General features: G+C 46.0%; 2 protein-coding genes across 5 annotated transcripts; both read right to left on the bottom strand.

Annotated features, from left to right (window-relative positions):
* Positions 1 to 7,525: 7,525 nt before the first annotated feature.
* On the bottom strand, positions 7,526 to 23,518 carry TBC1D26 (TBC1 domain family member 26). The gene is given in 16 exon segments (XM_063656580.1): positions 7,526 to 7,951; positions 7,953 to 8,092; positions 12,197 to 12,346; positions 12,705 to 12,804; positions 13,252 to 13,317; positions 13,695 to 13,789; positions 14,490 to 14,610; positions 15,608 to 15,656; positions 16,932 to 17,041; positions 17,377 to 17,484; positions 17,686 to 17,766; positions 18,240 to 18,279; positions 20,088 to 20,170; positions 20,344 to 20,419; positions 20,698 to 20,838; positions 23,407 to 23,518. Coding segments are annotated over 14 exon segments (1,500 nt in total). The 5' UTR covers position 20,419; positions 20,698 to 20,838; positions 23,407 to 23,518; the 3' UTR covers positions 7,526 to 7,669.
* Positions 23,519 to 35,002: 11,484 nt separating this feature from the next.
* On the bottom strand, positions 35,003 to 56,422 carry ZNF286A (zinc finger protein 286A). 4 transcript variants are annotated; one of them, XM_054455826.2, is made up of 7 exons: positions 56,166 to 56,422; positions 54,924 to 55,472; positions 54,335 to 54,566; positions 53,471 to 53,559; positions 48,964 to 49,078; positions 47,211 to 47,303; positions 35,003 to 39,736 (listed from the first exon to the last, which is right to left on the bottom strand). In XM_054455826.2, exons 3-7 carry the CDS (start codon positions 54,369 to 54,371, stop codon positions 38,505 to 38,507), a joined length of 1,566 nt encoding a protein of 521 aa, XP_054311801.1. In that variant the 5' UTR covers positions 54,372 to 54,566; positions 54,924 to 55,472; positions 56,166 to 56,422; the 3' UTR covers positions 35,003 to 38,504. The 4 variants fall into 4 exon arrangements, with proteins under 4 accessions (XP_054311801.1, XP_054311800.1, XP_063512649.1 ...); XM_054455825.2 differs by lacking the exon at positions 56,166 to 56,422 and having other exon boundaries at positions 54,335 to 54,653; positions 54,924 to 55,660; XM_063656579.1 differs by lacking the exons at positions 48,964 to 49,078; positions 54,335 to 54,566; positions 56,166 to 56,422 and having other exon boundaries at positions 54,924 to 55,076.
* Between the last annotated feature and the right edge of the window lie 406 nt (positions 56,423 to 56,828).

Genomic DNA, 56,828 nt, shown 5'->3' with positions numbered 1-56,828 from the left:
AAAAATCAATTCAAGATGGATTAAAGACTTAAACGTTAGACCTAAAACCATAAAAACCCTAGAAGAAAACCTAGGTATTACCATTCAGGACATAGGCATGGGCAAGGACTTCATGTTTAAAACACCAAAAGCAATGGCAACAAAAGCCAAAATGGACAAATGGGATCTAATTAAACTAAAGAGCTTCTGCACAGCAAAAGAAACTACCATCAGAGTGAACAGGCAACCTACAAAATGGGAGAAAATTTTCACAACCTACTCATCTGACAAAGGGCTAATATCCAGAATCTACAATGAACTCCAACAAATTTACAAGAAAAAAACAAACAACCCCATCAAAAAGTGGGCAAAGGATATGAACAGACACTTCTCAAAAGAAGACATTTATGCAACCAAAAGACACATGAAAAAATGCTCATCATCACTGGCCATCAGAGAAATGCAAATCAAAACCACAATGAGATACCATCTCACATCAGTTAGAATGGCAATCATTAAAGTCAGGAAACAACAGGTGCTGGAGAGGATGTGGAGAAATAGGAACACTTTTACACTGTTGGTGGGACTGTAAACTAGTTCAACCATTGTGGAAGTCAGTGTGGCGATTCCTCAGGGATGTAGAAGTAGAAATACCATTTGACCCAGCCATCCCATTACTGGGTATATACCCAAAGGACTATAAATCATGCTGCTATAAAGACACATGCACACGTATGTTTATTGCAGCACTATTCACAATAGCAAAGACTTGGAACCAAGCCAAATGTCCAACAACGATAGACTGGATTAAGAAAATGTGGCACATATACACCATGGAATACTATGCAGCCATAAAAAAATGATGAATTCATGTCCTTTGTAGGGACATGGATGAAATTGGAAATCATCATTCTCAGTAAACTATCGCAAGGACAAAAAAACAAACACCGCATGTTCTCACTCATAGATGGGAATTGAACAATGAGAACACAGGGACACAGGAAGGGGAACATCACACTCTGGGGACTGTTGTGGGGTGGGAGGAGTGGGGAGGGATAGCATTGGGAGCTATACCTAATGCTAAATGGCGAGTTAATGGGTGCAGCACACCAGCATGGCACATGTATACATATGTAACTAACCTGCACATTGTGCACATGTACCCTAAAACTTAAAGTATAATAATAATAAAAAAAGAAAAAAAATCTCTACACAATATATCATTAAATCTTTGTAATAAAGTAGTTTTATGCCCATCTGTCATAAATAAATGAATAAATTATAAACAATTGAAGCTTAGGGAAAATTATCAGCATTCCAGTTTATAATTAGTAGGTCTAGAATATAATTAGTAGGTCTAGATATTAGGAAAATAATCCTAAATATCGTATAAGTGACCGAAGTATATTTAATAGAAAAATACATTAAAATACTGAAGACAAAGAATGTTGCTCTGTAAGCTCGTAACGCAGCAATAATCAATTTATATAAATTATTCCCAATATTAATGAACATGGAGCAATCAGCGAATAACACATTGAAAAATGAATGCCTAGGAGATGAAGTAAAACTTCGGTCTTTTTGGAATATTTAATAAATTCCTGCTTTAAACTAATGATGAAAAAAATGAAGACAATTCCAAATATGACAAACGAAAAGAGACATACAAAGAGATAAATGAGACATTTTTTAATTTATAAAATGGTAAATGTTAACTCTTAAGTTGGAAAACACGGATCACTAAGTGATTTTGCGAAACAAACAACAAAATCATTAATACAGAAGTTATACCAAAAATGCAAAGGAGTCTTTCCACCTCCGCACAAAACAACAAAAGCACAAAAGTTGTTAGGCTGAGACATTTCAAAGTAAATTATTTTATTACCTGAAGTTAAAGATCATATAAAAGCTATTTATTATTTATCAGTTCCAGGAAAGTTTCCAAAATGTTTAATCAAGTCAGCATAGAAATGATACCAAAATCTAGGAGAAAACGTGTAATAAAATAAAATGCTGCAAAACACAGTTCATCCTCAGTTATATCAGTAAAATATCCTAAATAAAATACTTGCCAGTAGAATGCAAAAACAGAGAGAAAGAAAGGACACCGAGCAGGAGCCCACGAGGTTCACAGTAAGAAAACAGCCCAGAGAGAAAGCAGCCCGGGGATTCGGCCACGCGACGTGCGGTGGACCCTGCGGCAGGGACCCGCCAGGCTGCCCGCCCCTCAACCCCTCAGCCCCTCAGCCGCCTCAGCGTCCTCAGCCCCTCAGCCCCTCAGCCCCTCAGCCGCCTCAGCCTCCTCAGCCCCTCAGCCCTCTCAGCCTCTTCAGCCCCTCAGCCCCTCAGCCCCTCAGCCCCTCAGCCGCCTCAGCCCATCAGCCCCTTAGCCCCTCAGCCGCCTCAGCCTCCTCAGCCCCTCAGCCGCGTCAGCCGCCTCAGGCCCTCAGCCGCCTCAGGCCTCCTCAGCCCCTCAGCCCCTCAGCCCCTCAGCCGCCTCAGGCCTCCTCAGCCCCTCAGCCCCTCAGCCCCTCAGCCGCCCGCGCCGCTGCTCCCTCACCTGCCCAGCTGCCTTAGGGGTTGGCGCTGCCCAGCGGGCTCCAGCGCAGCCTCCTACCCGGCATCCCACCGGCCGCGCCCGCCACTGACTCCTGGCTGCCCGCTACTAGCCGCGCGCGGTGGGCAGGGCCAGTCCGGGGGAGCGGACCCTCCGAGAGGCGCCGCGGGATGGCAGGCGGTGTCTTCCAAACCCAAGCCTCCGAAAGCCGCAGCCGGGCGCGGGCCACTGACCGACCCGGAGGCCCCGCACTGTCCCAGCCGAGGCCTCCTGGCGCCATCACCCACGAGGAGTCCTGGGCGGGGGCATCGCTCCCTCCACGCTGTCGCGGGCTTCTGCGAGGCCATGATCCGTGCCCAACGCCAGCAAAGGGCAGCTTGTCCCCGAGAGTGGGGGAAAATGCATCCTTCGCGGGGATCTGAAAACTCCAGGTCCTCCTGCTAGGAGCCCACGGCCTCAGATGGGGCCCAGGATGCGCCCGCGCTGGGGAAGCGCCCCCTGCACCTGAGCCCGAAATTGTCCCCAACAAACCCCACACCCGCAGGGCTGACGTTTGGACTCCGGGGTGCGGTGTCCATGAAATGGGCACCGCGTGCTTTCCATGCAAAAGACACGAAGTCTGGAGTTTATGAAATTATGGAAGGAAAGCCGCGCCAGTGCGGAGAGATCATGGCCCAGAGCTGGCAGAACCGATCAGACCAATGCTGAGCAAAAGGCCTGAAGAAGACCATCTGGAGGAGCATCCCGAGGGCCTTCCCCAAAGCACCAGATCGCCTTCCTTTCCGAGGCCACAAAGGCGAGAACCTCCAGAAATAGCATGAAACACGGTGACTTGGTGACTCCCAAGCCTGCTGCCACCGTGGTTTCCGGCAAGGCAGAATCAAGGCATGAAGTAATCCACCCCAACCACGCTCCTCTGAGGGCTGAACAAGACATGGATAGTGGGTGAAGGCAAGTGTTTGTCCCAGGAGAGACCCAGGATGGTTGCTCCCTTGAAGTCACCCGCCAGTCTGAAGGCCCAGGTGACTTGAGCAATACCAAGAACTGGCCACGGTCACTAGGGTAAATATTGGCATCTTACCTGCAGAAGGGAGGGATGCAGCGAGCCAGGGCAGAGGATGCAGTGAGCTGAGATCGCACCACTGCACTCCAGCCTGGGCACAAGAGCGAGACTCCGTCTCAAAAAAAAAAAAAACAAAAAAGAAAGAAAGAAACAGAAAAGAGGAAGAAAACAAATTTATTGTCTTCAGTGGTTCGAAATAGCAAAAGCTGATTGCCAAATACAGTATGTGAAATAACTCCTGCTTAAATTGTTTAAGAAAGAAATGATATAGGGCGAACACAATAAATTAGTCTTGTGTGACATATTTTCAGTACCTGAAAATGCTTCTATTTAAAAAAGGAAAAGAAGTTTTGACTCATCTTGGCCAGCATTTAAAACACGAGCATGGCAGACACGGTTCTGCAGCCTCTTCCCTGTGAGGGTCTTCAGTGGCATTTACTGCAGTTGTCAGCTGATGCTGTGTCTCTTCTGGGCCTGGGTAACTTAAGGGACCTCCACTGACAGCTTCTCCTCTCCTCAGGCTTCCAGAAAAGTAACAGCCAACCAGGGAAATAGAAATTCTCATTTTAAACAATCTTGACAAATGGTAGAACTTTTACTGGTATTGCTCACATCTCTAGGTTTTTGAGCATTTTTTTCCCACAAAGATTAGATTATAAACATTGCGTCTGTGTTCATGACCCAATTGGCCTCTTTGATACTTGAGTTGTAACACTATTCTGAGGAAGTGAAACTGTTGAAATATATTTATAAATACATGTATTCTTATCTATAATTTATTAACATACATGTTCGACAAACTGAAATCTTTACATTTTGGCAAACATCAGTGATGACCAGTATAATATTCAATGAAATAGCTTCTTTAATTTTTAATCTCTTTCAATTTATGGCTCATTTGTTAATTTGTGAACATATTGTGTGTGTGTGTGTGTGTGTATATATATATATATAATATGTATTTTTTTTTTTAACATGGAGTTTTGCTCTTGTTGCCTAGGCTGGAGTGCAATGGCGTGATCTTGGCTCACTGCAACCTCTGCCTCCCAGGTTCAAGCAGTCCTCCTGCCTCAGCCTCCATGTACCACCACGCCCAGCTAATTTTGTATCTTCAGTAGAGACGGGGTTTCTCCATGTTGGTCAGGCTGCTCTTGAACTCCTGACCTCAGGTGATCCACCCACCTTGGCCTCCCAAAGTGCTAGAATTACAGGCGTGAGCCATCACGCCCAGCCTCCTCCACCTATCTTTATCTAGATGCACGTAACTGTTATCCTCTGCCTGTCCAGTAATGTATATTAGGATTGTGTTGGTAGAAGGGCTGAGGCAGGGCTTGCTTGTCTGACATAATGTAAAAGAGTCTTAGAACATGTCCTGGGTCCATGGTCTAAAACGCCTCGTGGCCTAGGGAACACCAAGCTTTGTGCCAAAGGGTGGAAGGCTGCCCTGCTGCACTACAATCTAAGCCCAGTGCATAAAACCCCTTGTGGCTTGGAGAGCACCCAGCACTCAGGGAATAAAACCCCTTGTAGCCTCTGGAATCTGTCCAGACTTACTGGCCCCTTGCTTCTTGCTCTCCCAAGATCATAAATTGATTGTATCTTGAATTAGAAGAATCTGTTCTCCCTTACCTCAAGTAGCAGAGCATATGTTAAACCGTCACAGCTACGCTTGATGCACTGCTACCTTTCTACCCCCATATCCTCATGTCGTCACCTGTCTACCCCCACGTCAGCACGTCCTCACCACCTGCTTTCTTGTTCGATTACCAATAAATAGTGAGGGCTCCCAGAGCTCAGAGCCTTCGCAGACTCCATACTACTGTTGGCCCCCTGGACCCACCCTATGTACTCTTAACTTGTCTTGTCTCATTCCTTTAACTCTGCCAGACTTCGTAGCCCTAACCCCCACGATCTGGTGTTGGGTCTGATCACCCAAACAGATTGTCAGAGAAAATAACTTGTTTCTTTAGCTTCACAGGTCCACAAATTGAAAGTGTACCCCCAGGAGCTGCACTAAATGGTTTGTACCCATCTGCACCTGATTTAGAACATTTAGAAGGTAAGATTTTAAACTTCAAGTTTATGATGTTTAGGGGCCATTTTGGACTTTGAGGTGATTAGATGATATGATTTAGATAATAATACTTTGGATTTGAGCTGATGATGAGATGAAATCTTTGAGAGGGAATAAATATATTTTGCCTTTAGGGAAAATATGAACATTTGAAATTTAGAGGGAACTGTATGGTAGGTGATATGAAGATTTCTTCTAAGATTTTCTTCCACGGTAAACAATTACCATGCTGTAGGGAAGGCTGCGTGCCATAGAATGGTGGGCAGCCTCTAGGAGTTGAGAACAACTCTCCATTGACAGGCAAAAAGAAACCAGAATCTTCAGTCCTGTAACTACAGGAACTGAATTCTGACAAAAACCATTGAGCTTGGAAAATGGCCTGAAATAAAATAACAGCCCTGCATCCAACTTGGAAAGGAAAACCTCAAATTCTCTTTGCAGATGATACAATCTTCTATTTGGAGAAACCTAAAGACTCCACCAGAAAACTATTAGAATAGTTAAACAAATTTAGTTAAGTTGCAGGATACAAAATTAACGTACAAAAATCAGTAGTATTTCTCTATGCCAACAGTGAACAATCTAAAAAAGAAATTGAGAGAAATCCCATTAACAATAGATACAAATAAAACACTTAGGAATAAACTTAACCAAAGAAGTGAAAGATCTCTACAAAGAAAACTATAAAGCACTGATGCAGGAAATTGAAGAGAACACACACAATTGACATATATTCCATGTTCACAGATCGGAAGAATCAATATTGTTAAAATGTCTATACTACCCAAAGCAATCTACAGATTCAATGCAATCCCTGTCAAAATACCAATGATATTCTTCACAGAAGTAGAAAAAATAATCCAAACAAACCACAAAAGACCCAGAATAGCCAAAACTACCGTAAGCAAAAGGAACAAAATTGGAGGCATCACATTACCTGACTTCAAGTTACACTACAGAACTATAGTAATCAAAACAGCAATGGACTGGCATACAAACAGGCATACAAACAGACACATAGACCAGTGGAAAATAAGAGAGAACCCACGAATAAATCCCCACGCCCCTGGGCCCTTTCCTGTCTCCCCTTGTGTTCAGGGGTGGCTGCTGCTCTGAGAACATTAGAACTGGGAAGAGAGATAGAGCCGCGTGCGTTCTTGGTGGGCATTATTCTACACTTTTGGATCCAGGTTAATTCCCCTTATTCACTGTGGCATTGCCTTTCTAAGCATTGCCCTGTGACTGCTGCTAAAGAACTTCTCACCCGAGGCAGGCAGTGGCCCTGGGCACTGACCCTTGCATTAGGTTTTGTGTTTGATGTGCTGTTGTGAATTTACTTTGTTAAAACAAAATATTTCCATGATGGGCTTGGGAATCTCTTCCTTTAGCTCCCAATCTGCTGTGAAATCCAGTAAAACATTTTTCCTGTTTCCTAGTAACCTGCTGTGTAGGTGTTGATTGTTTCAAAGTGTGTCTGACCACTGCGGGACCCCCTGGGTGCCCCAGACTCATTCACACCAGCGTATGAAAAATCGCCTGTATTTCTGAGATGCCGGCTGCCCATTCAGTGCTTCACATGAAGACACATGGGCTTTCCCTCTTCAGGTGCCTGAAGGGAGTGCTTTGAGCTGAGTGGTTTGCTGGCCTCCCTCCAGCCCTAGGGCCCTCCAGGGGCCTGGGCTCCCTGGAGGGTCACTGCAAACTCCCTGGAGGTTTCCTCTGGCACTAGGACCATTGCAACATATAGACCTGAGTGCTATTGTATTCTGGCTTGGTATGTATGCTTTTCATTGTGCAAAACTGCTGTTCTTTTGACAATTCAAGTGACTGTTTTGTTTACTATAACCTTGAGAACAAAAATTGTAACAAAAACATTCCCATGACTATGCTGTGGTTGGAGATTTTATTACCAACATATTTACACCTTCCTTTTCCCTCTCATTTTCAGGAGCTGTTTCAGGCCTCCTCCTTCTCTCGTAATAACTTGCAGTCTTTCCTATGTTATGATAAAGCTACATTTTCTTCCGAAAGCTGGCAGGTTCTCCCTTCCTAACGCAGTCAGCCGAAGAGAGGGTGTCAGGAGCGAGAAGAGCAGCCAGGGCACATCGGCCTGCATGGGGGCATCCCTGGTCCAAGTCAGTGGCCAGAGCTGCAGCCTGGCTTTGTGCCCAAAGTTTTGTCTGGGTGTCAGAAAGGCCATGCACTCACATTTCATCTCTTTTTGTGACTGGTCTGCTGCTGGTTGACCCTCGTTCCTCCTTTTTTGGGCAGGAAGGTTGACATCCAGGATTCAGGAGAGCCTTCTGACTTGGGTGTGCATGAAAGTCACCTGAGGCCCTTGACGTGCAGGAATCCTTGCCAGCCTTGGATTGCAAGCCCCAGGATATGGTATAGCAATGTGCATTTTGTAGCAAGCTCCCTGCATGATTGGAGAGTCACAAATGGAAAGAAATACTATAATCAGTGGAGAGAAGATGTGCACAGCTATACAAGTGTACGGTTCTGTGACATACCACAAGGTGGGGGTGGACCTCTATGACATCTTCTCCCAGCAGCCCCACATATTTCCCTTGCCCTCAGTGGGTCAGGAGTCTCCTGCTTGGCCTCATCTTCGAATCTGAAGCCTCTGAGTTCTGAATAGTTCGGCCCCCTACTTTTTTAGGTGCCTCTGTGGCAAAACTTTGTTATCTGACTTTTCTTTTATTTGACAGAGCCTCGCTCCGTCGCCCAGGTTGGAGTGCAGTGGTGCGATCTCGGCTCACTACAAGCCCCGCCTCCTGGGTTCACGCCATTCTCCTGCCTCAGCCTCCTGAGTAGCTGGGGACTACAGGTGCCTGCCGCCACGCCCAGCTAATTTTTTGTATTTTTAGTAGAGACGAGGTTTCGCCGTGTTAGCCAGGATTGTCTGGATCTCCTGACCTTGTGATCCACCCACCTTGGCCTCCCAAAGTGCTAGGATTACAGGTGTGAGCCACGGCGCCTAGAGTATTTGACTTTCTTTACATGGAAACACCAAGAACACCAGAGAATGTCCCGGGGTTTCAGACTTAGTCCTGTCTCTTCATATTAAATAGAACCATTATTGTGTTCCCCTGGGGGAAGCTTCACTCTGCCTGGGTCCTAAGACCTTCCAACCAGCAAAGCTCCGTTTCTCCAGGACAGGCGTAGGAAAACTTTGTGACTGAGACATTCGGTGCAATACTGAACATCGTCCACTTGCACACCTCCACTCTCAGAACTACACCTTCTGGCTGTTGGGGAGTCAGCACTGTATACTGGATTCCAGTAGAAAGCATAAAATTTATCTTGGAAGACAAACTATCACTTCAGCACAACTGAGTGATCCTAAGCCCAGTTGCTTCCAGGTGGCGGCTGACATAGTGAGAACAGTTAGTTCCCTGAGCAGGGGCCACAGCTGCATGTCCCTCGCTGTGAATGAAGTGACCTGGTCAAAAGCAATGCGGGCTGCCATGATGGTAACAGGAAGGAGGGGCAAGTCTATATCAAGGTAGAGGCTCCCTACAGTGAAGGCCAATCTCAGCCCCCTCCATAGTGTGGGCAGCCTGCCCACAGGCAGCCAGCCGGTCCTCCTGGGAAATAGTGCCAGCCCAGGGATCGACACCAAGTCTCTCATCAGCAGATGGGGTGCTCAGCAGTGGTGTCGGCCTGGTCAGCCTTGGTCAGGGCACATGCATCATGCTGAGCCTCTTCTGTCCCATGCCTGTCTGATGGCTACTTTGTCCCCAACCTAACGTGGTGGCCAGGGAAAGGAGATGACTCCACCTACCTGGTGTGCCGTTTTGCCCACCTTTGATCAAGAGCATCCTCTGCAGGGATTCTCTTTAGTTGGAGCAATGGAAATGTGGATGAAACCACCTTCACAGTCTGAGCCACTGAGGCACCTCCGCCTTCTGGGAAGACTGACTGAAAGGAGCTTGGCAGTGGCGCCTGCTGTGGCTGTGGCAGCGGCTAAGCTGCAGGACGAGGCTTCCAGGATGGGGGTGGTGTGCCAGGCAGGGACTCCAGGTGGCATGTTGGCACAGCAGACCTGCGCACTTGGGGCACTGTTGGGCCAGGCTCTGGGGTACAGACTGCCTGCACTGCAGTGGAGTTGGGAAGAGGCAGCAGTGTTCACAGCTGTTGACCCCCTTGTGCCTGCTGCCCATATCATCACTGTACAGGCTCAGCATCTCTGGCCCAGCTTCCCCAGGTTGTCTGATGTGAATTCTCGCAGCACCCAGGGCTCGCTGTGCCCTGGTCCCCTGTGTGGTCACCCGGGGGCCTGCGGTGCCCCTCTCCTCCTAGGACTCAGGTTGAAGACAGGTCCCTCTGGGCCTGGGACTCAGGCCCTAGGGGAGGGGCTGTGACCCACAAGTGGGGTCAGGGGTCCCAGGGCATGCTGCTGGCTGGCTGGGGCTGCAGGAACCCCATGCTCAGCCTTCCCTCCAGAGGCCTTGATGGGACCAAGTTCCCCATTGAGTATTTCTCAAGGCCCAGAAGACAAAAAATATATATAAAAAAAAAAATAGCAGTAAAGACAAGGTCCAGCAGCCATCTGGGGCAGTGAGGCAGCTGTGCGGGTGCTGCCTGGGCTCTTTCCATGCATTGTTGTTCTTCCACCAAGGGGAGTCGCAGGCAGGGGACACCTTGTTGCTGGGGTGTCTCTCTAAGTGCCTCCTCCCTGTCATAAACCCAGGCAGGGCCTGGTGTCGTGGTCCCAGTGGGCTCGCTGGGCGGGGTGCGTCTTGTTGTTCCAGGGCTGCTGTCTACAGAAGATGGAGAACTGACAGAGTCCCAGGAGCTGTGTTCAAAATGGCAGCGCAGGAAACATAGACCCCTGACATGCGGATCTGTGTGGAGCTGTGGCATAGAGTTCCCGGACAAGTGTTTCCATGTAATACAAAGCCTGACCTCACCGGGGGACAGGCTGCCATCATCTTGAACCTCTGGGCCTGCCAGAGAGCAGCCTGCTGCCCTAGGTTCTTGAGAAGCCCCTGGACCCCCAACATGGGGATCTGTGTGGAGCTGTGGCGTAGAGTTCCCGGACAAGTGTTTCCGTGTACTACAAAGCCTGACCTCACCAGGGGACTGGCTGCCCTCATCTCGAGACTCTGGGCCCCTCAGACAGCAGTCTTCTGCCCTGGGTTCTCCAGAAGCCCCCTCAGAGTCCCAGGAGCCGTGTTCAAAATGGCAGCACAGGAAACATGGACCCCCGACATGCAGATCTGTGTGGAGCTGTGGCATAGAGTTCCCAGACAAGTGTTTCCGTGTACTACAAAGCCTGACCTCACCAGGGGACTGGCTGCCCTCATCTCGAGCCTCTGAGCCCCTCAGAGAGCAGTCTTCTGCCCTGGGTTCTGGGGAAGCCCCTTCGTGTTGATTGACTTCAGCGTGGGCCTTGGGGACAGCCCCGTCAGGCCAGGCTGGTGGAGGACAAGGCTTTTGTCCCAGTGGGGCTGATGGCATGAGCTCCTGGAGCTGAGCTGGTGGGGTGGGGAGGGCCAGTCTGTCCCCCTCACAGAGGGTCCCAATGCCACGGGACACCCTCGAGGACGATTGCTCCAGCTCGGCTGAAAAAAAGAGAAGCAGACATGGTCAGCATCTTCACCAAGCCCATCTGGTCTCTTGAGGGCTATGCCCCACAGGCCTGGGTCTCTGGAGTCCTCTGGGTCCCTGTGCGGCCCCCTAGCCTGACACTGAGGATGCTGCTGCAGGCTGCTGATCCCAGGGCGAGGGCTGTGTGCAGTCTGGGGTGGGGAAGCTTTCAGGGAACCTCAGGTCACTCCTGAAATGGCCCCCAGGGTTCAGGGTGGCTCAGGGCTTCCTGCCTCACACCCTCACCTCAGGGCGGTTTGGCAGCCCCAATTCAGGACTCAGGTGGGAAGGCCCTGCACTGTCACCCAGCCCCCTTGCTACCTCACATGGGGGCCTGTCTCCACAGCGGGTAAGAAGGGAATGGGCACAGGCTCCCCTCTACCCTCCAGGCCGTCCACCCCATGCCAAGGCTAGAATGATCCCACACCTGGATGAACTCTTGGTTCTGGCTCTGGGTCAGGGCTTCCGCCAATGCCCTCTGCCCAATCCTCTCTGGGTCAGAGATACTGATTCTCTTGTCCCCCTGGCTTGTTGTTTTGACACCCTTGGAGGGGCACTCAAGAATGAGGGGTCCCTGCTGCTTGGAGGTGGGGGTGGGGGCTTCCACGGCTGGGTCTGACTGCCCCAGTATCCCTCAGGGCCCTTAGAGGAGGAGAAGAGGACAATGTAGAAAGTGGGGGAGGGGGTTGGGAGGTCCTGCCCATGGCCCCTGCCTGTCCTCACAGCATGTCCAGCACACACACACATGTGCTCAGCGCCTGCCCTGAGGACTGGCAGACTCATTTGACTTTCTTAGAATAGAGGAGGAAGAGGAGGAAGAAGAGGTGCAAGAGGAAGGCCAGGTAGGAGGGCTGATGGGGCCATGTCACTCCCCACCATTGACTGCCCCAGAGGGTGACTCCAGAGGGGACCTGGTGCTAGAGCCCACCTGGGGGTGGCAGGTCCCAGTGTTTTTTTGTGAGTTTCTTCATAGAGGTTTGAAGGTTCCTGAGGACCAGGTTGTCCTCCAGGGCCCAGCTCTGAGAGAGTCGCTCCTCAAACTCCCAGACGGTGCTCCAGGAAAGCTTCATGAGGTGCTCTAGGGACAAGGCAGGCATCAGGCCAGGAGGGTTCCCTGGGAGGGGTCAGTGCCTGCACCCCATTTCCACCAGGCCCACCTCCCACTGGGTGGTGCCTGGTCCTTTTTGGCCACCCCAGGGTCCAGCTGTGCGCAGGAGGCTACAGTTGGGGAAGGCAGGGCAGGGAAGTGCTCACCACACTCCTGACTTTCATCTGGGTCATGTGGGGGGAGGACTCAGTGTCATCATGCCTTGCCCAGCCCACCAGGCCAGACCCCCCAACCCGGATGGAGCAGGCAGTGTAAGGACACTTCCCTCAGGCCAGCCGGGGTCTGTCCCACGTGTTCCCCCAAGCACCCTCGGGCACACGGGACTTACTCCTGTGTATTTTGAATGATGCATGTGCCATGGCTGTCAGTACACGCTCGCCCTCCAAGATGAGCACATCCCACAGTCTCAGGGTGAGTCCGAAAGATTTCTGTGGGGACAGCAAGTGTGGGAGAACCTGGCCTTTCCAAGCTGGGGCCAGTGGCCTGAGCAGAGCCCACTGGGGTTTCAGGCCCCTGGAGTGCTGGGGACCCCTCTCCATGAGATGAGACCCCCCATAAGACTGAGTCAGACAAGGTCCTGTAGCTCCTCATGGGGGACTCATCTCAGCAGCACTGTGGCTTCTGGAAAGAGGACTTTCTGAGGACTTGGGGCTTCCCTGGGCCCTCGCAAGTCAGGTTCTGCCCCAGTCTGCCCACGAGGCTGGGCCTGAGCCCTGGCCTCTGCCATGGGATGTACCCTCTTGGGCAGAGCCTGGCTTGTGAGCCCTGCAGGGACCTGCCTGTGCCTCCTGGGGGAGCTGGACCCCTGAGCTGAGGGAGCTGGGCACTGCAGGGCAGGAGAGTCCCAGGGCTGAGGTCTCCCTGTGCCTTCTTACCACATCAAGGAAACACCGGAGGAGCCTCGTCAGCATGGAACCCTCAATGCACAGCCCTTCCTTGCCCTGAAGGGAGGAGCAGAGGTGCTCAGAGCCCCCTGGGCTGCCCTGAAATCCTCTCACTTCCAGGTCCCTCTGCAGACCTTCCTCAAGGGCACAACCCACGACGGTGGCCAGGGCTCCAACACCCACCCCATGCACGGACGCCCGGTGGACACACTTCTTTTAGCCCTGCTCAGCTGCAGCTCCGCCCTGGTCCCAGCGCCTCTGCCTCCGCCAGGGCAGGAAAAGGAAACCCAATGCTGAATCCATGGGGAATCCTCATCCCAGGTCAGGCCGTGGCTGGGACTCAGCCTCTTGCCAGCCCCATGAGGGACTCAAGCCTCCCCTGACCTATGGGGTCCAGGGCGTCTGGTTAGGAGCTGAGGGTGTCATCCACTCACCAGGTGTCTCATGATCTTTGGGAAGGACTTGTGCAGCACCTGCTCCTGGTGCGATAGGAGCCTCTCGAGCTGGGCAGTATTTGGGCTGTAGAATACTGAGAAGCCCCAGACCCATCACCCCATCAGAGCCCACGCCCAAGATGTGGAGGCATCAGCTGGAAGAGCTGGGCAGGGCAGGGGACCCCAGACCCCGAGGCCTCCCTCCCTCCCATCTGGTGACCCCAGCATGTAGCCTCATCCCTGGGGAGGAGGGCCCTGGCTTGAGGCACTGCCTAGTGCCATCCTGGGTCCAGGTGCCAGGAGGGCAGCCTGCCTTTGACACCACGAGGCAGACACCAGCGGGGAGAACAGGGTGGGAGCTGGGGGCTATGTGGCTATCTCTTGGATGTGGGGGTCAGGCTGGGGGACATGGGATGGGCAGACACTGCCATCTAGACTTTGTTGGCCCATCTGTAGGGAGGAAGGGTGGCTGGGAGCACAGCCAGCTGGGAGGCAGGAGGACACTCAGGGAGATGAGTGGCGCCTGCACAAAGTCAGGGCTGGCTTCGGGCGACAGAGGGCAGCCGGGGGGAGGTATCCATGCCCTCTGATGTTAGGGATGAAAGGCGTCTGACTTGGGGTGACGGGGTTCCTGTCCAGACCCAGGCTGCTGTGGGACCTCAGCAGGGACATCCTGGAGGCTCCAAACAATCTGGGATACAATGAAGGCACCTTGCCTGGAAGTCAGGGTCACCGGCCAGGGTGGCTGTCCCCTGGTATGGCTGTGTAAGGCCCCGGGGGCAGCTGTCCACCTACCCTGCAGGGAGTGCCTCTCACCAGCGAGCAACTGGGTAAGCGCCCAGAAAGCATCTTCCTCTGGCAGATACAGGAGGAGGATGGCGGTGATGCGGCTCAGGTCCCTGTGGTAGCCCACCTCCTGCAAGAGCCAGAGTCACCATGGAAGGATGTCACCTGGGAGGGCTGAGGCCACCTGGGAGTCACCGTGCAAGGATGTCACCTGGGAGGACTTATGTCAACAGAGATGGCACAGGTCTTTGGGGACACCTGCCTCAGGCCCCAGGGGATTTGAGGTGCAGCCTCTGCACCCCTCCCCTGGCACTGGGCATGAGGACTGAGCAGGTCACGCACAACTCAGTTGACAAGGAGCATGGGGGGACTCCTGCAGCAAGTGTCCAAGCTCACATGGCCCGAAAGGGCACAGTCAGGGATTGTTCATGCCCCCTCCCCTGGGCCAGGCTGGGGAGGCCACTGTGCCAGGCCTGGGGCAGCACCTGTGAACTGCACCTGCCACGAGGGCAGGCGGTGGGGCGCTGACCACCACACAAAGGGTCCTGCAGCAGCCCAAGGGGTGCCTGCTGGACACAAGGGGCGGCTGGGTCCTCCATGTGGGCAGCTCATGCAGTCAGCTCAGCAGCTATCCCTGCCTGGAATGGTCTGGAAAGTGGGGGCCAAGCAGGAGCAGCCACCTGGGTGACCCCCCTCACTATCTGCTATGCACCTATGGGGTTCAGGCAAAGGGGAAATTGGATCCTTGCCAGATTTCCAGTGAAGAGGCTCCCTCAGGATGCAAACTCATTTCATGACAAGTGCCTGGCCCATCAGGCACCTCAGCAACTTGTCAAACCTGTCTCCTACAAGGACCATCCTGTGTGGGACCCTGCCAAGCTCCTAGGCTTTGAGACAACACCAGGAGGGGAAGGTCATTTCTTCATCTGAGATGTGGTGATTGGGTCCATGTGACACCAGGAGTCTGGACTTCAACCCTTTTCTGCCAGCAGCGAGCTGGAGTCCTGCCTACTACATCCTGGTGGACAAACAGTGAATTTTCAAGAAGTTGCAACACCCCCGAGAGACACCCATGCCTATGAATATGGGCACATGGCCCAGGAATATCGCTGCCCGGGAATACTCACAGGGTTATATGCAGAATAGGCCACGAGGATGTCACATAATTCCTGCTGCCTAGAAAAGAGGGGAAAGAGGGTTTTGTTTGTTTTGTGCAGATGCTGTCAATTTCATTTTGTCTACAAACCCAAACAACAAACATAATTCTGGGTTCAGATGATGCCCCCAAATAAGCAGTGAGCTCTTTAGGACACCTGAGTTTTTAGGAATTTTTTTTTCAGTAAAATCCACATTCCTTGCAATGCAAATGTCGTAGGTGTACAGTTGGATCAGTGATCATTTTTTACTGTGGTTGATTTTTTCTTCTCCTTTTTCTCAGTTTGCACACACGGAAGTCCAGTCTTTGGGATGTGCGCAGTTCCACGGTTCTGAACTAATGTGCAAAGCCTCCTGTCCACCACTGCAGCCCTTCCCAGAGCGGCTGCTTCATCCTCCAAGTCCCCAGCATGTCCCCTTTGCAGCCAACGTCTCCCGGCTCTGTCAGCCCCTGGCCATCCTGATCTGTTCTCTGTCTCCGTGGTTTGCCCTTTTCCAGAATGGCCGATGAATTGGAATCCCATGGTGGTAGCCTGCTGGGTCTGGCATCATTCCCTCAGCAATACACATCTGAGATCCACCCATGTTTCTGCGGGCATTAGGGGTTCATTCCTTTTCCTCACTGAGTCGCCTCTGTCTGAAGAGTGGAAGCCCCTTCCTCCCTAGTTCCCGTGTTGAAGAACATCTCGGTAGCCTCCGGGTGTGAGTTACAATCAATCAAGAGGTGAACGTCGCATGCGGGTTTTACTTGGACGTCAGTTTTCAAATCAGTGTGGCCAATATCTGTCACACTTTGGGGATGTGTGGTACGAGGCCACTGAGCTTTGTGAGCCACAGCCCATGTGACTTACAAAATGGCTGTGCCCTGTCACGTTCCCACCAGCCATGGATGAGAGTTTCCGGAGCCCCGCATCCTTTCTAGTATTTTGGGCTGTCAGTGTTGCCCAAGAAGGCTCCCAAGCCCTGCCATCATGCCACCTTCCCATGGGTCCCTATCCTGGATGGTTGTGGGTCATGGAGAGCACTTTTCACCATCTGCGTGATTCTTTTTTTTTTTTCTGCCTTCCGTCCTCTTGGGAGCCGCCTGGGTTCTGGCCCTACACGTCCCAGCCCGACCCAGGGCTTAGAGCCGGGGAGGTGATCAGTCCATGGTGCCAGCTGCTCCCTGGGCCAGGAGAGCCCTTGGTGGCTCTGTCACCTCTCCTGGGTGACCCTGGCCTCTGCCCTGGGGATGCTCTCATTCCTCTGGATTGCCCCCATCTTCCCTGGGACCCCTGCAAGCCCCATTGGCCTTACTTGACTCCGAATCTTTGTATGAACATCATGTGTTTCTGCAGGGTGTGGCTGACATCTAGCTGGATGCGGTGGATGATTCTGGAGGACCTCTTGCCCTTCTCCTTCATGACCTGTAGGGCAGGGCCAAGAGGAGGAAGCAGCCTCAGAACACACAAAAGACTCCCTGCCCCAAACGGCAGTCATCCCACAGTCAGCACTTCTGGAAGGAAGGGAGGAAGGTTTCCTTCTGCAGAAAGCTCCTTTTTGCCTTGTTTCTGAAGCCAGGGAGGGTCAGCAGAGCCCAGCGCACCTGTGGTGCCTGAGTTACCATCTATGCCCAGGATGTGCGTCTGACCACAGCCCCCAACCCCAGCCCAGGCTCAACATTCCTTCCAGCTGGAGTCCTGGGCTCCTGATACAGCCTAGCTTGTTTGTACTGCCCTAGCTGAGTGTGGGAGGGACTTACCTTATATTTGCCTGGGTTCTGGGACTTGATTTTGTCAATATCTAGCAAAAGTGACCACGCCCGGCCCCGCACCGCCAGGGGAATGCCTTTGTATACTCTTTGAGACAGCTACAGACAGAAGAACACTCCAGTGAGAAAGGACACAGGGCGACCCCACAGAGGAAAGCTGGTGAACAGGCCTGCAGTCCTATGGCAAGGATGGGGTGCCACCACCCACTAAGAGGCAGACGGTGCCAGGTCACAACCATGGGCGCCTGTCTCCTGGCTCTGCAGAGAGCAGTCACGGGGGCCACTCCCTCCCCAGGTTACCTTCTTGGTGCTCCTATATTTTGTCCAGTCTGCAAGCATCTTTTGCCATTTGTTGGTACGTTTACTTTCCTTGCGTCTTTGCTGTCAAATGAGCCATGATGGAGTTAGCGGAGCTGCCAGGCGTCTGACAGTGGCCCGTGGATGTTGGGTCCAGGGCTTTGGGGCCCTGAAGGGACCCAACCTGAAGAAGCCAGGAAAGGGCAGACCCCAGGGGCTGAGACCCTCTGAAGGAACTGGAGCTGGTAGTCTGGACTGGTGATGCCAGGACATGCCATCCTCAGGCCACAGATGCCCCAAGTTTTGGTCAAGTCCAGCCTTCAACTGCGGTCTTGGTTCAAACAGGCAGTGGACTCTGAGCCAGGACTGCAGTTCTTGGTTTGGGTTTTGGTCAAGCCCTCATGGGAACAGAGTCCAGCAGGAAAGGCCACCCCTCCCAGTGACAGCTGTGGCCCACTCACCACCACACAGGCCCACAGGCCACCCCCTCTGCCTCGCCGACCACCCGATTCCCAGTCCCTGAAGCAGCCTCCCACGCAGCAGGCACAGGCTCTTACCTTCACCTCCAGGGCACTGAAGCGGGGCAGTTCCGTCTCACTGTAAGGCAACCCAGGCAGCGCTGAGGACCTGCCCGGGCCAGGAGCCATCCCTCTCCCTGAGAGGGCCCCAGGGAAGGACCAGCCTATCCCCATCCACCCTAAGTCTCAGCCTGGGACAAAGCACAGAGAAGGAAGGCAAGGGCCTCCCTGTGGATCTGACACTAGCGAGGCACTGGGACCTTGGAGAAGAGGGAGCTCAAGGCTGGCCCTGGGTGGAGGGGACACTTGAAGCCCATGGGGTGCCTTGGGCTGCACAACGGTGCTGCTCCTCCTGGGCTGGAGGTGACACCCTCTGTAGATGCTAAGAAAGTCCAGTTCTGAGATGGGATGGGTGCCACCCAGGGTGGGTGGCCGAGCCCTGACTAACAGCAGTGCCTCAGGAGTGACCACATCACCCACCAGAGTCCAGGGAGCCTGGCCTGAGAGCTGCCCAGTGCCCTGAGGATGCACCTGGAGCCCATCCCATCTGACACTCCCCATGGGCCTTGCAAGGTCTGACCTCCCAGCATGCACCTGCCTCTCCCTGCATCCTGGCCGCTCACCCTGCCTGCTCCCCATCTTCCCCCATCCTGCCCAGCCCAGAGACTTTGACCCTCTCTCCAGCCACCTTGGCCCTTCTGTGACCCTTGTCCTTTCAGAACCTCTGAGTGAGACCTCCCAGATCCATCCACACCCATGCCTTGGCCACTCTCTGACTGGGCTGCCCAGCACTGCCGGGGAGATATCCAGGGCAACAAGGATGACCAAGGGCCCTGCAGGCAGTGGGGCTGGCCCCAGTACTCCTGCTCCAGCCTCAGCTGGCTCTCAGGGTCATTGGCCTTCAGCTCTCAGCCTCCTCCCAGCCACTGCAAAAACCAGGACACGGGATGCTTGGCTGTCCTCCCCTTACTGTCCTGCCTGCCCCGACCTGGCCCCTCCATCCACCCTGCGCGGTGCTGACTGAGCCAGCGGGAAGCAGAATCTCTGGGGGGCCATGCAGAGCCTTGGGTACTGACTGAGTCCCCCCACTGAGGGGTCACAGGTGAGCCACTGTTCCCTGCCCACCCCATCTGTTGTCCTCCCCAGGCTGTCAGCTCCACCCAGGGCTGGCTTGGTTCAGGTGCCTTCCAGAAGTGGCAGGTCTCAGGGGCTCACCCTGCCCCCCTCCCCCAGGCTCCTCCCTGTCTCCATCCTGTGAGTCCTGAGGGGCCGGCTTCAGGCTGAGCTCCCATTACCAGGCCCGGGTCCCTTCCCTGCACCACTCCCGGGGCCTTCAGTTGCATGCTCTGTTGTCCCCCTGGCCTCAGTGAGAAGCCCAGGCCAGGGCTCTGCCCTTCTTCTTCTACAACCTACCAGGGCCAGGGCCAAGGCCCTCACTGTCCCTATGCCCCTCCCTCATGGCTGAGCACCCTGAGCCCTCAGAGATCTGCTATACAACTGCCCAGAGGCCAGGCCAGGTGACCCCTTGCCCTGTGGCCACAACCCTCAGATCTCACCAAGGCAGGCCCCAAGGGAACAGGGCCAGATCCTCAGGCTGCCCCTCCTCTCCAGCTTACTTGGAGACGACAGTGCTGAGAGTCCACGGGCCTGCTCTAGTCCCCTCTGTGTCCCTACCCCCTCTCCCGAGCTCCCTAAATGTGTCATGAGGCTATGCCCTAACCCTGACCACGGGCTGGACCGACAGGAGAGCCTGGGAGGAGTTCTGACCCTGGAGAGGAGGTTGGCCCAGCCAGGGAGACATGTCCTGCTTCAGAGAGGCCTTTCTAAAAACAAAACTCACCCCTGAGGTGAGATTGGTGGCTGGGGTCGGGAGGACAGAGGACTTACTGCACAATCCCAGGGTTATTGATGTATTTTCCGACATCAACCTGCTCATGCCCCAAGTCCACTGCTGCCCCAGCTCGGTGTCCCTGAAACCCAGAGGAGGCCAGGATAGTGGAGGCAAGGTGAGAGGTGTGGGAGGCCCAGGGAGGTGGGCAGCCCCTCCCCACCCTGTGATCTTAGGAAGCCCAGGACCCTGTGACCAGGGCACAGCGGGAGAGGCGAGGCCCTGCCTCCCTCGAGAGAGCGACCCAACTTGTACCTGCTCATACTTAGTAATGATGATGTTGCCTTGCCCCTGGGCAGGCAGGTTATCCGGGTCCTCATCCATCTCCATCCTGCAAGACAAAGTCATCCCAAGGCTCTCCCGCACCCAAGAGCTCCAGAGAACAGCCGAACCACACGCACTGCACTCCCAGACACACTCCAGTCTGGTGAGCCCCATTCCACTACCCCTCCCAGATGACAAGGGGCCAGACTCAGTGGCCCCACCCCTGACTGGATCTCTGAAGTCCTTGCCTCCAACCAGTGGTGGGCTCCTTCCTGAGGATTTGAGCACACGGGGACCTGCACAGAGAGGCCTATTGTCCCCTAACACCCCAAGGCAGACACACACCTGCCCCGGCAGGACAAACGGCGTCCACTTGCTGAGGGTGAAGTCCCCACGATGGGCTGTTCTGGGCACCTGGAGGCAGGTGGAGTCAGGGACTGGATGTCTCTATAGGATCGTTCAGGGACCAGGAAGATACTCAGTTTTCTGTAGGAAGCAAGACATCTGGTGACTGCTCCGTTCTACCCCAATTCTCACTCACTCTGGCCAGTGAAGCCGCTTCAGGAACAACACCAGCCAAGCAGTTTGGTTTGGGGAAAAGATGATCTATTGACTCCAGAGCAGCCTCTGTGCTTGTGGAGACCCTGTCGCAGGTCGAGGACGGTGGACACCACAATTCCCAGCTGTCAATACAGGAGGGGACTTTGTTTTCCTGGTTCACCAAGAAAGAACAAGAGAACGCTGGGGCCTTAGTCCTAGAGAACACCCGGGGGAACCATCCCCCCCAGGAATACTCGGGGCAAACGGAGGGCAAGGCCTCTAGAGGATCAGACAGAGAGAATGGGATGCTGCAGGGGGGTTCCAGTCCCCAAGCCTCTTTGACCAGGAGAGACGATCATCACCCTCCAGGCAGCCCTCCAGGGCTCCTTCATTTTCCACAACTGCCCGAGGGCAGAGGGCTCCCCACCCCACTCCTAGACGAAGGACCCCATGTGTCCAGTGGGTCCCACAGCAACCATCAGTGATCGCACCTTAAGTCTGAGTTGGTGAGACCTCCTCCTGTGGGGACCCAGCTTAGGGCACAGACTTGGACCAAGAATTGCACCCTCCACCCCACCCACAGGGGCTCTGTCCCAGTGGCTCTTCCAGGACCAGACCCTGCCTCATTGAATTCCAGAACTCCAGGAAGATTTGGAGTCTAGGGTAGAGAGGCCTCAGCGGTCAAAGCTCAAGACCAGCATGGCAAAGGGTAGGACTGAGTGCCCGGCCCGGGTCACATCTGGGTCTCTGGGCCAGTCACCTCCTGACTCTACACATCTCACCTGTGGAATGGCTACATTTGGGGACAGCACCCATCACCACAGAGTCTCTGTGAGGACAAAGGGGAGGATGGTCCACGCCGTCAATGCAGAACATGCACCCGGTGAGTGCTCAGGGATGACCCTCCTCGGCATCTGCCCAGAGGTCACTCACCTGAGTCTGCTCAGGCTGCTGTGTCTCTCACTTAGAAAAGTCGTTCATGCACCACAAAACCAGACACCTGTGTGTGTCTTGTGTGCAAGTGCTGCACAACACAGAGGTGGGCGAGTGGGCAGGTGGGCGGTCACTCAGCACCAGTGACATTGTGAGGTCATGGCACCCATCACAATGGGCCATTGCCCAGGTCAAGAGGGCCCAGAGTTGGTGTCCTCCAGCCCCTAAGGTGTCAAAATGTGTTTGTGCAGGTGAGCATGCACGTTTATGTGGGTGAACATGTGTGTGCATGAGTAGCGTCTCTGGCCAGGGCTGGCTGTCCCACTTACATGTGCACCCAAGTACTCATCAAGTCTTAATCAGCGTCATCTTCCCTTGAGGCCTGTGGCCAGCATCAGAGCATCCATGGGTCCTCCCCAACCTCAGACCTCCCCACACGGGGCAGTCCTAAAGATGCAGATGGGGGCTAGGGGGTAGAGGGCACAGGACAGGGCCCCTCATTAGGGGGAACTCAGCTAGACTGTAAAATGCTGGGTGTGAGTGGCAAGGTCGGATTCCACACATCTTTTCACCTCCTCCTCCCAGTAGCCTTCCGGGGTGCCATGACTCATTTCTGCTATGGATGGAGGCAAGGAGGCTCTAAGGACAAACCCCGTGCCTGAGGTCACCCAGCAACCATCTGGCCAGACCCCCACTAACCAGACCCCTGCTGGCCAGGCTTTCACTGACCGTTTTCCCAGTGACCAGGCCTTCTGACTAGGTCCTCGCTGATCAGGCCCCTGATGACCAGGCTCCAACTGACCATGTCCCAACTGACCAGGTTAGTGACCAGGTTTTCACTGACAAAGCCCCAGTGGCCAAGCCTCTGCTGACCAGGCCCCTGATGACCAATTCCCCACTGACCATGTCCTCGCTGACCAGTCCCCCCAGTGACCAGGCCTTCCAGACCAGGTCCCCACTGCCCAGGTCCCCACTGTCCAAGTCCTTCCTGCCCAGGCCCCAGAGCAGCAGTGTTCAAGGTCCTCTACCACAACTGCCCACAGGCAGAGGGCTCCCTACTCCCAGACAAGGGACCCCATGTGGCCAGTGGGCCCCACGGAGACCCTCAGCGACCGCACATGAAGTCTGAGTTGGTGAGACCACCTCCTGCGGAGACCCAGCTTAGGGCACAGACTTGGACCAAGTACCACCTCCCTCCACCACACCCATAGGAGTTCCATCCCAGTGGCTCTTTCAGGGCCAGACTCTGCCCCATCAGGGGCCAGAAAACCCTGGGCAGATTTGGAATCTAGGCCCACAGAGGTCAGGGCATGCAAAGGGCAGGGCTGAGAGCACAGCCCAGGATCACGTCTGGGTCCCTTGGCCAGTCACCTCCTCTCTGACCCTAGACATCTCACTTGTGGAATGGGTACATTCGGGGACAGCACCCACCCCACAGATTCCACCAGGTCAGTGCAGAACAGGCACCTGGTGAGTGCTCAGGGATGACCCTCCTTGGCACCTGCCCAGAGGCTAGCACTGCCCACCAGGTAATGACTGTCCCCAGGTCAGCAGGGAAGGAACAGAGCAGGTCACACTCACCTGAGTCAGTTGAGTCAGTCGTGTCTCTCACTTAGCAAAACTTTCTCTTCTCAGAACCAGATACCTCTATGTCTTATCTCTAAGAGTTCCAGACATAGAGACGGCAGGCAGACAGGTAGGCGAGTGCTCAGAACCAGTGACATTGTGAGGTCATGACACCCATCACAATGGGCCCCTGCCTGGGTCAGCCAGGACCAGAGTTAGCACCCTCCACCCCCTGAAGTGTCAACGTGCGTGTGTGCAGTGTTTGTGCATGTAAGCATGCACGTGTATGTGGGTGAACACGTGTGCATGCATTTGTCACTGCTCTGTCTAGGCCCGGCTGCCCCACTCATGTGCACCCAGGACACTCAGTCACCCTTGTCACTCTCTCCCCACTCGGGACCCATGGCCATCATCGGAGCATCCACGGGTGCTCCCTAACCTCAGACCTCCCCATCCAGGGCATTCCTGGGATTGCAGATGGAGGATAGGGGGCAGAAGGTTGAGGGTTGGGGGCAAAAGGCAAAGGGGAGGTCCCCTCCCTAGCAGGGGACTCAGCTAGGCTGTAAAGTGCTAGATCTGTTTGTCAGGGCTGGATTCCACACACCTGCTCACCTCCTCTTCCCAGAAGCCCTCCGGAGTGCCATGACTCGTTCCCACTACAGATGGCGGCAAGGAGGCTCCAAGGACAAACCCTGCCTGAAGTCATCTAGCGGCCACCTGGCCAGGCTTCTGCCAGCCAGACCCCCACTGACCAGGCCCCCACTGACCAGGCCTTCACTGACCACATTCCCACTGACCCCACTGAGCAGAACCCTGAGCCGCGGTGCTCAATGTCCTCTGCCAGTGATCCCCCTCAGTCCACAGACCTCCCCTCCCCGCATCAGCACCCACAGGCCATCCCTTGGAGGTCTTCTCGGGTCAAGGCCCCCACTCCAGGACACAGGGAGGGACAGTCGGCCTCAGGCCCTGGGTGCCCAGCTTCATGCTCGCCCCCAAAAGCCCTCTGGGCTCACCTCAAAGGGGGCAGTGAGGTGTCCTGGCACTGCCTGGACATGACGTCTCAGCCTATTCCTGAGCCGCAGAGCCAGAGGAACAGGGGGACGTGTGTCAGACCAGGCACCCCGTTTTGCTGGGTCTCCCAGGGTTCTTCCTGCGGAGGCTGGATCCAGAGGCGCAGCACCGAGGCTGCAGGGTGACCAGCTCAGAAACCTCGAGACTGGGCTGGGGACCACATGAGAACTGTCCCCAGATGGCCAGAAGACCCTTTGCTAATTTCCTGGTACCTCATTTCCCACCAGCTACCCTTGCCCCACCAGGAATCCCCTTCTGGCAGAGTCAATGAGGAGAGGAAGATGTCACAGAATCCATGGAAAGAGAGAAAACAAAATAACAATGGAACATCATCTATCTCCTTTCCATCTGAAAGGAAAGCCTAAGGAAGCCTATTGGGTTCCATCACCCTGAGGGCCCCAAGGATGGCATCACACAGTGCAATACCCAATGGCAGGGGCGGTGCTCCATCCCTGCAGACGTCATCGAGGGCACACCTGGGGTCGTCTAGGATCATGGACGTGGCCACAGAGCAGAAACTGGGTCAACAGGAGTGCACACATGCACACATGTGCACACTCACACACGCACACATGTGCACACTCACACACTGGAATAAAATGAATTTTGTAGCAAGTGTCCACGTGCGTGCGTGCGCGCGCGCTTGTTGCTGATCTGCTGACTTATCTCATTGGCATGAAACAGCAGCTAAGCCTGTAATTGCTCTGCCTTTCCCTGGATTTTTCCTTTAGTTTCTCTGACTGCTGGGTTACTGGCCTGTGTTTAGCTTCATGAACATGGGTTTCACTTTATTTTTATGGAGTTCCAGCTCTTGCTCATGGAATCCCTCCCTGCCTGTTCTGTAATCTTCCCTTGTTTACTCCCTGTGGACTTCAAGTACCAGACACAGAGAAAGATTTGTAGAGACTGTTTACTCAGCCCCCACAATTTCCATAGCAGGTCCCTTAATTCCCATCACCTCCAGGGAGGGTCATTGCTGGGATCCTAGGAATCAGGTGCGTTGTCTTGATGGCCACAGTGGTAAACATAATAGTTCTTCCCTCTGTGCAATTCTGGAACATAAAAATCTTCTCTGGTAACAAGACTACAGAAAGCAATGAAAGCAACGCTAAAGTGAGAGTTTGCTGGCCTGTGTTTCTAAGAAATTTAATGTTTTCACATAAATAATGAAGAAGAAATGACTTTTCTAAAGTTCCTGTCATTTATGCCATGGATTGGACTCTTCTGTGAAAGCAGTTTCATTGATGGATGTGGATAATTAGCTTAACTTCAAGTAAAAGATTAGAGAGCAAATTGTAAACATAACTGTGCTTTTTTACACTCAAATGACATTAATCAGACAGTTTTGGATCTCTAGAAATATATATTAGAACACATAAGTTCTATATTGAAATACCCAAGTTTGGAATCCTTCGGGTGACTTATTTTTCATCAACTAGAAATAATATTAAAATTGCAAAGATTTATTATGATTTATATTATTTGTCTTAATGGCAAAAATGAATTCAAATACATTTATTAAAGTATAATATACCCAGGAATCCTATTATTCTACTACTCAGTGATTTATCACAAAGAGGACACATGCTTGGAGCTACCACACAGTCCAAGAAAATGAAATAAAAATAACAATCTGGAAATCCCTCTCCTGAAGGTCTGCTCCCTAACCACTGCCCATCTGCCTTGCCAAAGGAATCACCTTGTTTTTAGCAGCCCCAATTAGTGTTGTCTGTTTCATAAATGGATGCATGGAGGGCCATTCAGTAGGAATGGTTTTGTGTGTGGCTTCTTTGGCCCAGCATTACATTTGTGACACTCCTTCAGGCGGTTTCATGAAGCAGTTCATTTTTTTTTTTTTTTTTTTTTTTGAGACAAGAGTTTCGCTCTGTCGGCCAGGCTGGAGTGCAGTGGTGCGATCTTGGCTCACTGCAAGCTCTGCCTCCCAGGTTCACGCCATTCTCCTGCCTCAGCCTCCCGAGTAGCTGGGACTACAGATGCCTGCCACCATGCCCAGCTAATTTTTTTGTATTTGTAGTAGAGATGGGGTTTCACTGTGTTAGCCAGGATGGTCTCAATCTCCTGACCTAGTGATCCGTCTGCCTCAGCCTCCAAAAGTGCTGGGATCACAGGCGTGAGCCACCGCGCCCGGCCCAAGCAGTTCATTTCTTTTCCCTGCTCGGTGGCGCTCTGCATGAATATGGCACATCTATCAATTCTACTGTTGATGGACATTGGTTTGTTTCCATTTTGGGACTACTAGCAATAAAGCCACTATGAACATTCTTGTTAATTTCTTTTGGTACACATGTATAGATATTTTAGTTAAGAACAGCCCTACAAATAAAATAGCTTGGTCATAGTAACTGCATATGTTCAAATGCGATGGATGTTACTAAAAATTTCAGCTAGGAGGAAAAGCTCAAGAGCTCTATTGTACAACACGTTGACTACAGTTAATAACAATGTGGTAATACTTGAAATTGTTGAGACAGCAGATTTTAAATGTTCTCACCACAAAAAAAAAAAAAAAAGATAAGTATCTGAGGTAACTGATATGCTAGGTAGCTTGATTTAGCCATTCTATAATGTATGTCTGTGGCTATACATATGTACACACAGATTTAGCTATTCTACAATGTGCGTCTGTGTGTGTGTGTGTGTGTGTATGTAAAATGTGGTATAGCACAAATACATACAATTTATCAATTAAATTTTAATTCCAAAGATTTTTTTGACTAATATATAACCCAACCACAAGTTTGACAGTTCTAATTAGATGTTCTTCCCAACACTTGATTTTGTCAGTCTTCCTTTTATATATTCTGGTTAGTGGATAACGTTATTTCGTTTTTATTTATTTTGGTCTTCTGATTATTAAAAGGCCTGATACCACTTTCATAAATGTTTATTGAAAATGTATGTAATCAGGCTGGGCACGGTGGCTCATGCTTGTAATCCCAGTACTTTGGGAGGCCGAGGTGGGCGGATCTCTTGAGGTCCGGAGTTCGAGACCAGCCTAGCTAACATGATGAAACCCCGTCTCTACTAAAAATACAAAAAAAATTAGCTCGCCATGGTGGCAGGCGCCTGTAATCCCAGCTACTCGGGAGGCTGAGGTGGGAGAATTGCTGGAAACCGGGAGGCAGATGTTGCAGTGAGCTAAGAACGTGCCACTGCACTCCAGCGTGGGAGATAAGAGCAAAACTCGCGTGGTGGTGCCTAGGCCTGTAATCCCAGCTACTCAGGAGGCCGAGGCAGGAGAATCACTTGAACCCGGGAGGCAGAGGTTGCAGTGAGCCGAGACTGCGCCATTGCACTCCAGCCTGTGCTTCAAGAGCGAAACTCCGTCTCAAAAAAAACAACAAAAAAAGAAAATGCATATAATCATACTTTCAGGGGTCTATGCAATTTTTTATACTTTTTCCAATGTGGTTATCAATCTTTCTAAATGACCTTCGAGAAGCTTTTAAAAATAAATTCTTCACATAAATTTTTGGGATTTTGTCAGTTAAAGGTGGAAATATCTTCTCTTTAAGAAAGAGCTTGGCTGGGCGCGGTGGCTCACGCCTGTAATCCCAGCATTTTGGGAGGCCGAGGCGGGCTGATCACGAGGTCAGATCGAGACCATCGTGGCTAACACAGTGAAACTCCATCTCTACTAAAAACTACAAAAAAAATTAGCTGGGCATGGTGGCGGGCGCCTGTAGTCCCAGCTACAGGCTGAGACAGGAGGCAGGAGAGGAGGCTGAGACAGGAGAATGATGTGAGCCCGGGAGGCGAAGCTTGCAGTGAGCGGAGATCGCGCCAGGGCACTCCAGCCTGGGCGACAGAGCCAGACTCAGTCTCAAAAAAAAAAAAAAGAAAAAAGAAAAAGAAAACGAAAAAACAAAGAGCTTATTAGGCTGGGCACGGTGACTCACGCCTGTAATCCTAGCACTTTGGGAGGCCGAGGCTGGCGGATCACGAGGGCAGGAGATTGAGACCATCCTGGCTAACATGGTGAAACCCTGTCTCTACTAAAAATACAAAAAATCAGCCGGGCATGGTAGTGGGCGCCTGTAATCCCAGCTACTAGGGAGGCTGAGGCAGGAGAATCGCTTGAATCCAGGAGTTGGAGGTTGCAGTGAACGGAGATGGTGCCACTGCACTCCAGCCTGGACTACAGAGCAAGACTCCGTCTCAAAAAAATAAAATAAAATAAAATAAAATAAAAAGAGCTTATTAATGGATAATCATTGGAGATGCTAAGTTTTAGGTAAGATAGAAAAAAGGGTCTTTTAACATAGTTGTATTATATATATTTTTGCCTTGTATTTTCATGTTACAGAATGGGTCTAACTTTGGGTCAATATATGTGTTCACTTAATTTTTTCTAAATTTGGAAGTAACCTGAAATTTACACAAAGACTGCAATAGAATTACAAAGGATAGCCAGGTTCCTCTTAGACTGACACACAGTTAATGTTTAATCCTGCTTGTTTTATCATTTGCTCTTTCTATATACAAATTTTTCTTGAATCATTTCAATTTCATACATTACTCTTCTTTACCTCTGAATACTTCAATATGCATTTCTCAATAATGAGGATATTATTAATACTTTACACAACCATGATATAGTTATCAACTGCAGTAAATTTAACATCAATACATTACTTTTATCTATTCTATTGCTTGTATTCCAGTTTTGAAAAATTGAACCAATAATGTCTTTAGATTTTCTCTCACACAAGACCTAGTCAAAGATCCTGTATTGTATTTGGTTGTCATGATGCTTTAGTTTCTTTTAATTTGGAACAGTTATTCAGCTTTTCCTTGTCTTGTGTGATATTAATATTTTTGAAGAATGCAGTCCTTTTAATAGTCCTCATTTTGGAGTTTGTCAAATATTTCCTCATGATTAGATTCCAGTTATGCATTCCCAGCCAGAATAGTACACACATTATGCTGTGTCCTTCTCATGGTATCACATCTGAGGCACAGAATGTCCATGTGCCACTTACTCAATATATTAATTTTGATCATGTAATCAAAGTTTTTCCCAGTTCTTCCACTATATAATTATTTTTTGCCTTGCAATTGCTAATCATAATAAGCAATCTCTGGAAAAGATACTTCAATTCTATGCAAATATCCTGTTCCTCATCAAAATTTCCCCTTAGATTTAGCATCCATTGATGATTCTTGCTTGAATCAGTCTTTGCTGTTATGGCTACAAAATGATAGTTTTCCAGCTCCAACATTCCCTTTGCATTTACCCGTTGGCATAGGGTATTCTGTGGTAAGCAAGGGTCCGCTGTTATCGCTCATTTATTTACTTGTTATCAATGTGAACTCACGGACTACTACTTTTTCAATGGTTTTACAATTCATCATTTTCTTGTTTTGCTGCTCAAATTGTTCCGGATTTAGTCAGTGAGGGCTACTTCCTGTGTCTTTGTGACCTACCCTCATCATTTTTTTGAGTACTACTTTTTTTTTTTCCTGGAATAAGATATTCCAGGATCTTCTTGGAGTTTCGTTCCCTCAGACCTGCAATCAGCCATTTTTCTGAGGACCCTTAGTTCCTTTTAGCTAATTTTAACAATATCAGAAACCAAGATCTGGGCTCATTGCAACTGAGGTGTCATTGCTTTTAGCCCGTTTCAGTAGACAGAGCTAGGAAATGTGTGTGCTGAGAAGGTATAAAAGGGATGTGTGGCTGCAGGAGGTCATTTTATGTGTGTTTGTGAGTTTTGCTCATCTGCTAAGTTGCCTGTCTAATGTAGAGAGTTCTGATTATCTACGTCCCAGTTAATTTCTTTGGTTAGCAAATTTGTGATTAATTTGAGTCGCTGGGAGGCCGTATGAAAACAATAGTGGCAACGAAACTGTGCAGAAAAGTTAACATAGCAAGCCCCAGCCTGCTATCTTTAGAAAGACTTGCCTACAAGGTTGCCCACGGGTGGGCATCTGGGAAGTATAACTTTGGGATCGTTCCCACTAATTCCAGAATTAAAGTGGATCACTGCTCCTAAACTGTCTATAAATACAATGCAGCTTATGCTGAATACTTGCTTTCCTTCTGGAAGTCTGGAGTTTTGGTACACACTAGACAGAGAGTGCCTATGTGACTAGCACCCAGTACAAACCTTGGGATTTGAATCTCTACTGAGCTTCCCTGATAGATCACATTTCACACATGCTGTCACAACTCCTTGCTGGGGGAAATGAGCAAGTTTTGTGTGACTTCACTGGGAGAGGACTCAGGGAAGCTTGTTCCTTGTTTCCTCCAGACCTTGCCGCCCGATGAGCCTTTTTACTGGTTTTGCTGTGTGTCCTTTCACTATAATAAACCACAGCCAAGAAAATGACAACATGCTGAGTCCTGGGAATCCTTCTAGTGAATCATTGAACCTGGGGGTGGTCTTGGGGATCCCTAAACACGTAAAAAGAAAATGTGATGTTTTTGTTTATCAAAAGAAAACAGGACTATTTTTCTCTTAGAGTGAAATGTGTGGTTGTTGCAGAATGCGAAAGATAGTAAAGCATAAAACTGGAGAGGATGCTATAAGTTTTGGAAGGTTTGGGGGAAAGTGAACTTTACTTGTGCTTTATAATAACTGCGAATTCTGAAAAGAAATAAATGTATTAAAATTTTGACAAAAGTTGGCTTGATTTTGATGGGTTTATTCATTAAAATCTTTATGAAATCTTTAATTCAAAATATTATATTTAAAAAGATTAAACTTTGGTTATCTTTGCTTAAGTGATAGTTTATTCAACAAGAGAAAAGGAAAGATCATTCTTTACCTTCTGTGTAATCTGCCCAAAGAGTAGAAATTGTCTCTCATCAGAACTACAGTTTTGTGCTTTGTTCTGTGTTATGCTTTTCATTATATATATATATATATATATAAATGAACAAAGCCAAAACAGGCCCTTATCTTGGAGCTTATGATATGGCACTCATAAACAGGAAAATGTAAGAAATACGTGGGTTTGGTATGTCCTATAGTTATTAATTAGTTCAAAATGATTGTAAGAGCTGCTCTGTTTATGGGAAGAGGTGTCAGACCAAAGAGAAGGGAAACCTTCCCTAGTTTAATTTTGTATAGATATGTTACTAAAACAAATGTTTCAGAAACTGTATACTTACTTATGTTTGGAAGGCCCTGGAGATGTCCACACTGTGTATAATGCACTCTTACTCTCAGGGGAACACTGATCAACTCCTCTTTGAAATAATCATGTGTTATACTCCAATAAAGGATTTTATTCTCCTTCATTCTGATAGTTATTATAATAAATTATAAAGTGTTAATTATAAATTCAGATGGAATTAAATGGTGCTGAGATAGCAAGAAAATGAGCTGATGACATCTTCTGAATATCTGAATCCAGTCATATCTGAAGCCAGACCTCACCATGGGTTTTTAAAAATTACAGTCCTGGGCTGGGCACGGTGGCTCACGCTTGTAATCCCAGCACTTTGGGAGGCCGAGGTGGGTGGATCATGAGATCAGCAGATCGAGACCATCCTGGCTAGCACGGTGAAACCCCGTCTCTATTAAAAATGCAAAAAATTAGCCGGGCGTGGTGACAGGCGCCTGTAGTCTCAGCTACTCAGGAGGCTGAGGCAGGAGAATGGCGTGAACCTGGGAGGTGGAGCTTGCAGTAAGCCAAGATCACGCCACTGCACTCCAGCCTGGGCAACAGAGGGAGACTCCATCTCAAAAAAAAAAAAAAAAAAAAAATTACAGTCCTGGATAACCCAGCAGGTTTGAGTCACTACAACATGAGATGCATAGGTCACAAGACTGGGAATTGAATCAACCATACATAAAATTCTGTTTTTCATATGGCAAAAGTAATATTTATGGTGGTGGCTGCCCTATACCATCTCGGGTCCCTAAATCACTACTGATGAGCAAAGACTCCCTGCCAGGCCACAAAGGACAGGTGGCACAAGTTAGCATTAAGAACTGGCACCCTGGTGAGAGGTCCATGCTTTTTGTATACTAGAGCCTGGCATCAAAGAATAGAAAATTATCATCAAAATATAACTCAGCAATGTGCAACAAAGCCCTTTCACGTATATAACTTCACGTAACCCTCACAGAAACTCTATGAAATCAATGTACTTTTAGTTGTTTTTTTTTGTTTTTTTTTTTTTTTGAGATAGAGTCTTGCTGTGTCACCCAGGCTAGAGTGCAGTGGCACGATCTTGGCTCACTGCAAGCTCCACCTCCCAGGTTCACATCATTCTCCTGCCTCAGCCTCCTGAGTAACTGGGACTACAGGTGCCAGCCACCACGTCCGGCTAATTTTTTTGTATTTTTAGTAGAGACAGGATTTCACCGTGTTGCCAGGATGGTCTCAATCTCCTGACCTCATGATCTGCCCGCCTCAGCCTCCCAAAGTGCTGGGATTACAGGCATGAGCTACTGCACCCAACTTTCTTAGGTTTTAGGCTTCTGTCAATGTTATTACTGTTTGATCTTTGAAAAACTGCTCTTTTGGGGGGAATAGATGGGGAGCAGGAGGGCAGATTGTCTTATTCATGCTGAAGTTAACTTCCAATAGCAATTGTTTGTTTTACCTGCACAGCATCTTTGGATTTATTTTAGGGAAGCACCCCTTTCCCACCCACAGTGCAAATTGCATCAGTGGGATGGACTCCACCCTCTCTTCCTCCAGGGTTTTACATAGACTCAAGCCTGGTCGATGAGAGGACCCCATTTCTATGGTGGTATTATAAAAGCTGCAGTGATCAGCATGACTCAAGCAAAGTGGAGAAGTAGCCTCAGGGATTTTGCTGGAGCTATTTGGAAAGAGATACTTTCCTTGGAATTGTGAATGCCAAGAACCGTAATATAACTTCCAAGTGCCAGTAGGCTATTTGTCGCTGCAAGAGACTTAGGAAAGCACAGCCAACAGAGAGGAAGCCAGAGCAGAGATGGAGGTGGACAGTCCTTGACCTATTAATAGCAAAGTGTGAATCTCTAGTTTGACTCCATGGATTACCCCAGATATGTGAACTTTGCTGACATGATGATTATGTGTTTTATGAATTGGTGGGAGTGGGAGGGAGGTGAAGCATGCACCTTTTTTTGTATAGTCCACTCAATCTAAGGGATTTATAAACAGAGGTTACATCATGAAAAAAATAAAAAAAATTCAGTGAAAACATCTAATTTTTTGAGGGTATCAGTGGAAACTACACAGTAGGACCAGATGCCACATTATATATATTACTACAGGGGAATAGCCTTCTGCCTTGTCAATGAAACTTATGGAGAGTGACAGCTCATATGGCTGTGGGTTCCAAGACTGCCTAGTTGGGGCCCAGAAAGAATTACACAAGGAAGAGAAGAAAGCAGGCTTCCAACTTGAGTCATCTTCTGATAAACACATTTTTTTTTTTTTTTTTTGAGATGGAGTCTTGGTCTGTCGCCAGGCTGGAGCGCAGTGACTCGATCTCGGCTCACTGCAACCTGCACCTCCTGGGTTCAAGCGATTCTCCTGCCTCAGCCTCCCTAGTAGCTGAGACTACAGGTGCATGCCACCACGCCCAGCTAATTTTTGTATTTTTAGTAGAGACGGGGTTTCACCATGTTGGCCAGGATGGTCTCGATCTCTTGACCTCATGATCCGCCCGCCTCAGCTTCCCAAAGTGCTGGGATTACAGGTGTGAGCCACCGCGCCCAGCTGATAAACACATATTTTTAAAAGTGAGAACACATCTAAGAAAATAAAAACTATGACAGATTTTCAATAGATAATTGATCCAGTTAATTGCCAATCAATTTGAATGTTTAGTATTGTTACATTATGACTTTTATACTTTTGGGTGATATTACATTGTCTTCCCCAAACCAGATACAATTAAAAACTTACACAAAATCAGATTTTTACAACATTTTACCTAATTTTTTTTTTTTTTTTTCTGAGATGGAGTTTCGCTCTTGTTGCCCAGGCTGGAGTGCAATGGCACTATCTTGGCTCACTGCAACCTCTGCCTCCCGGGTTCAAGTGATTCTCCTGACTCAGCCTCCCGAGTAGCTGGGATTATACGCATGCGTCACCATGCCTGGCTAATTTTGTATTTTTAGTAGAGATGGGGTTTCTCCATGTTGGTCAGGCTGGTCTCGAGCTCCTGACCTCAGGTGATCTGCCTCCCTCAGCCTCCCAAAGTGCTGGGATTACAGGCTTGAGCCACCGCACCTGGCCCATTTTGCCTAATTTTAACTGTGCTTTTTATACAAAGTTATTCCCTCCGTTTCACCCCAATTAGCCCTATTGAGTAGTGCCTAAACCTGGCCTGGGGACTCAGCACTACTTGTTACAAACTATCTTCCTCTACTCCTTAACATTCTTGCAGATACTTGGGCTGCTGAGGGTATCTCCCATCCCATCTCTCCAGAAGCTGTGAAGCCAGATGAACAGCTAGAAATGGGATTGGTATCCTGAATGATATGGAGATATTTTTTGGTTGGTCCTTCATTACATCTTAAAATATGCTTTAAGAAAGGAAGAATTTAAAAGTAATTTACAAAAGTTTCTGACAATACATATACAAACATCTTTATTGACAAGTGAGCCAATAAGGGCACATTTAGTTTACAGATAACCAAAAACATCTGAAATGCATAACATTAAAATTTCCAAGATTCATGTTGCAGTACAAACATGTGGCAGGTTAAACACCAGGCATAAAAAGGACAAATACTGAAACACAAAGGGCCAGAGATCCCAAATCCCTTAACACTATTTAAAATGCTATTCAACTGCAAACTTCAGCCTCTGGAACCATCCCAGACAGCCACTGGTTAAGTGATACAAACTAGGAAAATAGAAGGTTCTGAAAGGTCTCAAGGAGGCTGTGCAGAAAACAGCACCAGATGGAAGCAAGAGCAGAAAGAAGTCAAGTTCCATCTTTATGATAAGCCAGAGAACAGGATGCTCACAGTTCTTCATGGGTAAACAAAAGATGTGGAAGACACAGCCACCCTTAAGTAACTTCTACTGACGGATGCTCTGGCACTTCTCTATGTAGAGAAGGAGAGAGAAAGAGAGCACCAAGCAGGAGTGGGGGACTCTATATTTATTGTCTGCCAGTTCTTTTATATGCATTGTCTTATTTAATCCTTATGACAACCTCATGAGAAGCCAATGATTTATTCCCTTTGTTGAAACCTAATACAGATAAAGAAACTGAGACTCAGAGTAGGGAGTTTTTCAAGGTCACATGACTGCTTAGTCAGGGTGGCAGAATTCAAACTCAACTTTGGAAAGCCCATGTTGGTCTTCTTTCCTTAGTCAAATTTTGGCCCTCAAATGAATTTCTTTTCACTCAAGAATCTGGCAAGTTTCAGTAACTTGAATTCTCCTGACAATACATAGTAACATCCTAGAGGTAGGAGTATTTTGATGCATCATTTCCCATCTCTTTTATTTTTCTGACCCCAATTATCTCTCAGTAAGTTCAACTTTTCCATTCCACCTAGTTTCTCTGACTGGTTTAAACCCTTTATCCCACTTCTTGATGAATGCTCTAGAACAGGGGCCCAGCAAATATTTTCTGTAAAGAGCCAAATAGTGAATATTTTAGGCTTTCGGGGACATACAACCTACTATGGGCTACATCCCCACCAAAGTCATATAATGAAACTTAATTGATGGTATTACAAAATGGGGCCTTTTAGAGGTGATTGGGTCATGAGCTCTCATGAATGGGATTAGTGCCCTTATAAGGGGCCGAAGATACCAGAGCTCTCCCCTTCTACCATGTGAAGACACAGTGAAAGATGCTTTCTATTAACCAAGAAGCAGACCTTCCCTAGACCCTAAATCTGTTCACATCTTGATCTTGGACTTCCCAGCCTCCAAAACTGTGAGAAGTAAGTTTCTGTTGTTTATAAGCTGCTCTGTTTGTGATATTAAAGCCCAAAGGCACAACCTCTGCTGCAGTTACTCAGTTCTGACACTGGACACAAAAGCAGTCAAGGACAACATGTAAATGAGTAAGTGTGGCTGAGTTCCAACAAAATTTTCTTCTGAGAAGCAGGTGGTGGGCCAGAGTTGGTCCATGAGTCCAGGCCACAGTCTGTCAATTCCTGCTCTAAACCGTTAGTACTAAAAACTAAGATGGTAAAAGAGGTGAGTTACTTTTCCTGTGCTTTTTTTTTCTTTTTTTTTTTTTTTTGAGAAATGATATGGTTTAGATCTGTATCCCCACCCAAATCTCATGTTGAATTGTAATCCCCAATGTTGGAGGTGGGGCCTGGTGCAAGGTGACTGGACCATGCAGGTAGTTTCTCATGAATGATTTGGCACCATCCCCCTAGTGCTGTCTCGTGAGAGAGTTCTCATGAGATTTGGTTGTATAAAAAGTGTGTAGCACCTCCCCTCTCTCTCTTCCTCCTGCTCCAGCCCTGTGAAGATACCTGCTCTGGCTTTGCCTTTTGCCATGAGTAAAAGCTCCCTGAGACCTCCCCAGTCATACTTCCTGTACAGCCCATAGAACCATGAGCCAATTAAACCTTTTTTCTTTATAAGTTACTCAGTCTCAGGCATTTCTTTATAGCAGTGTGAGATTGAACTAATACAGATGACAACAAAAAGTAGGTAAATATGAAGGCCAGAGAAATGGCAACTTCTTCATGAAGGGAAGCTGCTTATCTTCAAGCAAGTCAGCTGAGGACTATACTGTGAGCTATTTTTCCATACCTGTTTTCCACTCATACAGGGAAGTATGCCCTGGTGTCTCACAGTTGTTTCAGTTCTTCTTTACTGGGACCCTAAATATAGTAACACACTGAACCACTCAACTTCTCAGACCCTTAATATCCCTGGGGCTTTTTCTCAAATGGACACAGCATAGCTTACAGAAAGCTGAATAATGTAGACAAAGAAGTCTCCCTGACTCTTTGATTATAGAAAACCAAGGATTCATTCAGTGCCAAGGATAAGAAAGGAGGGACTTGATCAACAACCACTGTTAAGATTTTGACCCATTCACTACTTCACGTAAACTCCCAGGGAAATGGAAAATGAAAGAAGGTCTAGCCGGTAGAGGGACAACAATGATATAAATCAATGATGACACCAGGCGCGGTGGCTCATGCCTGTAATCCCAGCACTTTGGGAGGCCGAGGCAGGCAGATCATGCGTTCAGGAGATCAAGACCATCCTGGCTAACATGATGAAACCCCGTCTCTACTAAAAATACAAAAAAAATTAGCCAGGCATAGTGGCGGGCGCCTGTAGTCCCAGCTACCTGGGAGGCTGAGGCAAGGAGAATGGCATGAACCCAGGAGGCAGAGGTTGCAGTGAGCCGAGATTGCACCACTGCACTCCAGCTGGGGCAACAGAGCAAGACTCCGTCTCAAGGAAAAAAAAAAAAAAATCAATGATGAACATAATCCATGTGAACATAACTTAGAATTGTCTGTAAATATTAAACATCCTAGTTATGGTCATCAAATTAGACAGCAGCTTGTTGAGGGAGGAAGGGAATTCTAAGGACTTCCAACTCAGCCTTTTTGGTTTTTATGGCTAATATAAAAGAAATTACACTCTACAGGAATTACGCCATATGTGCATCTAGATCTCTACTTGGGACTCAAAGAGTAATAAATAACAACATTTTGTCTTCCTGATGATAAGGATGTAAACCCTCAGCCTAATCTAGCTGATAAGAATTTCCTTGCAAAGCGAGAGGCTTACAACAAAGCTCTGACATAACCAAGAAAGGGGAAAGCTGGATTTCACAATGTTTGTACTGCTACCCACTCTCAGGGACTTCTTGAATTTCCACAAATAGCTATTTGGGAGGTTGGAGATTAAAATTTTGAAATCGCTGGCTAGATTTCATAATTATCAAATTAACGGACATAAGGAACCTGCCTATGGCTCAAAACTATGTATTACACAAATGAAATTAGATGCATACAGAATTGGTCCTCAGATGCATATTACGGATGAGCCTTCCACCTAAACACTCAAGTATTTAATATAGTGATAAAACCAACTTACATTTCTTTACATTCAGTAATTTTTCAGGGTTGCTCTTCAGTGTGAACTCTTTGATGTCTAATGAGAGATGAACTGCACTTAAAGCTTTTCCCACACTCATTACATCTAAAGGGTTTCTCTCCGGTATGAGTTCTCTGATGTTGAATAAGAGCTGATGAATGAATGAAAGCTTTTCCACACTCGCTACATTTGTAAGGTTTCTTTCCAATATGAATTCTTTGATGTTTAGCAAAATTGGAGCTCCGGCTGAAGGTTTTCCCACATTCATTACACTCATAGGGTTTCTCTCCAGTATGAATTCTCTGATGTTGAACAAGATGTGTGCTCTGACTAAAAGTTTTTCCACATTCACTGCATTCATATGGCTTTTCTCCAGTATGCACTCTCTGATGCTTAGTTAGGGATGAGCAATGGCTAAAGGCTTTCCCACATTCTTGACATTTATAAGGTTTCTCTCCAGTATGAGTTCTTTGATGTTTAATGAGTGCCGATGAATGAATAAAAGCTTTATCACATTCATTACATTCATAAGGCTTCACTCCAGTATGAATCAACTGATGCTGCACAAGATGTGTACTTCGATTAAAACCTTTCCCACATTCATTGCATTCATAAGGTCTCTCTCCAACATGAATTCTCTGATGTGTTACAAGGGATGAGCTTTCTGTGAAGGTTTTCTTGCATTCACTGCATTCAAAGAGAATTCTAGTATGAGTTCTCTGGTGTTTAGTTAAATTAGCTCTGTGGCTAAAAGATTTCCCACATTCATTGCAGGTATAGGGTTTCTCTCCAGTATGGACTCTCTGGTGTCGAATAAGCACTGAATGGTAGGTGAAGAGTTCACCACAATCATTACATTTATGAGGTTTTTTCTCTTTATAAGTTCTCTGCTTTTTCATTAAGTTTGATTTTTGTTTCAAGCTTTTTTCAAGTGTATGGAAGGCATAAGATCCTTTGGGAACTCTGTCTTCAGTGATAAGGACAGATTTCTGATTGAAGCTTTTCCAGTATACATCATGCTCATGGTCTGTTTCCTCAGAGAGTGAATTCATGTGAGTGAACATTTCTCTCAAATGTCTCTCCTGATTTCCTTGCTGATTCTCTAACCAATTTTCACATTCAAGGGCTGCTTCCAAGTTAGAGTCATAGACACTATTCCGTGTCAGTCTGTCTATTATTGCAACTTTGCATGATTCTGCTTTGGAAAAATCTTGCACTGAAGTTGAATCCTTGCTCTGTGGTCTAGTCTCCACGTCTGAAAGACATTGGAAATGCAAATTTCCTTCGTTTTCTGTGCTCAACAAAAAGGCAGTTCTGTAATAGGTAAGAGTTAATGAAAGTGAAAAGCATGCCTTCAAGGAGCAAGTGGATTTGACTCTTTCAGATGATTTGCAAAGAGAAACAAATGGAGGGAAACAAATGCTCAGAATATGCAGAGAAAATAAGTACATCCTATCCAGTAGAGTCACAAGAGGGGAAAGACGACAAGAAATATAAGAGTAGAGATGCTGATGCAGCAATGTATCCACAGATGAGCAGACAATGAGTACACAGATCAGGATGGGAAGAAATAACTTTTTATAGAATACCTACTTGTTGTAATAAATTTCTAGGCATATAACCATCTTAGTGTAGAGTACAGTTATGGCTTCTAAATTTTCACTATTCCAATCCTACTCACATCCAAATATGTATTCCATTGCCAGTTTAATCTTCCTAACAATGCTCTTATAACATTTTGCTGATCAAAAACCTATGATCTCCCAAAGGCATAATGACAAATATATGAAATGATATATGCACAAGGCTATTTGTTGAAGCACTAATTGAGGTAGCAAAAGGCTGATAACATCTCACATATCTTACTATACAGAAATGATTGAACATATAGTGGATACAAACAATGGAGTACTATGCATCTCCTTAAAAAATGATAAAGATCTTTACATATTGCTATAAGGTGACCACCAGGATATATTAAGTTTAAAAAGAAAAAGCAAGATATAAATAAGCATGCACAGTTTGCTACTTTTTTATAAAGAAAAAAAAAAAGGGGTACAAATACCTATACTGTTTGATTACATTTTAAAAAAACAATAAAAAAAGGATAAATGGAAAACTAATAAAAATTTGTACCTATAGGGAAAACATCAGAACAGGGGAGAGAGGGCAGAGATGGAAGCTTAACCTCTCTAAATCTATCTAATATAAATATAGTAGAATTTTTATATCCAATATAAAGCTAATTTATATAGAGAAAATATTTTAAACAGGGTAGTTCAAAGAAATAAACAGGAGTAAAATAGAAGAGCAAATACAGAAATAAAGTATATGTAAGAATTAAAGATAATATGAAGCTGGTTCTTCAACATAGATTTGTTTTCCAATGATGCCATGGCAACCGATTAACTATTAGAAGAAAATTAAGTTAGATGAGTCACTCATTTCACACACTCAAATAAATTATATTCATTCATCTATCTATTCATCTTCTATCCATTTTATTTAACAAATATTTATAGAATATCTTCCATGTGCTAAGCTCTGGGAAAAAACAGACACTATGCATATAGAGGAAGAAAAAATTTAATCTAACATTCACAAGCAAAATCTGAACTGCAGTTTTGCCATGTACTAGCTGTGTGATACTGGATAAGTTATTTAACCTCTTTACTTTGGTTTCCTTATGTATAAGAGGGGGCAATAACAGTACCCATCTTGCAAGGAATGACAGCAATACCTACCTTAATGAGCATTAAATGCAAATATCTATGAAGCACTTAAAACTCTGACACAGCATAAGTGCTACATTAAGTGCTTGTTAAATAGATAAAATATAAATTGATATAAGGCTTGTATAGGTACGTAGCAGTAAAGATCCTCAAGTATGGTCCATGAACCCCTGGGAAACTGTAAGTTCAAAACTGCTTCCAAAATAACATTTAGATGTTATTGGCCTTTTTCATTGTCTCAACATTTTCAATGATGTTGTAAAAGTAATGGTAAAATTGCTTACAACTTCGCACAAATCAACACAATCATACTAAACTTACTAGTAGTCCTTGTATTCTTCCCCATCATGTACTCTTGGTTTAAAAAAAAAAAAAAAAAAGCCAGTTTTATTTAAAAATGTCTAAGGAAGCATAAACATTAATTTCATTGAATTTTAACCCTTGAAGTGCCTTTTTAATATTCAGGGTTAATGAAATAGGAAATATTCGTAAAGCAATTCTGTTTATACCAAAGAACAATGGTTGTCTCGAGGAAATACACCATGCAATCATTTGAGTTGTGAGCTGAACCAGCCACTTGTTTCACAGACCACCATTTTCCCTGAAAGGATGACTGAATGGCAAACTATGTTATCTAACTTGGGTATCTGGCAGACTCAAAAATGAACAAAGTGAACCTGTCGTATCAAGGACAACAAATGAGTTTTTTATAAAATTTGAGCTATCAGGCAGAAATTACAAGTTTTGGAAAACTTCTATTTACTACCGAGAGCTTGATGGCTTCCTAAAACTTAAAGGCTTTTCTGATAAGGTCAGTTGTGATGCTAAAAGTTATAATATTCAAAAATATTGCATAATACAAGGTGTCAACAAAGAAGATCTGCATAACTTAGTGAACAAATATTGCCCAAAAGATTGATAGATTTCAATATATGAAAAATTCATGGATGTGGTTTCAGATTCTACATTGTACCTAATCTTTCAGAAAGTATCACTTGTTCAGTTTTGGAGCTGTGTCAAAGAAGAATAGCCATAATTACCTGAAAAGACTATAAAATACTCCTTCCTTTTCCAACTTGTATCTGTGTGATGCTGGATTTTCTCCATGCAAGGCAACCAAAACAACATGTTATATCAAGTTGCATTCAGAAGCAGTTGTAAGAATATAGCTACCTTCTATTATGTCATACTTTAAAGAGACTGGCAAAAGTGTAAAACAATGCCATACTTCTTAATAACATTTTTTGGTTAAAGAAAATAGATGCTTTTTAATAAAAAAAAAAAAATACTGTGCTAACACACAACAGGTTTATAATTTTTTATTTCTATTTTTCTTTTAAGAGATGGGGTCTCTATTGCTCAGGCTGGTCTCTAACTCCTGGGCTTAATCGACCCACCCACCTTGGCCTCCCAAGGCACTGGGACTACAAGTGTGGACTACCACACCCGGCCAATTATTTTTAAATGAATTAGCTAATAGCTTAAAATTTTTCTGTTTTAACTTGTAGTATAGTAACTATTGGTAGACATAACCTACATAAATGAAACATCTTTAGGGTCTTTAACAATTTTTATAGTTACAGTAGGTCCTCTGATGCCAAAGCATTCAGAACTGCTACACTAGAGCAAAGAGATGGAAGAAGAGTAGCTGTGAAATGAGGTTGGGATAATGAGTAAAAGCCAGATTTCACAAGATATTGTAGACCTCCAGGATTTTGTCTGTTACCGTGAAGGCAGCGAGAAGCCATTCAAATGTTTCAAGCAGAGTGATGACAAGATCAGATTTGATTATGAAAATATCAGTCTCACTACAATGTTGAGAATGAAGTATATGGGGGCAAAGGCGGAATCACAAAGATTATCACAGTAATCCAAGAAAACAAAAAATATATAAAGGAAAATTAACAGTAAAGAAATACTTAGAATATAATTAGGTAAATACAGTGATGAATTGGATAAAGGAGAGAGGGGGAGATGTAAAGACTGTGCATAGATTTCCACCACGTACAATCTGATGACAGTAAGTACCATTAAAACAATTACTGGAAAAGGATGCTGTTGGGGAGATGGGAAATTTAGATTTATTTTAGACATTCAGTTTTAAACATGTTGTATTGAAGTATCTTTGACATGAGCAAACAAAAGAATCAAATAGTTAAGATGTTGAGAACAGCCCTGAGGAGAGCTCTAGGATGGAAATACCAATTTGGGACTCATCTTGATAGAAGGTAACTGGTTGTGGGAATGATGAGACTAATGAAGTAGTAAGTAGAGGCTACAAACAGTTGATCAGTTGGCCAAATCAGATCTTAGACACATTTTCTTTGGGCCACACTTTTTATACAAACTTTTAAAACTAGTTACACCAGTTAAAAATAGGGAGATTATGGCTGGACGCAGTGGCTCACGCCTGTACTCCCAGCACTTTGGGAGGCCGAGGGAGGCGGATCACGAGGTCAGGAGATTGAGATCATCCTGGCTAACACGGTGAAACCCCATCTCTACTAAAAATACAAAAAAATTAGCCGGGTGTGGTGGCGGGCGCCTGTAGTCCCAGCTACTCAGGAGGCCGAGGCAGGAGAATGGCGTGAACCCGGGAGGCAGATCTTGCAGTGAGCCGAGATCGCACCACTGCACTCCAGCCTGGGCAACAGAGCGAGACTCCATCTCAAAAAAAAAAAAAAAGGGAGATTACAGATAAATGCAAATTTAGGGTTTCTCTCTTGAAAAAAACTGGAAGCATACTGAACGAAAACTACCATTTAGAGCAGGGATTGGCAGCTACAGCCTGCTGCCTACTTTGCTAAATAAATTTTTACTGGAACATACCCATTCATGTATGTATTTTCTAGGGCTGCTTTCATACTACTGTGGAAGATCGAATGGCTGTAGAGAGACCATGTCCCACAAAGCCTAATTATTTACTGTCTAGCCATTTACATAAAAAGCTTGCCAGCCCTTGAGCTAGAGCTACTCCTTTCAGTTGAAGCCTGTACTCCTCTGATTCACCAGTTTCCACCTTGCTTGCTTAACTCAGTGATATTACCTCCTGGCCCATGTAAGTACTCAAGTTTATGACTCCAGGTATACAAAAGGAAGGGAGATTAAAATCAAATTTTGAGCAATTAGAATATTTAATTGTTCAAAAAAGAAGGCTAAGAAGATACACTCAGAGAAGTAAGAAGCAATTCCAAATGGATTAAGAATCTAAAGAAAAAATTAAAGAATATACTAGGAAACAGAGGCAAATATATATGTAACCTTGGGTTAATGAAAAACGTTTTAAGCAGCACTGAAAAGGCAGAAAAGAAAAGATTGTAAAAAATTAAACTTGTACAACAAAATGCATAGCAAAACTGAAAGTCAAAAACTAGAAAAAATATCTGTAACATAACAAAAGGTAAAAACCTCATATATAAGGACCTCTTAACAGACCACTATGAAAACTGCAATACCCCCAAAAAGGGAGAGGGGTGGTGAGTGGGTAAGTCACAGAAACTGATAGGTCTCTGAGGTGAAACAGACATATCCATAATCACAGGGAAAGATTTTTAAACTCTTTCAATATTCAAAAGTATAACTTTTTTTAAAATAAGAATATCCAGGAAAGATTTTCTTTACGAGCGATATATAATACTAAGTATAGTAATTAAGACAGTCTGGTATTGGACATAGACAAGTAAACCAGAGAGACAAGAAACAGAACTAAGTATGCAGGGGAACTGGGTTTACCACAGGTAGCATTATAAATCAGTAACATAAGATTATTCCATGAACAATGCTGGACTTATTGGTTTTCAGCATGGAAAAAGACAAAATTAGTTTTCCCATTTCATCATATACAAAAATAAATACCTGTAAAACAAAATTGAACATTTTGGAATAAAAATCTTTCTGACACTGGGATAAAGTAGATAGACAATTCACAAAAAGCAATATTTAAAAAAAAGTTTGTTATTAAAAATGTTTAATTCTATATGTCTAACACACCAGAAAATAAAATAAGCCAAAGATTAGAAGAACCAATTTCCTCTCACTGACTTGCAATGCTACTTCTGTCATAGATTAGTACCTAAAATATATGAAGAACTCCACCAAATCAAGAGAAAATATATAAACAGCCCAATGTCAAAAAACAGGCAAAGGGTATCAACAGGTAACTCACAAGAAGAAACTTGAATAGCCAACTAACATGAAATGCTCAAACTTGTATTTATCCCTCAGAGAAATGAAAATTTTAAAACATCATTTTGCATCCGTCAAATTGATAAAAATTAACAAGTCTGGTAACTCAACTGTTGGCAGTTCCTAATAAAGCTAAACATGTGATGATTTAAGACCTACTAATTCTTCTTCCAGTTATCTCCCTAAACCAGCTCTCAAGATGAACATAAGGAACCGAAAAAAGGATGATCACTGTAACTGCTACTAATGACAAAAAAAACCTGTTCAGTTTATTCATACAGTGGACTTATTACTCCACAGTAGTTAAAATGAATAAACATAATTCATATATATTAACCCAGATTAATATCAAAATACAATGTGAACTTTAAAAATCAGACTACATAAGAAAAAGTGTAACAATAAAACATACATATTGTTTTATACACATATGTATATGTCTCTGTGTATACACACACATACACAAACACCGAAATGATTCATACCAATTTCAAGATATAATGGTCACTTCTAGGGGAGAAAGAGAATAAAAGGGTTTCTTTTTTTTGTTTTTTGTTTTTTTTTTTTGAGACGGAGTCTCCCTCTGTCGCCCAGGCTGGAGTGCAATGGCATGATCTCGGCTCACTGCAACCTCTGCCTCCTGGGTTCAAGCAATTCTCCTGCCTCAGCCTCCCAGGTAGCTAGGATTACAGGTGCCTGTCACCATGCCCGGCTAATTTTTTTGTATTTTTAGTAGAGATGGGGTTTCACCACGTTGGCCAGGCTGGTCTCAAACTTCTGACCTCAGGTGATCCACCCACCTTGGCCTCCCAAAGTGCTGGGATTACAGGTGTGAGCCACCATACCCAGCTGAGAATAAAAGGGCTTTAACTGAATATGTAATATTTTTTATCTCTTAAAAAATAAAAGATATCACACACCTCAAAAGGATGGCTAAAATGAAAACAAGCAATATTAAGTGTTGACAAGCATGTGGAACAACTAGAACGCACATACTCTGCTGCTGGGAGTGTAATTGGTACAATGATTCTAGAAACCTCTTTGGCACTATCTACCAAAAGTGAGTATGTATCTATCCTCTGATAAAACAAGTCTACTTGTATGTATATATCCAGAAGAAATGCATATATTTGTTCACCAAAAAGTATTAAAAAAGTGTACATAGTGGCATTATTCAGACAGCTAAAAACTGGAAACTATCCAAATACTCATTTTCAGAAGAATAAACTGGTATATTAACAAAATGAAAAATTATACAATGATAATGAATAAATTATGATGATATACAGCAACAAAGATATATCTCACAGCTAGTATTCAGTGAAGGAAGCCAGACACAAGAGTATATACAATATGATTCCATTTATAGAAAGTTCAAGAACCATCAAAACTTGGTGCTATAAGTTAGGATAAGGTTACCCTTGGGAGGAGGGAGGGGCCTGAAAGAGGGCACAAGGGTACTTCTAGAGGCGCTGGTAAGGCTATTTCTTGATTTGGGCAATCGTTACATGAATGTGCTAAATTTGTGAAAATTCATCCAACTGTATAATTATTAGTTTTATATTGTAAGAAAAAGAAAGGAAGAAAGAAAAGAGGCAAACGAAGCAAAATATTAGTATGTGTCTAATCTCAGTGATGGATACACGAGTGTTATTTTATTTTCTGGACTTCTGTATATATTTTAAATGCTTTAGAATTTAAAAAAAAAAATTAAAAATAAGGGCACACAGGCACTTTCTTAAGCACTGAAAAGTATTTCTTCATTGTCCTGCTGGACTATCATTTCTAAAGACTCCCATCTATCTGGCTTACCTGAATAGCTGCTTTTGGGGGCTTTTCTCTCAAGCTTCAATGGTTCTTTTCCATTCTCCAAGTTGTAGTTCTCAGGTTTGGAAACTGGAAGCCCTATTCATTTAAAAAAAGAAAAAGACAGAAAGAAGAAAGTAATGGGAGTAAGTTATTTGTGGAAGTTTTCTTCAAGCAGGTTGAATTGTTACATATTCCTTAGTGAATTCCAACTTTCTTTCTTATCTTTTTAATTTATAAAAATTTACTTTTTATTTTTTATTTTTAAAATTAATGGGATCTCACTATATTGCCCAGGCAGGTCTCGAACTCCTGGGGTCAAGCTATCCTCCCACCTCTGCCTCCCTAAGTGCTGGGATTACAGGTGTGAGCCACCACGCACAACTTTCATGGCCACTGTCCTGCTGGACTTAGTTATTTGTAATGGGTATAAAGATCTAAACCGGAATATGGTCTCAACCTCTTCATCTACAAAGTATTACAGGAAGAGCTGAAGTAAGGGAGGGTGGACCTCTAAATGAAGCTTAAATATTTGCAGCAAGAGTCTGGGCCTGGTAAGGAGTTCAGTTGGATTTGGAAAATACAAATATTTTCAACTGTCAGAAAAGAAAGGAATTTCTCTTTATTTCCTTATTGTGTGAGGAAACTTCAGAGAGATGCTGCAAATTAGTCCTTACCACAGGAAAGGAGGAAAAAGCGGGACCTCAATGGCAGCACCACATAACTGTAACGGTGGTAACTGAAGTTTTATCTTCTAATGTTTTTCCTGTCCTTCTTCAGTTACTAGAAGTCATTTTCTTTTTTTTTTTTTTTTTAGACGGAGTCTCGCTCTTTTGCCCAGGCTGGAGTGCAGTGGCGCAATCTCGGCTCACTGCAAGCTCCGCCTCCCGGGTTCACACCATTCTCCTGCCTCAGCCTCCCGAGTAGCTGGGACTACAGGCGCCCGCCACCGCGCCCAGCTAATTTTTTGTATTTTTAGTAGAGACGGGGTTTCACCGTGTTAGCCAGGATGGTCTCGATCTCCTGACCTCGTGATCCGCCCGCCTCGGCCTCCCAAAGTGCTGGGATTACAGGCGTGAGCCACCGCGCCTGGCCTCAGAAGTCACTTTCTTAGGGGATTTTTTTTACATGAGGTTTGGGAGGGGCTAACAGTCCCCTCCACCCCTCATGCAATCATATGCATGCATGTGTGTATGCATGCATGCTAGTAGGCCCAGGATCTAAAACTGGCCACTGAGTACTCAATCTCGCTGGCTCTAGAGATTGTTTCACTGATGGGCCTGTGACCTTATTTGCTGAAACTCCCAGGAAAGCAGCATTTTCTTTTTTAGCTTAGGTATCTAACTGGAAGAATAACGTAACCCTGGGACTGCCACTGGCCATCTTTGCCACATGGGGAAATCCTAAGAATAAAGCTAATACAGAGCAAAACCAAGCCAACTGATTAAAAATAAATCAATGAATAAAGGAAATTCTTGATAATATATTTGGATCTCTGAAAAATCAAAATTTTTTTCCCCTATAAGAGTGTGAGTTAAGTTTCTGTCACTTAAACCCAAAGAATCCTGATACAAAACAAGCATAGACATTTCATCAAGAATCTAGAGCAAAAACAGATTTTCTACACAGGCCAAAAAGAATTAACACTTTTTGACTTCTGAATGCAAAGGTCAAGGCTTTGTTAAGCTATTTCACTTTCATTAAAGCAATGATGCTCCCATAAGCAGATTCCAGAATCACAATGAGAATCCATTCTTACAAAGTGAGACCAGGTTCCTATAGTTCTCCAGCATCACATCCCTTTGTGCAGGATCCAGCTTCCCCCACTCCTCTGGCGTAAAGTCCATGGCCACATCCTTGAATGTCACCTTTTCCTAAAACATAAAATATTTTTTTCAACATCTTTCCCTTGATAACTTCTCTTTCATCCCCCAGTTTCTGCTGGCCCTGGAGCAAAAGCCTGAGATGCACTTAAGAGGGGAACTGTCTATGATAAATGACAAGTATTCTCATGGTCATCAGATTCGGAGTATTTTATGTAAAGGGTAACTATCAATTATATGCCAGGCATACTATGCTAGATTCAATATGAGAACCAAAAGATGACCCTGGTTTCTCCATTGAGAAACTACAATTTTTCTGGGGAATAAAGTATTAAAATATGAACCAATAAGTCAACAATGTAGTTTGATTAAAGTAAAATATAAGCAGAGGGAAAAAAAGTCACATCCACATAATGCTTCTCTGAGTCCTCAATAAAAAAATTGAAGAGTCAATCTAGCCAATCACAAGATGAACTGCAATACAGAACTTGTAAATGGAGAAGTCATGGAAAGAAAAGACAGCAAAAACCAATCCAGTTAAACATGAATTAATTCAAGGCAAAAAGCATTAAATTGGAAAATGGCTCCAATTTATGAGATACAATTCATAAATATTTATGTATAAAATATCATAAGATTATACTTCTATAAGACAAAAAACACAAAAATCATAAGGAGATAGATACATATCTGCATTGAACATGCACCTTTAAGTCAACCCATAGACAACAGGAATAATATTTCAAGGTTACTGAAATAAATATGAATCAAATGCTCTAACTGGATAGAAAACACCTTCTGTTTAAACATTCATGTAGCATTTGCAAAAAGTAACAAAGTAAATTTCAGTACATTCCAAAAATAGAACAGAATAATTTATAATAACTGAGAAAATATATCAAAATACGAAAATAATGAAATAAAATAGGAAAAAAAAAAGCCAAATGGCTAAAACTGTACTCAGAGGAAATTTCGTAGCTTTAAACACTTCCATTTCATTTTTTTAAAATGTAAATAAATGACCAGAGCACACAAATCAAGTTAGAACAAAAAACAAAGGAAAAGAGAAATATTTACAATATAAAAGCAGAAATTTTAGAAAGAGAAAAATAAGACAGCTGGAAAAATCTGAATAAGGTCAATAGGTTATAGTACTATGCCAATGTGAATGTCCTGATTTTGAAAAAATAATAATAAAGCAAAGTAAAATATAAATTTTTGCAAAATCTGGGTGAAGTATATACAAGTTCTTTGTGCTATTTGCAACACTTCTTATGTCTAAAATTATCTCAAAGTAAAGCTACTATGCGGAAAATAATCTAAGATTTAAGAAATAAGAGAATTATTCCCTTAAGATAAAATAATATGTAAAAATCACTAAGTAGCCCCTAAGTAGAAAAGACATTATGAGGAAAAAATGACCTTTAGCCTAGAATCTGCATATACGTAACTAAATCAACATTCAGTGGGGATTAAGTGCCCAACAATTAGAAGAAAAAGCCAGAACAACAAAAATGCAAACCATTACACAAACAGCAGGAAAACTACAAAAGAGGAAACAATAAAGCACAGGAAACAGAATTATAAAAATCATATGGCAAGAAAAGTTTGAAGTACATGTATTATATGTGAATGAGCAAGTTTCCCTTATAAAAAAGTGTTTTTAAAAAGCCACATCCTATATACAGAATAGGCCATCCAAACAAAATATTATTGCTAGGTTGGGTACTGGTGGGTAAATGGAAGGAAATATAGTATACCATATGTCTGAATACAGTAGTGCAAGTACAACAAAAAATGTGAAAAAATATACATAGTGGAGAGAGGCAGGGACTGAATTTGAAGGGGAAGTAGCATTACCTTTACATTTCTGTATGTCTGTGTTTTTCACTTTATTACATTGAAGAAGAACTAAAACTTTTAATATTTTTAAAAATCTAATAAATCGGCCCGGCGCGGTGGCTCATGCCTGTAATCCCAGCACTTTGGGAGGCTGAGGCGGGTGGCTCACGAGGTCAGCAGATCGAGACCACAGTGAAACCCCGTCTCTACTAAAAATACAAAAAAAATTAGCCAGGCGCGGTGGCAGGTGCCCGTAGTCCCAGCTACTCGGGAAGCTGAGGCAGGAGAATGGCGTGAACCCGGGAGGCGGAGCTTGCAGTGAGCCGAGATCGCGCCACTGCACTCCAGCCTGGGCGACAGAGCAAGACTCCAACTTAAAAAAAAAAAAAAATCTAATAAATCAAAGGTTAAAAAATAGCCCAGGCAAATTCCAATAAGAAATAAAGCTCCAATATTGCATTTTAAAAATCTAATAAAATGCACAAAGAGAGTTTTTAAAATTTTCCATAACAGGTTCAATCACCTTGATGCTGTTAACTGTGTTGAATCTGATATCAAAGTATTGAAATATATATTCACGCTTCTGGTACCTGTGCCCTAATTTTCCCCTAGCTACTATGCCTGGCCACTTTGAATCTGTGTAGCTCAGGTAGTACTGACGCCATCTCTGACTCATGGGTGGGATCTGTGTGCGTGCATGCGCGTGTGTGTGTGTGTGTAGGTATATTCTATAAAGAATTACACTTAGATTTGGCCAATATCTCATCCAGGAATGGGCCTAATACCCCATTAGAGTCAATCCCAGCACTTCTGCAAGAATGACTAGAAGAGAATCTGCCCTTTTTCTCTGGCCTTCAACACAGGAAGATGTAAGCCTAAACTCGTGTTAGAGGCCAACACTAGGAGCAAAACTTGTTTGGCCATAAAACCCATGGAGAGAAAAGAAAAGGTCAGTAAAATGAAGAATTAGGTTTTAACATTCTTGTTTGAGCCCTATATGTAGCCAGACCTAGATTTTTCAGTTAGTCAATAGTTACTTCTTTTCACTTAGACCCATTTGAATTGATTTTATCAGCTGCAACTTAAAGCTTCTTGACTAATAGTCTTCAAGACTAATGTAAGACAGTTGAGAAGCCAATGGAGACAGGCAAGTACATAAAGGAAGTGACTTTTACAAACACTATGAACGTGCAGTATCTACTTTTTACACCTTGGATTACAGAAGCAAAGAGAAAGGCTGATTGAGGAATCTCTGGGTTGTGGTATGCCACACACATCATGGAAAGCTCCTTTTCTCCTACTCAACTTCTTTTTTTTTTTTTTTGAGGCAGTTTCACTCTCACCTAGGCTGGAGTGCAGTAGCCCTATCTGGGCTCACTGCAACCTCTGCCTCCTGGGTTCAAGTGATTCTCATGCCTCAGTCTCCGGAGTAGCTGGGATTACAAGTGTGCGCCACCACGCCCAGCTAATTTTTGTATTTTAAGTACAGACGAGGTTTCACCATGTTGGTCAGGCTGGTCTTGAACTCCTGACCTCAGGTGATCTGCCTGCCTCGGCCTCTCAAAGTGCTGGGATTACAGGTGTGAGCCACCGTGCCCAGCCCTAACTTCTTTTAATAAAAGTTTCAAACATACAAAAGTTGAAAGATTAATGCAATAATCACTGATACAGTATAATCACCACCTAAATTCAAAAATTCTTTTTTTTTTTTTTTGAGACAGAGTTTCCCTCATTGCCCAGGCTGGAGTGCAGTGGGGCAATCTCAGCTTACTGCAGCCTCCACCTCCCAGGTTCAAGTGATTCTCCTGCCTCAGCCTCCGGACTAGCTGGGACTACAGGTGCGTGCCACCACGCCTGGCTAATTTTTTGTGTTTTTAGTAGAGACGGGGTTTCACCGTGTTAGCCAGGATGGTCTCAATCTCCTGACCTAGTCATCTACCTGCCTCGGCCTCCCAAAGTGCTAGAATTACAGGCATGAGCCACCACGCCTAGCCAAACATTCGTAATATTTGTCATATTTACCTTTTGGGAGAGAGGGGCCAACAATATAAAAGTAAGTTGCAGACATGATCATACCTTAGATTTCATCATCTCAGAGGGCTAGATTCTAACTGTAACTCTTTAAATTATGCCTTCATAGGCTTTCTTTTTCCAGTATTTCTTTGAACTATGTGAGTATTTATTATTTTTACAATCACTTCAGCATTTAAGTGCTTTCTTAGATTGCTACTTAAAGTCACATACATGCTGTTTCCTCTAGAGAAACAAGTTTTAAGAGGTATGTATGTACCACATTATATTTAAAATAGTTTCTCACATTACCAAGCACAGAAATGAGCATAGTAGGCTAAGAAAGGGAAATGCTGCTTACCTATCTGTTGAGGGACAATAAACACTAAATAGGGAAGAAATCCATCCAGTGTTATTAAGTAGAAAACATTTTCTTCTGAGTCCATTAGTCTCCTGACTAGTCTCTTAGATTTAGAACTCAGCTCTGTAGATGGGCTTTAGTGGATAAAGAAACTCCACATCACAAAGAAGGGAGTGCATCTGTACTCTAAGAAACAAGGTGTAATTCCAATAATCAGCAGACTCACTCACCTGGGATCTGGCCGTGAGGCGCAGAGCAGCCACTTCTCCCTCTTCTGTGCTCTTTTCTTGGAAATGGGGAGAATCCTGGGAAGACAGAGCTAACGACAAGAAAGCAGTAATGATGAGACCTAGGCTTAACTTGCCACTCAGATTTAAAGTCTAAGAACCGCTTCAACATACTATACGTGCTGCCTACAAACGCTGAGACTGAAGGTACCCCAAAACAACCGACCTCCTCCCAGGACCCTCGTCCCAAGATGTGCGGGAATATTGCTACTCTGGGCTCGAATTCAGTTGCTATAATCATAACACATTCTGTAAGATGGCATCCTCTGATCTAGAAATTAGAATATGTCAGTAAATTTCCCAGCTCTCATTGGTTCTCACTCTGAAAGCTCATTTATAATGTAGATTACTGGACCCCACCTCAAAGTAATAAGCATTAGTTGAGCCTGGGGTACAATCCAGAAATCTAAAAACCACCCCGGGGAGAATTCTGGTGTAGGAGGTCACAGCACAACCTTCATGAAACCGGTCAGGAAGAACGGAAGTCAGTCATTAACTACTATGCCTGTTTTCTCCTATGTAAAACAAAACATTTTTGACAACCAAAGAGGTGAATTCTTGCCATAGAAGTTAACATTTCACTCACATTTTGGGGGTAGCTTTGAAGGGTCCACTATGTGCCCAGCTGCCATGGAAAGGGCGGTGCTCCCATACCAAGCCCTTCAGTCTCACTTAAAAAGCCCATCCATCCCCAAGACAATGGAGACAGCCAGCCAAGAGCCACCTCCCCTGAGCCAACCGTTTTCCCTTCAGGAGCAGGAATTTCGTCCTTCCACGCCACAAGTTCAACACGTCCGCAATTCTCACCTCCTTTCTCAGGCATTTCAGCCAAATCTGTCTCCATGATCACCACCTCCTCCTGGTTCTGGAGATTCTGCTCTTCACCCCAATTCAGATCTCCCTGGCCAGACGAGTTAGAAGCCCCCCGGGCCTCGTGGTCCCACTTCCTGCCTTCCCTCCTGGGCTCTGATGAAAGGCCTGGGTTAGGTCGGGTCTCTTTCTCACCGTGGAGTCTGCCTCAGTCCTACGGCGCTGGAGCCTGGAAGCCCGGGGACAGCATCCCTGAGGCTGGGTCCTCAGATGTCTGTCCCTACCGCTTGGAGCTGTCCCTGGGGGAACCGGGCGCCTGGAAGAGGTGACGCTGGGGCATCAGGAGTTTGGACAAATTCTGCCGCGCTCGGGGCACTGGCCCAGGACCCCGCGACCGCCCCGCCCGTGGCACAACCGCGTCCCCCGAGGAGAGGATCAGGCCAGAGTGAGAAGGGACAGGGCTCATGGTCTGCCCTCGAGGCCCCTTTAACAAACGCGCACTCTAGCCCCGACTCGGCACAAAACGACCCGGGGAACCACCGCCGAGGCCGAACGGAGACGAGCGACATCACCACAACCAACTCACCTCCCATCCCGGGCCTCACAAAGGGTAAGAACTTCTTTGGCCAGCTCGGAGTCGCGCATGCGTAAGAAGGAGCGGAGAAAGGCGTGCTGCCCTCATCCTGCCCGGAACTACAATTCCCAGAAGCCGCTTGGCATCGCCAGACTCCGGTTCTCAGCAGGTGGGAGCACCCGTGGTGCGGCTGGGAGAATCGGAGGATCGAAGAGCTCCGTGCTTCTCGCGAGAGTATGAGGCAGCATCTCCTGTGTCTAATCCTCGGGGCAAGGGAGGGAGGGAGCAGCGGAGACGCGGACCGGAGTCAGGGACCGGAGTCAGGGTCCGTCCCAGCGCTTTGTCTGCACAAGTTCCTGCGGCACAGTGCTTAGGGCTGCTGAGTTCAACCCAAATTACTCCGGTGTAAGATACGTTAAAATACATAGCTTTTATCCATATTTTGTGCGGCCAGAACTCATCCTTTTGCTTTCAAAACATACGAAGGATGTTTTTAGGAAGAGCAGGTCCCTCTTTGTACACTCAGTCAGATGTTCCTGTATCCACAGACTACTTGTAATCCTGAAAATTCATGTATTTAAAATGAGTTGAAAAGATTGAACCTGTTTTAACAAATTTAAGCAACAGGTTCTTTGCAGACATAAACATTAGTTTAAATGTATCATAAAAGGTGGTTTTTTCAAGGGAGCGTTATTCAGTCTTTCCAGTTCTGTTAGGGGACTAACCCATCCACCTCCAGCTTCGTGTCTAGACTGCCCTCCTTTTCTCAGTGAATGACATTACTGCCCACTCACTCATTTGCACAAACCAGAGCCCGAATATTCTTAACTCTTTAATCTCACCATCTATCACCAAGTCCTATTCATTATATCTTAAATAACTCCATTGTTTCCATCTTTCTCTATTCCCAGTAGCATTACCTTAGTTGGGGCCACCACCATTTCACTAGGATTGCCGTTGCAGCCTGATAACTGGATTCCCTAACTAAGGTTTTCTCTACCAGCAATCTGTTCTCGACACTTTCTGGCTAGTGCTCATTCTAAAACAAGAATATGCTATTACTTTACTGCTTCAAACCGTTCAGTGGCTTTTAGAAACTTCAAGGAAAGACGATTTCCAGCTCCCAGAAGGGATTTGTAACTCCCGTTATCTCAGCCACCTGGTAGTTACACCTTTGTGCAATCCCCTCTTGTGTATGGACTGGGACTTGCTTCTAACCAATACAGTGGAATAAAGGTGACATAAAAGTCTAACCTGTGTCTTGCTAGGAGACTCCTCTCTTGCTGGCTTTGATGAAGTGGTGGTGATGTTGGGGAGGCCCATATGACAAGGAAATGAGGATGGCCTCCAGCCAATAGCCTGCAAGAACCGAAGGCCCTTGGTCCCACAACCTGCAAGGAGCTGAACCCTTTGGACAGCTCTGTGTGCTTGGAGGTGAATCATTCTTTGTACAGTCTTCCCATGAGAACCCTGTCTTGCCTGACATCTTGATAGCTGGCTGCAAAGGACTCACTTAAGCTGTGCTCAGATTCTCACCCATAGAAACTATGAGATAATAAACGTGTGCTATTTTGGACCACTAAGTATGTGGTCATATTGTTATGCAGGAAATTTTAACTAATTCCACTTTCTAACATAGAAGAGGATCTTCTTTGTCAAAATCCACTCTGGGAATTGTCTGGAAGAGGGAAAATTGTTGGATTGAGCAACTATTGAAAAGTTGATTTGAAACCCACAGGAAGGCAAATGGCTACAGTTGGTCCTAGGAGGTGTGTGGCCTGTACACGTACTTTTAAAAAGCTATCCTAAGAATGATAAAGGAGGATACAGGAAATATCAAGCAAGAACTTGTCATAAAAATAAAAACAACAAAACTGTGTGTCAAAATATGATGGTTAATACTAGATTGGATAGCAG

This window comes from Pongo pygmaeus, chromosome 19, assembly GCF_028885625.2.
Source record: "Pongo pygmaeus isolate AG05252 chromosome 19, NHGRI_mPonPyg2-v2.0_pri, whole genome shotgun sequence".
NCBI classification, from domain to species: domain Eukaryota; kingdom Metazoa; phylum Chordata; class Mammalia; order Primates; family Hominidae; genus Pongo; species Pongo pygmaeus.
Note: the sequence above shows the minus strand (reverse complement) of the source record. Positions and strands in the feature narration are given on the sequence as shown.

Bases quoted from the DNA above. Each gene is read 5' to 3' on its own strand.
- ZNF286A (XM_054455826.2), bottom strand. From the start codon at position 54,371: ATGGAGACAGATTTGGCTGAAATGCCTGAGAAAGGAG. The intron at 49,079-53,470 runs GTGAGTGAGTCT...TTTATGTTTTAG, and splicing joins GCCTCACGGCCAGATCCCAG to GAAAAGGTGACATTCAAGGA. The intron at 47,304-48,963 runs GTAAGAATGGAT...TTAAATGAATAG, and splicing joins TAGGAACCTGGTCTCACTTT to GGCTTCCAGTTTCCAAACCT.